This window comes from Tiliqua scincoides, chromosome 8, assembly GCF_035046505.1.
Source record: "Tiliqua scincoides isolate rTilSci1 chromosome 8, rTilSci1.hap2, whole genome shotgun sequence".
In the NCBI taxonomy this organism is placed as follows: Eukaryota; Metazoa; Chordata; class Lepidosauria; order Squamata; family Scincidae; genus Tiliqua; species Tiliqua scincoides.
The window spans coordinates 20,162,121-20,220,672 of record NC_089828.1 but is presented as its reverse complement, the minus strand read 5'-3'; the positions used below and the strand labels follow the sequence as shown (position 1 = coordinate 20,220,672).

The window sequence follows — 58,552 nt, the reverse complement described above, 5'->3', positions numbered from 1 at the left end:
GGGAGCCCGGAGCGCCTTCTCCTCCCGTTCTCTCAGGTCTTCCACCGGTGCAGTAGTTTCCCCTGCGCTTTGCAGCTTACTCCAGGGATGGAATTCCGTGGGAACCACCGTTTTCCAAACCTGTTTCTCAGATTTCATTCATTGGAAGGGAGATCTGGGGGTGAAAGCCTCTCTGGACACCTTTTGGAAAATTGGGACCAGTTGGAAAATGGAGATTTGTGCAATCATTTTATTTTAAAGCATCCTCAGCTTGCAGCCTAATTTGATCGGTTGGTTATCAAATAAGCTCATTATTTTCCATATTCATTACCTAGCTGCTTAAGATTTTTCTTCTGCTCCTGGGCTGGAATTCTGTGTGCACTTTTTTGGGGTCCCCCAGTGAATAAGCCCCCCCCCCGCCATGCAACACAATGGTGCACTCCTGAGCGAGTGTACTCAGAAGTAAGTCCCATTGTGTTACTCTTAGGAAAGTGGGTCTAGGATTGCAGCCCTCTGTTCCGAGATCGCACGCCTTAGAAGCGAGCCTTTTAAAATAATGCCCCCCTGTGATATCCATGATTCTTAAGAATATTTATATACCACTTTTTCAGCAAGAGTCCACAACACCGGTTTGCAGAGCAAATCAGAGAGCGGCTCCCTGCCCCCAAAGGATTCACACACAAAAATTTCCAAATTTTTAACTCTTAAGAGCGAAAGAGAGATTTGCTGTCCTCTCCCTCTGCAGGTCCTACTGAATCCTATGGGACTTAAAGCACAATACTATGCTTGTCTATTCAGAAGAAAGATCCACTGTGCTCAGTGAGACTTACTCCAAGGAAAGTGAGTTCAGGATTGGGCTCTTCCTCATTTGCAGCCAGGCACCTGATCCTATACAAGTTTCAAGGTTATCAAGTCCCATTTCGTTAAATCAATTAAATGGTCTTGCCTTCCATGGAGCAGAGGATAAGACTGGAGCTTACTCTGCCTCCTAGTCGCTACCAGGGCATAGCAGGGAGACCTCTGCCTGTTGCCCCTTCACCTTTGTTGGAGAAAATGTTCAAATATTGGAATAGAAAATTCCAATGAGAGAGAGAGAGAGAGAGAGAGAGAGAGAGAGAGATTTCCCTTCCAAACCCGCTTCATTGGCTGCAGATAGAGTCGCTGATTGTTTGTTTGAGATTCACCTCTTTTTTTTTCTTGTGTACAATACCTGCCCATGGAATAAAGCCTCCGACTTTTACTCTGAGAAGCCACAAGAAATTCCCTCGAAAATAGGTTTCCTCCTCTTTTTCCCCAGGAACCAACCGCCTTGTAGCCCAAGCCTCTGAATGTCTACTCAGAAGTAAGTCCCATTAGAGTCAGGGGGGCTTTCTCCCAGGAAAGTGTGGAGAGGATAGGGCTGTTAGTCAATTTCATTTTGCGCAGAAAGTGAAATTTTTCCCCCAAACAGGCGTTTTTGTGTGTTTGTGTTTTGTGTGTTTGTTTGAGGCGTGTGTGTGTGTGTGTGTGTGTGTGTGTGTGTGTGTGTGTGTGTGTGTGTGTTGGTTTTATAATAATTCAGAAACAATCCTTATAAAATTATAAGAGGGCAGGATTGCAGATCCAGGCCATAGTCAAAAATCGTAGCCAAAAGTCCTCCTTCCAGCCTTACTTTGCTCAGAAGGAAAAAAAAGTGGATTTCGCTTCTCTCGATCTAGTAGATCCCTTGGTCCTTTTTTGCGACCTGCCAGCAAGGAGCAGGTCGTAGGGTCCGTCTCGGGATTCCCTCCATTTCATTTCAGGAATTCCCAGCTTTTTCTTTTCCAAATGAAACCTTTGGAAGTCTCTCTCTCTCACACGCACACGCACACACGCGCGTGGATTTGTCTTTTGAGGGCGATCAGGGAGTCTTTTGCAACTGATTGGGAAGTCAGTCCTGCTATGCTCACTGGGACCTACTCGCAGGTCAACGTGCAGCCCTGAAAACGCTATCTTATTCTGGGGGGCTCCAGGGGCGTCCGTTTCAGTGGAATCCACCAGACTTACACACAGGTCAGTGTGGTCGGAATTGCCACTGTGAGCGATAGGAATGAATTGACCTTTTTTTTGGGGGGGGGGGGAGATTTTTTTTTTTGCCAGTTTATGGATTCGTCCTCAACTGAATCGGTTCCCTTCACACTCGTATCACCTCGATTCCTGATCCTAATCCCTGTTGTACGACTCTTAAAAATAGATTACCCAAATATATCTAATTAATGCTGCGATCCTATGCACACTTACCTGGGTGTAAGCCCCATTGAACACTATATAGTGTTACCTGGGAGTAAGCCCCATTGAACACTACACACACACACACACACACACACACACACACACACACATACATGGTATGTATGTATGTATGTATGTATGTATGTATACAGAATACATGTGTGTGTGTATGTATATGTATATGTATATGTATGCATATATATGTGTATATATATGTATAAACCACATATTCTGTATAAACACATACATACAAAACATACTGTATAAACCAAACATGCAATATATAAACCATATATTCTGTGTGTGTGTGTACACACATATATAGACCATACATATATATACATACATATATATAAAAACCTTACACACACACACATAACCATATATAAACCATTTCTGTTGTGTATATAGATAAAGATACATATCACATATATAACCATATCTGTCCTGACCACCAAATTTATGTCCTGACTGCCAAGTTCTGCGTAACTCGAAAACGTGGAACACCAAGTGAAGTTTCCTCGGACAGAAGATGTCACCTGATGACTGCCTGTTCTGTTTCTCTTCGTCTGTGGACCAAACAGAAAACGTATGGTCCAGGCGAAGTGATCACAGTTCTCGGTCTTTTCCAGCTTGGGAGAATGACGGGCCCCACTCAAGACGGGCGACAGGAAAGGGGTGTGGGGCACCTCGGAACCCAATTCGTTGAAATCCATCCTGCCTGTTCCTTGGGAAGAACTTTGAGCGCCCTGCTAGGAACCAGCCTGTGTGTTCCCCTTTACAATTTGCAAACGGCAACGCAAACCTAGGCATGTCTACTCGAGAGTAAGTACCATGCTGTTCGATGGGGCTTACTCCCAAGAAGGTATGTACCGGATTGCAGCCTGGATTCTGCTAATGGTCACCATCAACGTGACCCCCCACCCCAAGAAGCAGCTAGTCCCTAAGGTAGCACAGCAGTTTATGGGCAGACCAGCCCACCGGTGAGCTCTCCTCATCGAAAAGATATGGTTCCCTCCCCTCCTTATTTATCAGTTATAGTACTATACGGTTGACTGCTCCGATCTGCAATTTGCTAATCAAAATCTTAACAGTAATCTAGTCAATTACCATTCATTAAATGATAAATTGCAAATGATGACTTATAAATAATGGTGGGAATCGTGTGCAGTAGACACCCACACACATATACACACACTCACACTCGCTCTCTCGCACACACGCTCTCTCTCTCTCACTCACATCACACACTCTCTCTCTCTCACTTCCAAAGATGTTTCCAAGCATGGGCCCCGATCCTCCCCAACGCCAGCACGTCCAACCCCCGCTGACTTCAGCGTGGGAGCCAGCCCGCTGCAATCCACCCGCCTTCCCCCCACCCCACCCCCGGGTATCTTTCCCTGGAAGAACTCCGCGCCAGGCACTGCTGCCGTTCAGCCAGCGGCTGTCTCCGCGTCCCCGATGCGACCCATTCCGGAGCCTGTTGGAGCGATCAGCCTTTTGCACTCGGATGCAGGGACCTCTGCTGGGAGAAGGGCTCCAGGCGCTCGGGGAAAAGGGCTCTGATCTTCCAGGAGACAAGGCGCCGGTGGCCAAGGAGGAATTGTCCAGGGCTGAGACGAGGTGTCCAGGTGCTGTCGGAGAAATGAACCACCTCCTGTCAGGAGACATTCCAGATCCCTTCCAAGCCCAGAGAGAGAGAGAGAGAGAGAGAGAGAGAGAGAGAGAGAGAGAGAGAGAGATCCTGGTCTTCTGTTTCCCCCCTCCCCTGCAACCAGTATTCAGAGGTAGACTGCAACTGAACAGGGAGGTTCTATTCTTAGCTGCCATAATTAAGGGCTGGTGGGTGGGTCATAAGTTTACATAACCTCTCATAAGAACATCAGCCCCAAAGTCCAGTTTGTGCAGCATTCTCCTTCCTACAGGGGCCAGTGGGATGACTCCAGGAAGCTCACAAGCTTGAAGGGCATGAAGATAGTCTTTTCCCAGTGTTGCCTTCCAGCACCTGATATTCAGTGATATACTACTCTTGAACCTGAAGGATCTACACAGCCATCATGATTGGTAGGATGCATGATCATGCAGGATGCAGCACATGTCCCATTGGTGCTGGAAAGCACTGACATAAGGGGTTAGGATTGTGCCAAGGCTCTAGCCCACCCCTTTGCTCTCCTCCACACTTCCTCCCTGTTCCCATCTTCCTTTTCAAACCCAGGGAGGAGGAGGAGCAACTAGGAGTAGCAAGTCACCAAGCTACACCTAGGTGATATTTGGCACACCACATCAGTTTGCTGGGCGGTCTTGACTGAGCCCCAAGGATACAAGAAAATGGATAATGAAGAACAAGGTAAGCTTAATAAGAACTGGTGCTGTGAAAAGGGAGACAATGAAGGAGAACTAGGTTTTAATAAGTCGAAATAAGAGAAAAGAGCCCTTGGGATCTGATTAACCTCAAAAGTGACTCATTAGAGTCCATTAGCAGGAGCCTATTAAGGAAATGAGTCTTACCAACTGGGATTAATAAATAAAAGAATATACCCAGAAGTGTATAAGACCTTATGCTGCTTCTTGTTTGGTTTTAAATATGTCTCCTATTTCAGTTGCTGTAATCATTTTGGTTCATACCAGCAGTGAGCCAGGCATTGTGGAGAGGTCTTATGGTGACTTTTGCTCTTTCTTGTCACCCTTGAACTGAAATTGACATGAAACAGACAGTGGTCAGGAGACCACTGGCTCCAATGAAGCATGATATTTATGGCCATAGCACTACTTTAATGTAAGGCGAGAGCTAGGGCTGCAATCCATACCCTCCTCTCTCCAGAAGGGATTGTTGTAGTGGGGTGGTATATTCCCCCTGCCCAAGAGCCCTAAGAAGTTTGTGAAATGACTACTGTATATTGATGTACTGTCTTTCTGCAAATAAAATATAATAAAATAAAATATACAATTTAAAAGGATGGCTTCCAAGCTAAGATATATGATGCTTTAAGAATCAGGAGAGAAGAGGCAAGACTGTCCCTTCCAAGAGTAGATGGAAATGGATGTGGTGGGTGGCAGGATAGGGGGGGCAGTGCCATTCTCCGCATCTGTCTCACTGCACCTTATCTTCATCCTTCACTATGAAGGAGGAAGAGTATGGCAGGCCAAGTGGCAGCAGGTGGAGGAGTGGGGGATGGTATTTGGTACCTGTTTCAGCAGATACCCAAAGTTCTGGGAAGAGTAAAAACTCCTTCGTACATAATGATTTCAGATTGGTTGAGATGATACTGTTTGTGCTGGCCCCTTACCATACAATCAGGAGTGTGCAGAAGCACAAGACACCCCTCCTCCCTGAATTAATAGATCTGGAAAGTGCACCAGAACAGGGCCTGAAACAGTCTCACCCATATCCATAATCAAGCAGTAGGGGGCTAGGTCAGATGGTATCATCCAAACCCATCCAAGGGCCAGGTGAAATGACCAAGTGAATCAAGGCAGTTCCTGGAGAATGGAGCCAAATGGGGGTTAGTTGCAACTGAGTCCATGTTGGGGGGGGGAGCTTGCTGTTTCTCCTCACCCTCTGTTTGTTCCCATTTTACAGTTGAGGAACTGATCCCAACAGGTAATGGCTTGCTTTCCATTTACTGGTCCGTACTGGCTCACAGAAACAAGCAGCTCAAATAATTTGGGGGGGAGGAAGACTCATTTAAAATATTTTTATTTAAAAAATAAGCAAGCCATTAGCCAGTGTAATACTGAAATCAGTACAATATTTGATGTTTTACTTGGTTTCACAGCAAAACGGTTACCGATCGCACACTGGAATAGTGAGTGAGCTGCAGTGGGCTGGTAAAGAAGAAGGGATTCATTAAAAAATAAACGCTTGTCGAACCTCACTTTCTTTCCTTCCCTCTTCCCCAGAGAGCCCCTTGCTTCAAAGTTCTGGATTTCTGGGTCTCAACCAAGTTAAGCCTCTTCCTCTCCAGACCACAGATGACTGCAAACAAACGTCAAAATCAGAAGTTTGATACTGGATACAGTTTGAAACCCTGGCAACGTTGCTCTGTGTTTTCCATGTGGGTTGTTTTGGAAAGGTTCCTTTTGGCTACCCACACACACACACACACACACACACACACACACAAGACATTAAAGTCTACAATGTGCACTTGGGGAATGGCATTGACAGCAAGTCTCTTTCGCTTTGCCTTGCTGGATCTGACGTCCTGTGGAAAGCTTCTGCACATACAAAGGACAAAGGGAAAATGTCCTCCCAAAAATGTGAGGCAAAAAACCAGGAGTGTGGTATTTCGCTCCCCCAAAGGGAGAGAGGGATTTATAATTCAACCACAATACTAACATTTTGATCCCCAAGTACTTTATGGCTGATGGCAGCACAGGCCTCTGTGCTGTTTGTTATCTACAAACACTTAGGACTTTCAAACTGGGTTGGCTTGTGCATGAGGCCATGTGAGACTCTTGTCTCAGGGAGTAGATGGAGGGGTGCTTTCTACCCAGGGCCAGGCCTCCACCTCTGCTGGCCCCCTTCCTACTTGAGGTGCAGCGGTGGCAGTGAGCCTGGGGCTGGGGGCTGATGGCTGTACCCAGAAGTAGGTAGCAGCATTTTGATGGCATCACCATCAACTGCTTCTAGGGGCCAATTTTGGTGCTTTTGGACTCAGGAGTGGGTGGGTGGACCACATGAAATCTCTGCTTGCTATGCTAGCTCCTGCATGGAAACTTGCCTGCATGTAAAGTGCTGGCTGCCGGTGGCCCAGTCTGCCTCTTTGAGGGGCTCCCTCACGCATGGGGCCCTATTCAGCCAAAGCTGTGGAATTGGGTTGAAGCCAGCCCTAATTCTGCCTGCCTCTGCTATGCTTCTTCCTCTGGCTGTCTGTACTCAAAAAGGAAGTACAGTACAGAGTGGAAGAGGAAGCGTGGAGGAGAGTGATGGACCTCCCCTCCATACTTCCACTTTGCTCCTCTCTTCCTTTCCAACACTAAGGAGCAGGAGGAGGAGTGGTAGAGGCAATTGGTGAGCCACTTGGTAAGGTGGAGTAAGCAGGGACATGATGGAGCCAGAATGCAACAGTGTCCCACCACTTCTGTTGATCTGGGAACCATCCACAAAGGTAGAGATAGTACTGAGCTGTGGTTGGACCACGATGTTGAATAATCAAGAGGAATGTCACTCCCAAAGTTGTCCTTGCAAATAAACCTAGTTTTGTTAGAAGAGCTGCGTCAGTTCTGGTTCAATTCTTGCCTTATTTCTTGGTGGAACACCAGGTTTCAGAGCTGGTGCCAGGCTATTTTGCAACCCAGCAAGGCTAACTACATGTGCTCCCTCAGCCCAAAATTGCCCACTTCAGTTTTCAGAGACAAATGTTTTGTAGAAAATTAATGAAATAATGAAAGGCACACCACTTGGAAAGGCTAAAGTTTATTGCAAGAATAAGTATAAATGTGCCCCTCTAAGGTCTGCAGCTTAAGCAGCTGCTTAGTTGGCCTAATAATAGCAGTGGCCCTGACCACATTATCAGAGGGTGAACTGGACTCAGTGGTTGAGAAACCCAAAGAGAAATGTTCCTACTCCCTCAAAGACTTGCAGAGAGAGGAGCCCTGGTAAGCGAGGGACTGGAGCTATGGAATGGTTGGCAACCTTCAGTCTCGAAAGACTATGGTATAAGCCTACAGCACCCGGTATTCCCAGGTGGTCTCCCATCCAAGTACTAACCAGGCCTGACCCTGCTTAGCTTCTGAGATCAGATGAGATCAGGCAACCAGATTGGTGTTGGCGTCCTGGGTCAGGATCCACAAGAGCACCAACCCCCTTATCTGGCAGCATGTCAATTGCTGCTTCCATTGCCGTTCCTTCTGCTTTCTGGATTTGACAAGGAAGATAAGAAAGGCGTGGAAAAGGAAGTGTGGAGGACAGAAGAGTGGTGGGCTAGAGTGTCTCCATTCCCCTCTTCCTTTTCAAATCCACAAAGCAGGAGGTGGAGCAGCAGAGGAGGGCAGGTGCTGGTGGGCATTCATTTCTTGCTAGTCTGTCATTTGAGCTCACTGCCCCTTGTCCTTATGGGTGGACTAGCCTTGATAATGTCCCTATTTTCATAGCAGGGTTCACTGCCTGAAGAAACATGCCACACCATTCATGAGAACATGTTGCTCTGGCCCACCATCTCTTCTATTCTTCCTCTTCCACTTCCTTCCATTTTTGAATCTAAGAAGTTAAAGGAAGATAAGTGGTGGATGCGGGGAGGGGGGGGCACCTGAAGTGACTGCCTCAGTCAGCCTTGTGGATGGGCCAGCCGCTTGGAGAAGCTGTCTTTACAAGGTGCAGGTAACCCCTGGTGACCTCAAGGCTGAAGCACAGAGCACAGCGGACTATACTATGCTGCCCATACAATATAGACGTTGAAGGTAAAACCAGACACTGGGTAGACAATGCTCTAATCACCTCCCACTTGTTTGCAAGTTACATATGCTGCTTTCGTCAAAGAGGATTTTAAAAAAAAGATATTGATTTTAATTTCAGGCGTTCTTCAAAACTAAATGAACGTCTGTGTTCTCCTGGTGAACAGCTTCCTTGGTGGTGGTAAATAATTTACTGCTCGAAAGCCCAACCAGTATGGAAGATCCTTCATCAACTGATGTGGCAAAATCTGTTTCAAGCTGTGTTTCTATTATCTCAGATCCAATTAACCATTTGGAGCAGACTAAAACATAACTAGATCAATCCAGAATCAGATTAATATCCAATCCATAATCACATTAATCACAATCTGTCCATAATTAGCCATCAGATAATCCCATTGGACAGGAGGTGACAGGCAGCATCCCATTATCTCATTAATTGTCTATTTTCAGGTTCTCGCCTTGTCCCCTTAGCACAAGGAAAGAGTTTCTCAAGGAAAACTTTAAAAAAAAAATCCAATTTATTTTTATACACCCTCTCTGTGCAATATGTCAACAAATCCAAATGTCACTCTTCTGGGTAGGGGGTTTGCGCTCCAGAAATGTTTCTTGCAGAGACTCGTTGATTTTGAAGAGGGTCCCTTGTCTTTATTTCACGGTTGGGTCTTTCCCCATTTGATGCAAGACTCGCTTGGAAGGGCTTGATTTGGAGAGCCGGCTCCACAGCACAAGTGACAGTAGAAGCTTCGTGCAAAAGTGAGATGCATTTTTCTTTTTCAATGTGATTTTATTTAAATATTTATTGATTACATTTTCTCCCCTTCTGAAAAGAAATGGCCATGCAAGGGGTTCTGGGGGAAAAAATTATAAACTTTCATACAGTTTTGTTGCCAACATGTTCATTCTACGAGGCTGGCAGAGATGGTTGGTTCAGGTGGGCAGACTGGGCAGGGTTGGTTTGTATAACTCACTGCTTCTCTCTGTCCACCCACTTGCTTTCATCACCCTTTGCCACTCCTTCTTATCCCACCTCCTGGTTCAAGATTGAATTGGGGAACAAAGCCAAAGAGGAAGGAGAAAAGAGGAGGAGGAGAAAAGCATGATGGGCTAGAGCAGAGGTGTCAAAGTCATTTCATGCTCAACATGGGGTAAGGGATGTTTGTTCCCTTATCCTGAGGAGACTTTGGTGGCTGCCCTCTCCCTATAGGATGTGGCAGCAACCATTTCAGTGCCATTGCTCCTGCAGGTGGTGCAGGGGTGTAGGACTGGGCTGTTAGAATCTGAATACCAAATTGCTCCACAGAAGAGGTAGCCCAGATAAACAACCTGATGCCACCTGATGCCAGATGAGTTGATAGGTGCAGCACCCCCTTCTGACCATCTGTAGTAGCACCTCTGAAGGGCCACAGAAAGCAAGCAAGCAGCTCCCTCTTCTGGGGAGTAACCAGAACAGCACAGAGTGTGGAGCCCCTGCTTCCTAGTACCAGAGTCTTCCGTTTGAGGCTGCCAGGGCACTTTTCAGCCATTTTGATGGAGTAAACTCAATATAGTAAATAGGAATTTTAAGCATCTAAAAGCTGAGATACCAAATACAGCTCTCTCTGGGTTCAGGTGGGAGAAAGGAAATAGTGCATTACTGCAACCTCACCTCACTGGTCTTTACAACAGAGGTGCCCCCTAGGATTCGTGTCACCTGGTGTGAGAGTTCATTGTGTCATTCCCATGATGGACCTCCTCCATCTGGTCCTGATGGACCATACCATACCATACAGAATAAATTGCAATATCATACAAGGTAAATGCAGTGGTATCACTAGGATTGGTGTAACCCCCATTAACTTTATTTTAATATGTAATAGTACAGGTCACCTAACAAATCAGTAACCAACAAAGTGACCAACTTGATGGCACTCACACAACTGAATAACAGTTCTAGTATTAACTCTGATACTTGGAAATTAGAGCGGATTCATACTAATACCTTACTGGTTCCCTCCTGTTTCATAATAACACCTCATTGGTTCTTGGAACAATCAGTCTCTTTGGCCCACTCAACGGAACATGACTAGAACTGTGCTCTGATTGTGTCTGGAGGGCGTTCTGAGGGCCAGAGAAGTTAAATGAATGAGCCCATTGGTTCATTTATTCACTCATTAAGTTCCATCTCTAATTTATTTATTTAAATTTTATATTTAATTTTTTTTTCCAGCCCTCCACACCACGCCAGATATTTGATGCGGCCCTCTGGCCAAAAAGTTTGGAGACCCCTGCATAAGACAGTTGTGTTTTCCTTTTCTGGTTCTTTGGCTATAACGTTTGATAGAATAGAGATATTTGAATGTAGTTTGTTTCATTGCATTCAGTACTAAATCACCCATCAAATGACATATAAAATGATGGTATTATTTTCCCCCAAGACTTATTCAGACCATGCACTCATTTTCAGAATGATTTAAATCTGAACTGAATGAAGTCAACTTGGGTTCCAGTCCATTCATTCCAAAAGGAGCTCAGTGGTGAATGAGTCTGTTTGAGTGGGTACAGATAGGCTTTTTTTTTTTTTTTCCAGAATCCTGTTTGTTGCCCCATTCATTTTTTTGTTTTGCTTTTCATTTCAAAACGTCTTATGTGTACTTGTAGTTTTGACAGCTGCCTGTCTAAGTAGCTGCAGGAGCAACCCTGCACAGCCTCCTCCAGGTAGATGCCATCCTGAATACATAGAACTGCCCTAAGATGTAGTGTCATCTCAGTGCAGTTGGATGAAACAGCGAACGCCACCATGAAAACAATGGTGGTTGCCAAAGTGGATGCCTAAGGCTGGGGACTTACTGGGGATATGTATCCACTTTCAGGCAGAGTCACTGGCCAAGCCAGTGTTCAGTCAGGGGAGGGACCCAAAACAGCAACTCACAGCAGGCCGGGGATCCAGACTTTGAACAGCTCTTGGGGGGCGGGGGGGTTGGAATTCAAATCAGAGCACAAATCCAATCAGGAACTCAGTACCTCGGATAGCTCTGAGGGGCCACTGGAAAGATGTGTCTTGCTACAAGGCTCTGTGCAGGCTCAGATATTTTTTCCAGCGAGGGTCTGGAACTCACAATCACCTGCTACACTTACAACCACCCAATCCACCACAACTCCCTGTGTGGCAATGCAGCAGCACCACAAACATTGCACCCACTGTATCCTGTGGGGAGTTTTGGCATGTTGAGGCCTCCTTGGGGGAAGGGAATACTTAATATTGGTGCAAGTCTATGTTAACCAGTGAAGGTGGATCAGGCCCAGGAAGGGGGTTAGGATTCGGCGGGCGGTACTGTCACCAAACAAACCTCTTCTTGCCCCTGTTGCCACCCCATTCTGCCCACCCCTCCCCACTTTCACTTCCCTTTTGACCCCTGCTTGGCCTTTCCTATACTGGTGGGCATCCACAATCTTCATGCAGTCCTGGCTGCTTGCTGCTTGTGGTGGTGACTAGGCTGCACACACTGGTTGGTTTGCTTTTTTGACAGCTACAACGTATGTTATGCCTGTGCCCTTAGGATTGGGTCCTTAGTTAAAGTGGTTGTCGCTACCCTTTTCCTGGGGAATGTTCGGTGCTTGAAAGGACGCTTGCCTGATTATAAGGCATTCACCCCAAAGCAACTGGGGGTAGAACTCTGGTTCTCTTATAAGGTCCTCAAGGCAGTCCTCTGAGCCAGTGGGGCAAAGTAGCACCCTCTGACCATGGAGGGGGTGCTCAGTATAGCTCCTGAGATTCCACTGATGCAGATGGTTCAACTGAAGTGGGTGTCTGCACTGAGAAGATTCCTCTTAGCCAGCCTGACTCTTCCTTAGAGTTAATCATCTAGATCAGGGATGTCAAACTCATTGCACACAGAGGACCAAAGTCAGCATGGTGTCTGCTGGGGGCTGGAAGTAACAACGTGAAACATGATTGCTAGAAATAAGGACTTTGTTCTCACATAGAAACTCACTAGCTACAAATGACAGAAATTGTGCAAATCTTGTTCATATTTTCAAGATATGAGAAAGCTCAATTATCAAGCTGGGAGAGCCTAATTATAACAGGAGCTGGATAAATTACTTCCGGAGGCCACATTCTTCCTGTGGGATTTATATTTGACACCCCTGATCTAGACTGAGGGGGTTCCATTTGCAGGGACATGACCTCATGTGCTACGTGAAAATCCCCTTTTTCCTTCTTCCTTTTGTAATTTTTATATCTGGTTATGTATTTTGGACTAAAATATTATGTAGGCAAGACCTCAACATACAGGCCACAGCCAAGTTAAGTCACAAGCGCATGGCTACAGATCACCTAGAAAAGCAAATGTCTCCTATTCTCCTAAATGTCCCCTAAAAATGTGTATTGTTTTAACCTAATCACTGTGCCTCCTGATCCAATCACTGCATATGCAAACACCTTAAGGGAGGAAGACTTTAGCAGCAAAGTCTAAATGCCTAGGCTCCACCTAAATCTTTGCTTAAGTATCTCCTATTGTTAACTAAATCACAGCCATTAAGCTACATCCTGACTCCAAAGTCCAGTAGCAACAGGAAGCAAGCTACCCCCCTCCCCCAGGGTCAGCCTTGGCTGATAAGTTGACTTCAGGAATCATCCTGTCTCTCTGGCTTGTTCCATGTGTACCACTGTGTGTGTAGTGAGCATGCGCATCAGCTCTGGGACACATCCTGGTCACCCAGGGTCAGAAAAAAACCCTTAAAAAGAGAAGGCTGCCATGTGGTCGCTCTCTGGGCTCCCCCCCCCCTTCAGGGACACAGCACATCGGTGTTGTGAGGGTCCTCCATAGGACTCTCCACCACCACCACCCCATCCATCTGCTCCCCAGGACAGGTAACTATCCTGCATTTCTGAAACTCTTTCTCTTCTTCCCCATCTATTCCTCCCTTCTCTCCCCATCTTAGTTAGCAACTGGGTTAGGCAGATTAAGGGACCCCTAAAATCCTTCCCTACAATCTATCCTTTTCTGATTCCTTCTCAGATGCACCAAATACACAGCACATGCAACCACCATAAAGCTAGGTACACAGGATCCAAGTACTAGGAACCAAGAAACACATACTTATCATTTTCCATGTGCATTATGTATACCTGTGTGTTTTTGTAATAAAAATATAATCTTTGATTGAAAGTTATCTTTCTCCCAGTCTCCTCTTTAAACTACAAGGGATTATCTCTGCATTATGCTGTCTTGTTATCTAGCCTGCGATTCTGAGGTTTCCAAAAGGGTAATATAATAATTCCCCTTAGAACATAACAGCCCTTTTTGGTTACACATGCACCTATGTTGTAGAAGGGTGCTCTGGATCTGCGAGGATAATGGGGATAGTTTTTGTTTGATCAGTTACAACATGGTGGCAACATAGTTATAATGGGGAGAGATCTACCGCAGTACCATTTGCCATAGAGAGAACTAAGATATTGGAAATCGGGGGGGGGGGGGGAGTAAGAAGTAATAGCAACTGAAAGCTTTGCAAGCCACTTTGAGGATCTGATGATCAAAGCTGGAATATAAATCAAATAAATAAACAAATATCTATGCCTAATAAAGGTTCATTCATTCATTCATTCATTCATTCATAAACAAATATCAACAAAAAAACTTCTCATGAGTGACCCAACAGGGTTTGATTTGACTGTAGATTTCCAGAACAGGCTAATGATGGACTATTGTGGTCTAGTTATAGCCAGGCTGAACCTGCGTAATAGGATCTTTGTGATCAAGGCTGTGATGCTGTTTTTCTGTCCAGATTTAGCCTGTGTATTTCACAATTGTTGTGAAGTCTGCCCTGCTAATGCCATGTGGAACTTCTAGAATTTTTCTCAGAGCTGGCAATTTGTCAGCTTCTTTGCAAACAAAGCATAACAGATGTCTGTGCAATTTCAAAAATTCTCCAGTGGTGTGGTAAGCAGGTTTGGATTCTTAGACTCTGATTGGATTTTGGTAGATTAAGCAAGTGGATCCTTTCAACTCATTGTGGAGCTCTCCGATAGAAATATGTCATTTACGTTCTGAAAGGCTGCAGAGAGAATAAAACGTGGACAAACGGCATATTAAAAAGGCAGCATTGGCATTACAATAAGAAAATTATCACTCCTCTTAATGTATATGCCAGTGTTAGATTTGGCATTGGACATACACCACATGTAACTAGAGTGCTGGGAGCTGCTGTAACAAGTCAATCAATCAATATTTCTTTATTGTACCATAAGAACAGGCAGATCCACAAGAGTGTAGTTCATTGATACATCAGGAACACGTGGGTGGTTGTAACATAAAATCATGGTTTGCCATTAAGAGTTGGCCTGATGTCTTGAGTCAGCCAACTGCGTTTGTGGTTAGAGTAGACCTGGTCCCTCCATGAGGCCAACTGAAACAGTTGCATCAGGCAGCAGATTGGTGAGGGGGGTCATCTCTTTCCACCTACCTCCACTGCTCCTCTTTCCACTCCCTGGGTTGGAGAAGGAAGGGGGAACAAAGAGGAAGAGGAAAGGTGGAGGGGAGGCAGGTGCTCCACCATGTTGCTGGCCCACATGGCCCTGGCACTGGCAATGAGTAGCAGCAAGCCAAGGATGGGTATTCCAGACAATGCCAAAGGAGCTTTTGCGGGGGAAAAATTCCCTAGTTAAAATGTCATAATCAAAAAGATTGTATCTCTCATAATTATAAACCTAATATCAGGAGTACAAGAACACAAAGAAGAGCATTAGGTGATGAATGCGGTATACAGACAGGCTCATGTAGCAGAAGGTACCCAAGTCCAAAGTCATTTATACTTGCTAGATCAGTTTTTTAATTAATTGTAACTGGAAATGGACAGATAACCAGTGAAATGGCTCCAAAACATTCTGCGTGGTCTCAAATATTCCATAATGTGTTATGTAAAGTGCACAAATCTGGAATTCTTCTGGTGGCACATACTAAGACAACTCAGTAAAAAAGTCAGTATGTTCTGTTTCTCTCCCCCCCCATCAGTTTCTTCATTTTTTTGATATTTTGTGCTTTGTTCTGTGACAAAAAAACAAGTATATTTGGAGAACATCCACATTGCGCTCTGTCTCAAAAGAAGGAAGCATTATGGATGGGAGACAACCATTAATTGATTTCTGGTTCTAAAGGGTTATTATGGGGGGGGGGGGGTCACAGATCCATATGGCCTCATGCTGTTCACCACATTGAGCTGATTGATTTGTAACTAAAAGACATATGTGTGCCTTTTTCTGCCTTTTGAAAGCATTTAAAGATCTATACAAGCAATGTTCAAAGAAATGGACCTTGATTTTTTCCTTAAACTGAGCATTCAGAATTGAAGACTAGTATGCATCTCTAGGGGCCCAATCCTATCCAACTTTTCAGTGCTGGTCCAAAGGGACATGCACTGCAGCCCATGATGGAGGTGCAGACACAGAGGTAATTCCCTTACCTCAGGGCTACATTGTGAATACATCAGTGCTAGAAAGTTGGATAGGATTAGGCCCTAAGGATCATAATTAGTTCCCAACAGAGTGCTGGAATAAATTGGTATATAAATATTCTTAATCACCACCACCACCACCACTCTTTCTCTTGGCAGGAAAAAAAACAAATGTGCAGTTACCATGTCATTTTTTGGCAGAATCTAAAGGGACTCTATCTGGTACGAAAAATGAACAGGACAAACCATTGATGGGTTGAGGTTGTAATTGGTTCCACGAACAAAAAATATACACCAGCTCCCCAAGCTATGGTCATCTGAGTTATGGGTGGCTGTGTCAGTGTTTTTGTGCAGACACGATAGGACTTGACTACCAAGAACCTTCCATACAGGTTTGTCTTCCATACAGATCTCCAGAACTGAACAAGTACATAGGCAGGGGACTTACAGTCTGATCCTATGCAGGTCTGTTCAGACATAAGTCCCACTGTGTTCAATGGGGCCAATGCCAAGGAAATAGTGCATAGGATTGTAACCTTATGGCCCAAATCTATGGGTCTCTAGTGCCAGCGCCACAGCCACTACATCATCGTTAACCATCACAAATATGCCACAAAGCACATTTGAGATGACTTGGGAGTAGGTAGCACCGCAGGAAAGCCTATGCTGTCACACTGGCACTGAATCCAAATTGATGGCCACCGGCACTGTTAAGCAACGCAGGGGCAGGGGGAAGACAGGACGGAGGCAAGGAGAGGGTGTAATGGGGCAGGAGAGGACGGAACAGGATGTGGATCAGGTTCGGGAGCAAGGCAGTATCAATGGAGGAGGTCTCTGCCATATCCTATTTCCCTTCCTGGGCTGGAAGCACAGGGCTTCTTTGACTTGCACCAGTGATTTTGCTGGCACCAATCTGAGTAGTCTCATTGAGCAGGTTGGGGCTAGACATGTGGCCCCACTGTACCAGTGCTTGATAGGATTGGGCTGTTATTGTGGCAGATCTCTCCACCATTGTTCCAATCATGGAGAGCCTTGAAGGCAAACATGGTTTAGCTAGTTCAACTTAATGGAGCTTCCTGATACATTCTTTGGAAATCAGAGACCTAGAAAGAGCTTTAATAATTGAAGCTTATCTTTCAAGGCTAGCCTATCTATAAGGCTGAGGCAGTTGCCTCAGGAGCTAAATTGGCAGAGGGGGCACCTGCCTTTATCTGCTCGGTTCCACTGGTCTTTGTCCTCTTGCTTCTTGGATTCAAAAAGAAAGAAAGGAAGGAGAGTGGAAGAGCAAGGAGTTGAGAATGGTGGGCTAGAGTGTCAAATATTCTCTTCTTCAATCTTCCTCTTCTGTTCTATTCCTTCCTTCCTTTTCAAATCCAGGGGCCAAGAAGAGTACGTGCAACCTCCTGATTTTAGAAATGGGCTATGTCAGAATGCCAGATGCAAGGGAGGGCACCAGGATGAGGTCTCTTGTTATCTGGTGTGCTCCCTGGGGCATTTGGTGGGCCGCTGTGAGATACAGGAAGCTGGACTAGATGGGCCTATGGCCTGATCCAGTGGGGCTGTTCTTATGTTCTTAGTAACCATAGTGGCAATGTCTGGCATCCTACAAATAAGGGGAAGATATTTGGTATGGTGCTACAAGCCCTGGGAGATCTTGCACTGGCCTTGATAACGTTGAATCACGAGAACAGGACAAAATAACTTGGGCAGAATGACTTGGCTATCAGACTGTGATATGAGAAGGATTTCATAACACTGGACCAGTGAGAGGCTGCTGGAGACTGTGGCCGCACAAGACTTTGTCCATGTGGCTGCAATCATGCCCTGTGCATGTCTCTTTGGTCTTTGTGCAGCTTGTCTAGAGAAGGATTAGGCATGTCACTGGTTTTGGAATGGAGCTGTATCATCTGCTTTCTCCATGTGCCGGAACACAAACCACATTCCGAGGAGCTATCCTTTAATCATTTTCATATTGTCCAATGAAATTCAAATCCCGAGTAAAAGACGCCCGATTCCTTAAAAACTCATGGAGGGTCATAAATTACGGACGCAAATGAATGAGCCTCCAAAATCTGAAATGGGCTCTGCAGATTTAATGGGGCTTGTGCTGCGTCTGAGGAAAGGGCGTCGGCTGAAGAAGCAGTAAATCTGTCCTCTGAAATGGGGATACCATACTAGGCTGGTGTTGCGTGACTGGTCTTTGAAGCTGCCAGGTCACTTCGACAATTGGCAGGGCCCATGGTAGCGGAAAAAAGGCTTACTGTCTGCTCTTTCAGACCCCGTTCCAGCACCTATCGACAGATGAGGAGAAGGGCCCCATTTTCTACCCTCCAAAATTTTGAGCAGATGCAAGAAGGAAAAAGGAAAAAAAAGAGAGATTTACTATATGTTCCATTTAGATATAAATGTTTGGTTTCTTGGTTTTGGCAAGATAGACCAAGGAGAACTTCCAGAAACTGGTGGAAAACAGACCTCATTTCAGTTTGGTAACCAGAGGCCCATCAAGTTTCCTTCTTTGTAAGACATACAGAAAGTGGAATACAAAATGTGAGTGTTTCTCAAAGATCTAACCTGGGGATACAAGATACTTCTGAGTAGGCTATAAAGCAATAGAAAAGCCTGGAGGGGCTGTGAATGTACACAAAATGAAGATGCAAAGCAGAAATGCTGCTGTAAAACATTTTGAAAAGACAGGTTTAAAGGAAGAAGTGAATCATAAGTAATGCTACTATACCAAAAATTGCAGCTCTGGGGACAAATAGCAGCTTCAAAGGATGAGATTTTTGGGGCAAAAATAGTGTGGCCAAGAGTATAAACCTGTCTCTTCCCAGCATCCCATACTCCTGCACTGAATCGAGCCTCTTGCGACTGTTCAGGCACTTAAAAGAACCACTTCCATCCCACTTCCTGCTTTAAATCCATTTGTTGGAAATAGGTTTAATGTAATGTTGAGTTTGGCCCCTAGCCAAGTAAAAGAATGGCCACTCCCTTCTGTTCGCCCAGCCTTTGGGCTGACAGAGCTCTGTTGACCTTGGCTGCAAGTCCACAGCTACATACTCCGTCATCCGACCAGCACCACCTTCAAGGTGCATCTGATTTCAAAGGATCTTAATGTGTTCCTTGCCATAGACAATGCTGCTTGTGCTTGCCCTGGCCATGTCTTCGTCTCTGTCAGCCATCTTGGACCTGTCTCTCACATATCCAGCTGTTGATTGCTGAAGTGGTTGAATGAACACCAAAACATGTATGTAAACTGTCAGGCAGCCTGATCCGAACCAACCTTTCCGGCACAGAAAGAGAGGCTACTGGGAGGTCTCTCCAAGATGATATTTGTTCAGTGGGGCTACTCGCTATGGTGCCTCTGGAGGAAGACCAATATCTCCATCAAGACCAAAATTTGCCTCTTAATATTGCCAATTCTATATGGATCAGAAACAGGGACTCTGCTCAGATCAGACATGAACAAGCTCAAGGTCTTCCAAATTAGATGCTTGAGACAGATCCTGGGTGTCTCTCTTCACGATCACCATCTTAGGGCGCAATCCTAACCCCTTATGTCAGTGCTTTCCAGTACTGGGACATGTGCTGCATCCTGCAGTTGGGTGTCACTCACAGAGGCCTCCTCAAAGTAAGGGAATGTTTGTTCCCTTACCTCAGAGCTGCATGGCCTTTATGTCAGTGCTGGAAAGTGCTGGAAAGCACTGACATAAGGGGTTAGGATTGCGCCCTTAATGAGACAATTCGAACAAGGTGTGATCATCAACCATCAGTCAAAGAGCAAATCCAAAAACATAGACAGCAGTGGTTTGGCCATGCTTGCAGAATGAACACCAGCTGGCTGCCACACAAGCTCCTCTGAAGATAGCGACCTCCCTGCTGGCAGGTTCAATGGGCAGCACAGAAGAAAACGTGGCTCAAACACATTGAGGAAGACCTAGGAGCCAGTGCTTAACTCTCAATGAGGCAAGAAATATTGCCAGCAATTGCAAAGGGTGGAAGTGCGTCATGAACAACACACAGATTCCAGTGGCGCCTACAGCAGCGTTTTGGCTGAGAGAACAACCTGCTCTCCAAGGGCCAGCTAAGGAATGAAAAAGAAGACTCACTATGGAACTATTCAGGCTCACAGCAGCAAAATCGCTGGCACAGCCATGAGCAGCCTTGTGTTGGCGGATTGGGTCCAGGAAGGGGTGGTAGAATCCAGCAGGAGCCTCTGCCAGGATCCCTGCCCCTACCAGGACCAATCAGCCTGCCTCCCTCCCCCTCCTCCACCCATTAACCCCTTCCCCACCTCTGTTCTACCCTTCCCCCGCCCCTCTGAGAGCCTGTCTGCTCCAGCAGGCACTGGTTAGACTTTCTGCTGACCATCACTTAATATAATTCAGTTACGGTTCCAGTTCTAGTTAGTGACCTCACAGCAGGACTGTCAGGTGTACCCACCACTGCCTATCTTAGTGGCTAAGTGGGAACTTGATTTTTGGTCCCACAAATCAAAATTCACTCTGCTGCCCCAATTGGAGATAAGACTTTGGGTACTTTTAGATAATAGGGCGGACATTTCTGAAACATTGAAATGCAACATTTGGTCATGAGTAGAGGTGTTTGTTTCAGGTAAGTCAGGATTACTTACCCAAGGGCACAAGCCTATGCAGGTCTACTCAGAAGGAAGTCCTAAAGAGTTCAATGGGACTTACTCCCAGGAAAGTGTGGTTAGGATTGCAGCCCAAGTCTTACCTAACGAAATGGGCTTACTTCTGAGTAAAATAAATAACACCATTTTCAAACATTTCTAGTCGTGAGTAGATGGGAAACCTTTGCCTCTGAGCGTCCCCTTGGGGGGAGGCTGCGCAGCATGGCCTCTCCCAGTTTGAAGAGACATTTGGCCAACAGACTGGGGCAAAGAGGCAAAGAAGGAAGGCCCATAGCCATCGGCCTTTTCAGTCACTCTAGACGCTGTTCCAGAACCACCATTCTGAGCGCGGCACCATAGTCTTTCGAGACTGAAGGTTGCTAACAACAACTAGTCATGAGAGTATACTGTGGGAAGCCAGTGAGTGTAGAGCGAAATTACAGTGCAGAAAACCAGCACAGTGTAGTAATTTGTGTTGACATTTGTCTGGAAAGACCCCAGTTCAAATTCCTGTGTAGCCATGAAGTTTACTGGATGGCCTTTGGCTAGTAATGATTTCTCAGTCTGACCTACCTTTCAGGGCTGTTGTGAAGAAAAAAGGTACAGTGGCAACGTTTGCTCCCCTGAGTTTTCTGCAGGAAGGGTGTGATAAAATGGCTGATACTGTTGGAATCTCTGGCTTGCTAATTCAGGCATTGGGAAGTCTTGTGTCAGTGTCAGTACTTGCATGTTTTTGATTATCTATGAGATAGTGCCAAATGTTTTATCCTTGGCTGACCAAAATGTTGTGTTCTTGTATCCCAGAGCCAGCTGTACATTCCATTGACTTCAGTGTGCACAAGATTGTAGTCACGCAGGCATAATCTGATGCATATTTTGCCAGAAGTACTTACTCCTGAGTTCAATGGGACCTACATTGGCACAATGCCTTACTTCACATTTCCTATTCGGATTAAGATTTAAGTACACCTAACCGAAACAATCACAGATGGTTCTCCAATTTTCCCTAGCCTCCATCTCCCTTCACCTGTTGTCTGCTTTGTATCAGAATTTCTAGACTGTAAGGCTCTTGGGCAGGAACCTGTTTTTTTGTTCTATGTAAAGCATTGTGTACATTGATAGTGCTATATAAGTAATACTAATGCAATCTGTTCTCTTTATATGAGAATTCACTAATTGCAAATTCGCTTATCTGCGAGGGGCAAAGTTGCCACCCACCTCTTATTCTGTGACTCTGTTCTCATTACCCACAAATGCTGTGCTGGTGCCACATCAAATGGGGATTGGTATTGGCACCTGGGGAATCCTTGGACACATTTATATCTGCTTCCAGCTTGCCCCACCATCCTGGGTATGATATTGGGAACTTCAGCTGAACCTTCACAACTCTGGTGATGACGAGACAGCTCTCTGGAAGAGTACCTGAGGGCTGCTCTGGGGTTGAGGCAAGCCAAGGGAAGGAGTCAAGAGACAGATGGAGGAGGAGGATAGGTGAAGCAACCCCGTCCCTACTGCTGAACGCTGAGGACTCATTGTTGGGCCAGCAACCTTCAACAAGTCGAGGGACATCCAGCACGGAGAAATTGCCATTAGCATTGTCACAACCTTCATTGCACCAAGGGATATAAAGCACAGAAGTATCAGATGTTGGAAATGTAGATGAGCTCTTGCTACCACCCAGCTCCATACACTTCAAGTTAAGATTCAGGTTCATAAAGTTCATAGAGTATATGGTGAAAAAAGTCCCTGGAACCTAACCCCATTTTTCCCATATGCTCATTGATTCAGTATCCGCTATTCAGTATCCACTAGATTTTCCAGGAACCTAACCCTAGTGGATAACGACAACCAACAGTACTATTGCTAAGTAATAAAGAAGCATTTATATCACACTCTAGAGCAGGGGTGCCAAACATAAGGCCTGTGGGTTGAATGTGGCTTCCAGAAGCAATTTATCCACCCCCCATTATTATTGGGTTCTCCCAGTGTGATAATCGATCTTCCTCATATCTTGAAATTATGAGTAAAATTTGCACATTTTCTCTTCTGTCATTTTGCAGCTAATAAGTTTCTAGGTGAGAACAAAGGGTTTATTTCTGGCCATGAGCTGCTTAATGATGTCACTTTCTTAGTAATGATGCTAAGTCTTTGTGCTTAATGATTAAGATCTTTGTGCTTAATGATGTAACTTCCGGTCCTCACCAGGCACCATGAATACTAGCTTTGGCCAACTATATGTAACAGGTTTGACACCCCTGCTCTAGAGCATTCAAAGTACTGCTTACTCTATCTCAGTATTCCTTACACCCACCCTGTAAGGTAGGCATCCTTATTCAAAGAACTGTGCACCTAACATTACAATACTAAGATACAACAGTAGAGTAGGGCTACAATCCTATGCACACTTTCCTGGGAGTAAGGCCCATTGACTCTAATGGGACTTACTTCTGAGTAGACATGCATAGGGTTAGGCTCTGAGGCTGACAGATGAATGTGACAATGAATCCTCCACAACGCCCCACCTAAGGCCACCTTAGGCCACCTAGGAATCCAGGTTGACTGAGGGGCTCAACCTGGATTCTTTTCGCCCCGCCCCTTTCTTGGGATCGCCCCGCCCCTCAGCCACAGTCAGCCAATGAGAGGCGTCGCGCGCCTGCAGGCTGCTCTGCAGCGCCCGCAATCAAGATGGCTGCGACGGCTTCAGCTCTTACACGGCCTTCTCGCGATATTTTAGAGTGGGCTGGGCTGGGCCGGGCTGCGCGAGTGCGCGTGCGCGTGCGGAGACAGGGCATTCACTTGGGACAGAAGAGGCGGCCATGTTGCGGGGACTTCTTAAGGCGCAGCGCCTCGGGCGACGGGCGGTGAGTGCCGGTTGGGGTCCTTCGCCAAGGACGGGGGCCTCTCCCTCGCTCAGAGGGCGGGGGCCGGCCCGCGTCCTGCCCCCACGACCCAGGTGTAGCGGCAGAGTCTCCCCCCCTCCTCCTCGCCAGCGCTGCCCCGCCTCCCTTGGCGGCGTTCTTACTGGGACAAAGGTCGCCAACTGAGCGGGGGACGTGCTCGCTGTTGCCACTGCCGCCCTTCCTCTTGGCTTCCCAAGGGGGCGTGGCAGAGGCAGTGTGGTGTACTGGTTAGAGTTCATCTCCCCCCTTCCACCCTGAAGCTCCCTGGGTGATCTTGGGCGCGTTGTGCTCCCTCCGCCCCAGCCTAGCCTACCTTACAGGGTGATTGTGAGGATAAAGGAGGTGTGGGGGACTAAAGGAACGGGGGGGGGATGCTGTATGCCTTGGAGCAGCCTCTGCGCTGGCTGGCACACTGCTGTGCTGCGAGTGGTCATCTGTCAGAATGCCAGATGCAAGGGAGGGCACCAGGATGAGGTCTCTTGTTATCAGGTGTGCTCCCTGGGGCATTTGGTGGGCCGCTGTGAGATACAGGAAGCTGGACTAGATGGGCCTATGGCCTGATCCAGTGGGGCTGTTCTTATGTTCTTACGTTCTTATGGTCCACAGCAGGGACGTGCGGTGAGTGGGGAGGCAGGTGAGCCAGTGCCTCCCCACCAGGGTCCTTTGAAAAGCACTGATGCCATGGGAGGTGCCCAAGCAGTCACAACCCACGCACAGAGGCAAGTGGGGCAGTGCCTCCCCACTGGAGTCCTTTGAAAAGTGCCACCGCCATGGGAGGTGCTCAAGCACTCACAGCCCGCTTGCAGAGACATATGAGGCAGTGGTTCCCGGCTGGAGTCTTTCATAAAGTGACATGGAAGGTGCTCAAGCACTCACAGTCCATGCGCAGAGGCAGGTGAAGCACTCACAACCCACACGCCTCCTGTGGGGAGGCACTGCCTCACCTGCCTCCCCATCCACTGCACATCAATGGTCCACAGGTGTGCCATAGGAATTTGGGGGGTAGATCATTTACTAGCAGAGCCAATGGGAATTTACTCCACAGTCAGGGAATTAGAGGACAGGTCCTCTCATGGATTGAGAACTGGTTGAAGGCCAGGAAACAGAGAGTGGGTGTCAATGGGCAATTTTCACAATGGAGAGAAGTGAAAAGCGGTGTGCCCTAAGGATCTGTCATGGGACCGGTGCTTTTAAACCTCTTCATACCTTTTCAACCTCTTCAACCTTTTCAACCTCTTCTTTCAACCTGGAGACAGGGTTGAGCAGTGAGGTTGCAAAGTTTGCAGAAGACACCAAACTTTTTTGAGTGGTGAAGACCAGAAGTGATTGTGAGGAGCTCCAGAAAGATCTCTCCAGACTGGCAGAATGGGCAGCAAAATGGCAGATGTGCTTCAATGTCAGTAAGTGTAAAGTCATGCACATTGGGGCAAAAAAATCAAAACTTTAGATATAGGCTGATGGGTTCTGAGCTGTCTGTGACAGATCAGGAGAGAGATCTTGGGGTGGTGGTGGACAGGTCGATGAAAGTGTCGACCCAATGTGCGGCGGCAGTGAAGAAGGCCAATTCTATGCTTGGGATCATTAGGAAGGGTATTGAGAACAAAATGGCTAATATTATAATGCCATTGTACAAATCGATGGTAAGGCCACACCTGGAGTATTGTGTCCAGTTGTGGTTGCCGCATCTCAAAAAAGACATAGTGGAAATGGAAAAGGTGCAAAAGAGAGCGACTAAGATGATTACGGGGCTGGGACACCTTCCTTATGAGGAAAGACTGTGGCATTTGGGCCTCTTCAGCCTAGAAAAGAGACGCCTGAGGGGGGACATGAGACATACAAAATTATGCAGGGGATGGACAGAGTGGATAGGGAGATGCTCTTTACACTCTCACATAACACCAGAACCAGGGGACATCCACTAAAATTGAGTGTTGGGAGAGTTAGAACAGACAAGAGAAAATATTTCTTTACTTAGCGTGTGGTCGGTCTGTGGAACTCCTTGCCGCAGGATGTAGTGATGGCATCTGGCCTGGATGCCTTTAAAAGGGGATTGGACAAGTTTCTGGAGGAAAAATCCATTACAGGGTACAAGCCATGATGTGTATGCGCAACCTCCTGATTTTATAAATGGGTTATGTCAAAATGCCAAATGCAAGGGAGGGCACCAGGATGAGGTCTCTTGTTATCTGGTGTGCTCCCTGGGGCATTTGGTGGGCCGCTGTGAGATACAGGAAGCTGGACTAGATGGGCCTATGGCCTGATCCAGTGGGGCTGTTCTTATGTTCTTATGGGGAATGTGAGCCCCCTTACCAGCATGGTGCCCACTGTCAATTGTCAAAAACCTGATGGTGTGCCTTGACAATTTTAGGACCTTGTCAGTGTGCTGTAAGATGTAAATTGGTTGAAAAGGATGGGATATAAAGTGCAATCCGTTAATCATTATGGCAACCAAAGAAAGTGACCTAAATATTACTGGGCTAGGGCACCTCCCTTAGGAAGAAAGGCTACAGTGTTCGGGGCTCTTCCATCTAAAAAAGGCATCGGGGGGACACACGGCATGATTGAGATATACAGAATTATGCTGGGGATGGATAGATGTTCTTTTCCCTCTCACACAACCCCAGAGCCAGGGGACATCCACTAAAACTGAGCGTCAGGAGAGTTAGAACAGACAAAAGAAAATATTTCTTTACCCAGTGTGTAACTTGTCTGTGGAACTCCTTGTCACAGGATGTGGTGATAGCGTCTGGAGCAGATGCCAAAGAACTGGACAGACTTCTAAAAGAAAAATCCATCACAGGTTATAAGCCATGATGGCTATGTGCAATTTCCTGGTTTTAGAAGTGGGCTAGCTCAGAATGCTGGATGCAAGGAGTTGTCACCAGGATACAGGTCTCTTGTTGTCTTGTTTGCTCCATGAGGCATCTGGTGGGCCACTGTGAGATACAGGAAGATGGACTAGATTGGCCTTTGCCCTGATCCAGTGGGGCTCTTCTTATGTTCTTAAAACCCAAGTTCACTTTCCTCCTTCTACTGTGAAGCTCCCTGGGTGACCTTGGGCAAGGTACGCTCCCTCCTCTGCCCCCAGCCTAACATTCCTCACAGGATGGTTGTGAGGATAAAGAAGTTGGGGGTGGGGAAACACTGTGAGCCTTGGAGGAAGGATGGGATATAAAGAATGGAAAGGCAGTAGCCATCTTCCACCCACCCACTATCATGCATGGAAACACAGCCATGGCAACTGATATTCATTGGTTTATTTTCTCTGAACCTGGTTCTATATAGCCACTGCTCATGACTATTTACAGACCTATCCTTGGTCTAATCCCTTTTAAAGCCAGCTAGACCAAAACTGCATGTTATGGCAGGGGATTTCATGTTGTTTGTGTATTATATTTTAGTCTTCCTCATCAGAGTCCAGCTCCACATGGGCTCTCTTTGCTAAGGCATAACCAGTCTGTGTTTGGTCCTCCTGCAGTGTACATATGGAGCTCTAGAAATGTTTTCACTGGCAGAGGCTGTCCAAGGTTTTCTTTTAGTTTGCAACCTGAGTATAGGAGAGATTGAACCTAGTCTTTCTGCATGAAAAGCAAATGCTCTGGAATGTGCCATGGCCCCTTCCCAAGTATACACTCTTGTTTAAGAATGCAGAAGTACCTTGTTGGCTGGATCAGACCAAGGTCCATTGAATCTGGTGTTTTTTGTAGATTCACAGCAACCAGCAGATATTGCATAGTCCACTAGAAATTGACCAGTGGACTATGATCTATCTTCCCTTAATGCCACAATAAAATTGCATAGGCACAATTATTTAACGTGCATTAGTTGTGCTATAACATGCCAAAGAGAGGACTTTTCTCTGCATGTGCACGCATGCTGTTTTCATCTGAGGGTTGAAGTTGATGTAGGGTTTCTGCTCTGTAGTTAAAGGGCAAATTTGCAGTTTTTTAAAAAAATGGAATTAATTAATGTGAAGTACAAGGCTCTTGGTTGATATGGGTGAAAAAAAATTGAGCTGGAATGAACCTGGAATCTTTTGTTCTACCACATTTTATCAGCACAGAGTTGCTGTAGTGTTTGTCCTGTGGAGTTTTACATAGAGGCAACATTTTTCTTTGTTTGGGGTAGTCTGAAATGAGGAGTTATCCTTTAAAAAAAGAAGAGGCTAATTTTAAAACTAAAGCTATTTGGGAAAGATGATGTCCTCAAGCTGGTGTGGCAAACCTGCAATCCAGTTGTATCTTTTCCTTCTTCTATTCCTAAGTGGTCCCTACTGTCTGATCTTATTGTCTGTGGCATTTTCTGGTGGTCTCCTAGCCCCACACCGACCAGACCCAGACCTGCTTAGCATCAGCCACATTACCATATTGTATAACTTCAAACTACATCCTGTTCTTCATATGGAAAAGAGACAAAAGACTGTAGTGATGGAATTTTTGCTTTAGTACTGAGCTTTCTGAACTTGTTTTTGGTACACCATATTGGACATTTTATTTTTAAAGTGGTACGTACTTCAGTAGTGGAGCCAGAGGGGAGTGGAACTGTAAGTGCCGCATGGCTCCAAAGTTGCCATGTAAGTTGCCCCTCTCCCTCACCCTCGAAGCCTGTCCGGGGGCGAAAGCAACATGGAGGAGACACCTCCATGTTGCTATTGCTCCTTGGAATGGCCCAGAGAGTGAGGGGCAGCTTACATGGCAAGCTTACTTACAGCTCCGCCCCCCCCTTCTGCTACTGATAAAGGGCTCAGGTGGGACCAAGTCTAGCTCCACACAGGACCTGGGGACTGGAGCCTGGGGTCCTGGAGCCAGATTCATGAATAAGAATTTTGCAAATAAAGAGGCTCCACCTGTACTGATCCATATCTGATAATACACAATCTGATGATCAAAAACTAGCAGTTGGTGGGGCTTTCACAGCCAGCTATCTGCCTTCCTTCCTGCCTTGCTAGCCCTTCTAATACATTCTAGACATTCTAATACAGACCTGGCCTTTCCCTCCATTATTTAGTTATTTTTTGAGTACACCTAAAGGTCCTGGCAAGTACCCCTGGGAATACATGTACCCCAGGTTGGGAACCGATGATCTAAAGGGCTGAAGTTAGTGGACAGAGGAAGGATAAAGAGTTTGTTTTAAAGCAATTATGAATAGATGCACATATAACTGACTATATCAGTAAAAATAAGATTGAAGGATAAAGTGCATGACCCATAGTATGAAATATTTGCATGAACAGAGGGGGTGAGAAGAAAGAGAGGATTGGTGTGCTAACTACAACATGCCCAGACTGTTATTTGGCCCATATCCCATTTAAGGCATCTTCTCTTTGTAAAGATTTATAGATACTGAGCTAACTGAGCTACTGACTGTTTAAAGAGCAGCAGTGTGGGTTCCTTTTGACATTTAATTTGATTTAAGACATTTGAATAATTAAAACGTCTGGTTTTGTTTTGATGTCTCATGTAAACTTGAGAGTGTGATGACACATGGGTGGGGTTAATGTGGGAATTAAAGGTGAACCTAGGATTTGCACACGTTTCTCACTAGACTCTTTCCCAGCTGATGCTGCTGTATGTTTTGTATGACAAGCAGTGAGGCCTTGAATCTTGCTATCAGAAGATCTATGAAATGTCACATGCATTTTTGCTTGTCTTGAAAGTTCAAGCAATTTACAGATTTACAGCAATTTACAGACTTATTTCCTCCAAATCAAGATGATGTTCAAGTTTTCCAAAGTGTTACAGATTATCTGGACCCATTTACTTCTAAAGAGCCTAGTCTCAAAGTGTTGAGTCTTTAAAGCAGTGGTTTCCAAACTGTCAAGACCTACAACCCACTTACCACCACCACCGCATGCTGTAAATGCAGCGTGCCACTCCCAAAAGTGACTGGTGGGGATATCATCACCAGTTACTTCCTGGTTTGGAGGCCTCAAATGGCATTACAAACAAAGGTAAGGGGGCCAGGACAGGTAAGAGGGCTTTTTCCAGCATATGAAGACAACATTCTGGAGCTCTTCCTGCCAAGCCTCCAACCACTGTTCTGAGCAGCACAGTCTCCCTGCCAGGTGGGGGGCATCCTGTAACACCCCAGCAAGTGCCTCGCAATGCCCCAGGGCATTGCAACACACAATTTGGGAACCACTGCTTTAAATGACTGTTTGCACCCCAATAATTCTGTCTGTCTATCGAGATTTTTGGAAGAGACTCTGATCCAGGTCTCACCCTGTATCTTTTGGCTCATTGTGCTTTTCTTTTGATTATCTGCTGTGGAACAGTTAATTATTGGTAAATTTTCATTTTATGTTCACTGTATACTGTTTGGGGACCCCTCTGGGACTGAAAAATGGCCAGTTTCATCTAATATGGTTAAAATAAATTTAAATTCTAGATTTTTGTTTTGTTTTATTATGATGCAGAACTGGACTTGTTCATTTGCTACTCAGGATGGTAAAAGATGACAATTATTTTCTTTAAGTGTTAGATTTAGATGACGTAATATAGAGCCACTCTTTTAGTATACCATTTCAGGAAAGAGTTTATTAGCAGTGCCATCTGATTTAAGTGTGTTAAAATGCATATTTTCTAAGTAAGTTGGGATCTTGCTAGACATCTTTTTTAAACTTAAAAAAAATTCTGTGAGTGTGTGCAAGAATGAGCTCATATGAACAAATAAATACAAATCAACTCAAACCAAGTATTTTCACTTTCTGCATCAAAGAATATAGAATATTTGTATAAAATGTCCCTTATATACAATGTCCTTAAATACAATGTTCCTTATATTACAATTTTATAAACAAATTAATAATGCTGCCTGGGTATCTAACCACATGACCTCCTTGCTTGTACTATCTGGAAATAATTTACTATCAGCTTTCTCTGTATTTTATCATCCAGATTGCAAGGTGCCATGGCATGTGAAGGTGACTGCCTGAATAGATCTGACTGGACAGGATTGTCCAGTTCTGTTCTGACTGAAAATGCTATACAAGTATCTGTTTATTAAATAAATTTAATTGGTTATTGAGCAAGTGTGGTTGGTCTGCATAACTTAATATGAAGGGTCCAAGAATCTTAAATGTAAGCATTAAGTGATGATGAACTTTCTCCCCCACCCCCTCTTATTTTGAAGGTCTCATTGCTTCACCGGTTTCAGAGTACACTAGTCATTGCTGAACACGCAAATGAGGCTCTTACGCCTATTACGTTGAACACCATCACTGCAGCCAAACGTCTTGGAGGTGAAGTATCATGTTTAGTAGCTGGCACCAATTGTGAAAAGGTAAAAACAAACAAACCTGATAATTTCTGGGAGGATCCGGGTCCAATAGACAGAGTATAAATATTATTTAATTAAATCATACATTTCTATATTCAGAAATGAGGGGATGGAGGGGAGGAGAGTGGAGAATGGGATGGATGATCTTAGACATAATTTTTATTCTTCACTTCAGAATATGTGCATTGTAACATTGGCAAGATAATACCAGACTTGTGTCAAATGTTTTGTTTGACCTTTGCTGCTCTGTTGACAGCCTGCCCTGCCCCCCCATTTGCAACCCTGTCCCATTCTCCCCATGGGCAGTATTTCTCTGAAGAGGAGAGATTGTCCCTGTGGTCTAGGGGACAATGCTGAGGTTTTAGTGTTCTAAATCCTGGGGGTGACCTCTCCCTGTGGACAGCGTTCACCTCTTCACATGAAGAGAGTGGGGGACCAGGCTATGGGGCATGGGACAAAGCTTGCTATTATACTCTTGGATGCTCTGTAGTTGTAGACAGTGTCCTTGGTTACAAACACTTGGTGAGAGCTTCTGTCACAGCAGTAACACTCCACGTGCACAAATTAATGGCATAATATGCTTCTTTCTTATAGGTGGCTCAAGAGCTTGCCAAAGTGGAAGGGGTTGCCAAAGTTCTTGTTGCCCAACATGATGCATATAAAGGACTTCTACCTGGTGAGGTTTGTGTGTAAATAACTGTTTCGTCATTATGATTCTCTGTAGCTGTTACTGTGCTAGAAAATATAAGGTATTCTGACTAATATATCTTGTCCCCAGAGGAGCTGACTCCATTGATTTTGGCAACTCAGAAGCAGTTTAATTACACCCACATCTGTGCAGGAGCATCTGCCTTTGGGAAGGTGAGCTTATATGAAATCCACCCAAAATGTGGTGCCCTCTAAAGAAATTGAATCCTTGAGCAATATGATTCCATTTTTTTTGTATATTCTCAAAATGCACAATAACTTCAGGAGAATTTTCATTTTTCTAATGGAACATGAGAAATGTCAGTGTGTTGTTTAGGACACTAACAAAGTGGGGAGACAACCTGCAACAAAATAAGAACATAAGAACAACCCCACTGGATCAGGCCATAGGCCCATCTAGTCCAACTTCCTGTATCTCACAGCGGCCCACCAAATGCCCCAGGGAGCACACCAGATAACAAGAGACCTGCATCCTGGTGCCCTCCCTTGCATCTGGCATTCTGATATAGTCCATTTCTAAAATCAGGAGGTTGCACATACACATCATGGCTTGTAACCCACAATGGATTTTTCCTCCAGAAACTTGTCCAAAATGTTGCAGTATATCCCTGTCCCCTTAACAGAAGGGTTCTTGTTCCAGCTGACCTGGTATCCAAGCCTTGTAGTGCTATGTAGAGCTTACAGAGCAGAGTGAGTTGCCTTATGTGTTGCAACAAAGTACACAGGTTTGGGAGTCGCAGACGCTTCTGAATCCAAATCCTTTTATAGCAGGGACTGACAGACTTTAGGCTTCTAGGATTGACTCTTTTTTCCCAGTGCTTTCGGAGGTATCAGGATAAAATGGAAGTGTATAAAATGGCATCTTGTGTTTGAACCTGAAAGCTCACATCATTTTTTGTTTTTTAAAATACATACAGTAGAACCTCCAAAGTTGACCACCTCTCTATATTGACCACTTCCTTAAGTTGACCTAATTTTCACAGTATGGACAGACACTGCATATACACTATGGGAGACCAACCTCTCTATATTGACCACCTTCGTAAGTTGTATCTTGACCACTTTGACCATTGCACAGAGTATTAATTTACCCTCCGTGAGTTGCCCACTGAACGTGATACTGTCGGCCTGTGTTTTGTCTGGTTTGTCCCATCTTGGAAAAGCAAGAAGCCACATGACAATCCCTCCCCTATGTCTGCTAGCGTGAGTGCGAAAGGGTTTTTATAGGTGGGCACACTGCACATAGCCAACAGACCTGCACCAGCTGCCGATTGTACCTGGACATGTACCAAGTTGTGAGGGACATGAGGTTGCTTGTGCATAGTGAAGCCACTGTCCTTTCACTTTGGTTCCCATCACCAGTGCATTACTTTACACTTATATTGAAACACAACTGCTATTTTGCTGCCTATTCTCCCGGTTTGGACAGATCCTTCTGGAGCACTTCACAATCCCTTCTGGTCTTCACCACTCAGAAAAGTTTAGTGTCATCCACAAACTTGTCCACCTCCCTGCTTATCCCTGTTTCCAGGTCAGATCCTTGAGGCACTCCACTTTCTACCTCTCTCCACTTTTTTGGTCAATTGCCCATTGACACCCACTCTCTGTTTCCTGGTCCTCAACCAGTTCCCAATCCATGCGAGGACTTGACCTCTTATTCCCAGACTGTGGAGTTTTCTCAACAGCTTTTAGTGAGGGACTGTATCAAACATCTTCTGGCATATAGTGAATCTGATGAGACCCAGTGGAGGCCAGGCAGCCTAAGTAAAAAAGTGTTGTTTTTTTTTGTAGCTGTTGGGGCTATATAACATGCTACATGCTATGGGCTGGCAAGGGATTGCATTGGTCTGCCTGTCTACTATGAAACCAAGTATTTTTTTTAACTTAACAATTTTTTTTTAAGCTTATGAATTTTCAGAGGTTTTTTTAAACACTGATTATGGGCTGTTTATTCTCTGTCTCTTGATATAGATGATATAAATAGTAAGCATCGCAAGAGGATAAATTCTCATTGATATTTACAATAAAACGTTTTAAAAATCCAATCTAAATAATAACTTGGCCTTGCATTTGTTGTCCTGGGAGCTAAACACGATAATATTTAAATGCCTTTTTTCCCGTATGTTGACCACCTCCCTATGGTTGACCAATTTCTCCAGTCCCTTGGGTGGTCAACTTAAAGAGGTTCTACTGTATTTATTTTGAATTACAAACAAATGTATTTCTGCATTCCTGGTGAGCTCCAAAATATGTACAAATGTCTGCCTTATCTCTGGATGGCTTCATTTCATTTCCAAATTGATTTTTATGATGGAGAGCATGAAAAGTTTTATTTGCAGTTCTGATTGTAAGCAGTATCTGTTTGCTTATTTGTTAAACATTTAGAGTCTTCTTCCCAGAGTGGCAGCTAAGCTTGATGTTGCTCCTGTCTCGGACATAATTGAAATTAAGTCACCTGACACTTTTGTGAGGACTATTTATGCAGGTGAGTCTGTGTCACTGCAGTTTGGAGGTGCAGTGGTCAGTGGGAGTGAGTCCAAAATCACTTTGGCAACCAAGAAATGAGGAAACTGCTTTTCTGACACGACTAATAGAATCACTCCTAGTTCTATAGGATTGTAGTTCAAAGTCTTGTGAAACCAGATAGAGCTTCTTAATTAACAGAATTGGCTGATGTTTTTCAAATGTATTATATTTCTGTTAATGGACTTTTGATAAGATTTTGCAAAATGTAAGCCATTCAGATAATTCTCTTTATTTAATATGGGTTGCATTAGTTCTGATTTCAGCAATCCATAGGATTATTTTTCTTAGTTAGGGAGACATTGATAAGATTATTTGTGATATTTAATTGACTTTCCCTAATTATTTTGCAGCCCTTGTTTGTCTAGCCTCATCATGCTTGTCTGATTCCATAATTTAATTTGGATATGAAAGCATTAGCTTTTGTTTCTTTTAAATTTGTTATGGTAGGGTTTCCTTTCCTTTTTCAGTGTACTCCTGCTTTCAGAGATTGATGGCTTGTGTTTAGGTTAAGGTCTAATGATTCCTATTGTGGAATCATTTGCACTTCTTTTTTTCAATTACCAACAACATATTTCTTCTTTTCAGTATCTATTTTTCCAATCTCTTCATCAGTTGCAGTAAAAATAAAAGTAAAAAGAACTATATTCACAGGTTGCATTCAGATGCAAAGTTGTAAATCTTGGTTTAATGTTGAATACCTAAATAGTCTGGGCCCAAATGCTCTTTCCTCCATTTGCCCACCACCAACACAAATTCTGATCCTGATTTGCAAACTATAAGCCCTATGCTGTATGTAGGATCCATGAGAATGTGTCTCAAAACTGCCCCTGCATTGATGCACTCTAACCATTCCCCCTGCTCACTAAACTTGTCCCTTTAAGAGCACTGGGAATTGACTGCTTCCTCCATTTTTTTTCAATCACAATGTTGCATATTTTCATTGTGGTTTTTTTCCCCATACGTTGTTTTTGCATTTTACTTACTAGGGTAAATGTAATTTTACAGATTTGGTTCAGATTTGTCCAGGTCTAATGAACACTTTCTTGAGAACAAATATATGGGACTTAAAGATCCATGCCTTGCCACTGGATGGCATTCAGCAAGCTACTATATCTCATTGCTGTAACACTGAAGTTATTAAACTGTTGACAAACTGCAATTGCGGCTGTTGCTGTGCTTCAAGTGGCTGCTGCACAGGGAGATGGGAGCAAATTGTGGAGTGCTAAGCAGGTGGAAAACACAGTCAGCTCTAAAAATCATGGTGTATTGAACATTTGAAAGTTCAGACCATGGTTTTACTTCTTAACTCTGGCTAGCATAAACCATCATTTGGTGTAGTGTTGGAATTGAAGTACTGTCTAAAATCCTCTTCTTTGGGGACTGGTGTCCACGTGCTCAAACAGCAGGCACTTCTGTCTAGGGTCACAATAGTAGAATATTGCTGAAGTAATTCTAATAAATTATCTGATAACAAGAATGTTTTGTGCCATTCAAATGCGCAAGAGAAAATTTGCCGCAATTAGGAAAGGCTAATATAAAAGCAGAATTCTGTATTGGCATGCTGGATAATTCTGCTGTGACACCTAAGAAATGTGGAATATTTCAAGTGAGTCTTTGAACCTTTTAAATTTGTCTGCCTGAAGATAATACAGGTAGTGCCTTTGTATCCACAGGGATCCATTCTTGGACCCCTCACGGACACCAAAAATCGCAAATAATCATGATTTTCAGCCTACCTGGGCTCCAAACATGGCATGTCAGGAGCCCTTCTGAGCCTCAAAGAGGCTGTGCACCACCGTGTGCGGCCTCTCCGAGACTTAGAATGCCACCTGGAGTGATTTTAATGCAATTTCTTGTTAAAATCGCTCTGGGTGGTATTCTGAGCCTTGGAGTGGCTGCTCACGATAGCACATGGCCTCTCGAGGCTCAGAAAATCCCAGTCACGACCAGAACAAGGTTCCATTTGCGTCTGGGGGGGGGGGTCTGCGGTGGGGGCTATCTGTGGTTCCAGCATCAGCAGTGAGGTAAATCTGTGGGTACTGATACCCACCTGTATTTGTCTGAGCAACAGCCGTAACTGTCTTCTGCTAAGAGCAGTAGTTTATTGGAGTTTGTAGACTTGTTTTCAAAGACCAAGTGATTTTTTTTGTGTGTGGGTAGGAAATGCCCTTTGCACTGTGAAGTGTGATGAGAAAGTGAAGGTATTCTCCGTAAGAGGGACTTCCTTTGAGGCTGCATCAGCCAGTGGTGGTAGCGCTAGTTTAGAAAAAGGTGAGTGTTTGGATACCCTTTGTCCTTCTTTGCTCAAACTGTAATCTGATTAAAAGCATTGTTGTCTCAGAAGGCACTTGGTGGATTTGCATGTCTTGTTTAGCCTCTGTGCATGGATTGCTGCCTGCTCTTCGTCACCTTCAGATTATCATGCCACCTTGGTACACTGTTTTCCAATGCTTGAAGCGGTTTTGGCAAGAGTTAAATATAAGGCTATATTAACACAAAAGAAAACTTATTTTGGGTAAACAGATGCAAGTCCTAGTGAAAAGCCTCCTAAAACACAAAAGTGTTTTTACGCAGGACTATATATTGCATTGATGTAGCTAAATAACTTTAATTTATATAAAGAAGCATCCATTCACAGGCATTTTTTGTAAATTGGAATTATTACATACATCTGGAAGGTAGCAGTGGTGGGGAGATATAACGTAAGCACTATGCAAAGTATTTACTGCTTCTCTCCCCTTATTGTACATCCCCGGGGCTGGCCCTGCCAGGTCCACTGCCTGTGCTTCCGTCCTCCATGGGAGAGGGCGCATGTGTGCCTCCCTGAAAAACAGAAAACCTCCTTATCGCCTCAGTATGCTCTATCCTTGCACAGGGATAACTTCCCTGTAACTATCCTTGCATAGTTTAACTTCACACAAGAGAAGAGTACTTTGCTACCCGTTCCTTCTCTCCATTCTCACACAGCGTTTAAAGAGAATATTCTCTGTTTTTACTCATCGTGATTTTTAAAATCCTGGGTTTATTTCAGGTTTTCTGGCCCTTTCCCCCTTTAATCAAATGTGTAAAGAATTGGTTCCCAGAGGCCTGAGTTATAAATGCCATGGCTATAATGGGCAGCAGTGTTTCCCCCCAAGTAGCAGCTTGTTTAACTCTTGATGCTTATAGCCTAATCTGTCCTGTCAGTTTCACAACCCAACAAAAATTGGGTCACAATCCAGTTTGGGAACTGCTGGTATAAAGTATATTTTCAACATACATTTTTTTGTTTCAGCAAAAGTATAAGATGGACTACTAAGAATAGTAGTTGATAAGAATTCACTCGTGGCACAGAGTTTTGGCTTGGGACTCCTCTTACAAAGCTTGGGAAACTTACAGAACGTCTTCTTTATGGTTTTTGATGCAAACAGTATCGGCTTCTTCGCCAGCTGGTCTGTCGGAGTGGATTGAGCAGAAGCTAACGAAAAGCGATCGGCCAGAATTGACTAGTGCCAAAGTCGTCGTGTCAGGTGGTAAGTATTGGCCAATGGACTGGCATTGGGTTGAATTTCAGTAGCAAAGTTCCAATAAAGTAGAAAAGATGCAATTCTTGGTATGATTGCCTGAAAAGCTCTGTCTTACAATCTGTTGCTGGTAGCTGGAAAATGAATACGTATCCAGTAAGAAATGTGGTGTGTTATCTTTTATTAGCAATTAAATGAATTCTTACAAAATGTTGGTTTTGAGAATAACCTCCTTTTAAAGTTTCTGCAGGAGATATGCAGTAGTGCAATATTGTATCTAATTTATTACATCTGCACTAACAAGACCATATAGTGGCAATAAGATCTCTACTTTCCAACTTGAGAACCATCATTGTCAAGCCAGTAGGGGGAGTGCAGCTTCACTCAGTTTATCTGTTTACAGTGTGGATAAATACAAGAGTAATTCTTTGTGATGAAGTAGAAACACTCCCATTAATCAAAGCAGATGACTCTTAAGATTCATAGAAGTCTGCAGTCTGTGCAGTGGAACCTCTGATGTTGACTGGAATGCCTGCATGTGCCTGATAGAGCTTGTGTGGAGTGTGTACACCACTGAGATTTCTTGAAACTTAAACAAACACAATCTCTTGTTTTTTCAGGGCGAGGCTTGAAAAGTGGAGACAATTTTAAACTGTTGTATGATCTTGCAGACCAGTTGCATGCTGCAGGTAAAGAGTGCTTTAATTATTGGTTTTCAAAACACTTGTGACATGGACAAAAGGCTTGATCATCTAGTTGGGGTTGCTGCCATCTTGGCAGGTAGAGGGACTGGGCTGGCAAACGAAAATTTGACTTGTCTTTTAGATTGTAAAATTGGACTGAATGCCATTATATTTTGCTTGATATGATGTTTGTAATTGGTGGCTTTTGTGAGTAAATAGAAAACCATGTAGATTGTAAATCATGTTGCAGTGGTGTTTAACTTCCAGTGTTTTCAATGAAAAGTACAGGGAGCCCCATATCTGTGGATCCCATATCCGCAGTTTCAAATACCAAGGATTGGATTTGTGGGGCACCCCCCCCCCCCGGCATGCCTCCTCTGGAGGCGAGTGGAGCTGGGCTTCCCTTGCCTCCAGAGTCTTCTGAGGCCCACAGAGGCTGTGTGCTGCTGCCATGGGCCTCAGAATGACTGAAAAGCCTGAAAACACTACTTCTGGTTTCCCCCTGGACCTTCTAATGCCTTATAAGGCATTAAAAATGTCCCTCTGAAAACTGGAACTAGCGTTTTTTGACCATTCTGAGGCCTACAGCAGTTGCGGGCAGTTGTGTGCAGCCACTGTGGGCATCAGAAAGCCTCCAGAGGTGAGGGGAGTTCAGTTCCACTCTCCTCTGTAGGGCAGGGGGAGCATCCTTGGTTATCAGCAGTTTCATTTAACAACGGGGATACCAGAACATGCCTTTATTAGAATATAGTGGTATTACATTAATAGCACTCTGCAGTGTTTCTTAGATTTTTAAAAGACTTTTTCTTGCTTCTAGTTGGTGCATCTCGTGCAGCTGTTGATGCAGGTTTTGTACCCAATGACATGCAGGTTGGGCAGACAGGCAAAATTGTAGCACCGGTAAGTATTCAAATGATTCTTGTAGTAGATACCACTGAAATAGTTTCTTAATACAGCTATAATCATTTCATAGTCTCCAGGCTGGATGTGACCTGCTAGATTCCTCCCCCCCCCCTTTACATGCCTCCCCCCACTATCATTGCTCTGTGATCACCATGACTCTTTTTCCTGTCTTTTTGTGATGCCTTTTCTTGTGAAAGCTATAGGTCTTGCTGTCATCTTTACCCTTCTGTGTATGGTGTCATCACACTAGACTAAGTGAAATCTGTCATAAGTGACTATCATCACCCACAGAATATGTGGCATAGGTGTGGCTTCTCAAAGCAGACCTAACCTGATTTGAATACTTTGTGACAGAAATGTGGGAAATACTTTGTGCTGTCATGTGGGATGAATGGAGGAAAGTAAAAGTAATGGAATCTCTTGCTGTCTCCTAGCTTAAAGCATACACATTTAAAGCAAAAAAAAAAAAAAAAGACACTGAGCCTAGCTGTAGCATCTTTATATTGCCCAATAGCATCTTCATATTGCCTAACTCTTTAATATTTCATCACTTGTGCCAGTGGAGTTATAGAAGCTCGCTGGAGCAGGTAAACCTGACGCAGGGGGAGGGCAAAAGGAGATGGGGCAGGGTGAGTGGATTAGGCCCAAGAGGTGTATGTGTTAAGTGGCAGTACACACCGAATTCCGTCCCCCTTCCTGGGCATTATCCGCCTACACGAAGCAGTGGATCTGCATGGATCAGGAGTTATGACAAATATATGACAAATATATATCAGGAGCTATGACGGATCAGGAGTTATGACAAATTGCAGGAGTTATTGCTGGTGCAGGACCAAGTTGACCTGTTGCGGCTGCTGGGGCTTACCCTGGGGCAAGGGCACAAATGTCCCCTTACCCCAAAGAGACCTCTAGCAGTCGAAATCCCTTGTGGCATGTAGTGTCGCCCATGTTAGTGCTGCTGCATCACCATGTAGGTATTTAGGTAGGATTGGGCAGTTTACCATTATTACGTAAGCCTATGACTTGCTGCAAAGTATGTTTAGAAAGAAATTGTACGTTCTAGTAGCTGGTGTTTTTGGCTCCTAAGAAATCATTATTGATCCCTTGCATGCCTAAGATTCCAGGAGCTTGACCGGATGCATGCTGCAGAAAATAAGAGGTGCAAATAGATGCTGTCTCATTTAGGGTCTGGTAAGTGTAGAACCATCTTAATAATAAAGTAGAGGTTGTTGACTCCTAATAAAAGTTGGGATTTCTGGATACAAGGGTCACAGTTCATACTGGAATAGGGGAAAAAATTAGCCTGCAGAACAGCACATGTTGTCTCTTTACAGAATTTGACTGTTGCTGTTGAGGCTTACTGGTAGCTTAGCATGAATTTATTGTAGTGGCCGATAAAAGTGAAACTCTTATGCAGGTTGTACAACAAAGAAACCAGATAACTGAAGTAAATTTCACTTTCCCTGAAGACTTAGCATTGAATTCTGTTTGGCACTTAGGCCCATCTCTCTAGTTATAGATGCTCAGATGAATGTTGAGATCTAAGGAGCAAGCAGAGTGGGCTACCCTTCTGTGCCTATGGTGTTGATGGTGGGAGAGAGGATTTGTTATGGATGCTTTTATGAATCTATTTATAGACTTCTGAACAGACCCAGTGGGGAATTGGGCTGGATCTTGGGTAGGTTTTGAGACGGGGTGAAGGGGTTTTTGATTGATGCTGCTTATTCTCTACTAATGACTGGGAGGTGGCAGTGGTAATGAGCTGAAAGGGAGGCAGACTTAGCCTTTTTTGGTGTTTGTTTTTTAATTGGACAATGCTCTTGGTTTAATGGACTTCATTTTAACAGGCTTTGGAAAAAAGAGACGCTCTCTGCTTCTTTAAAAACTACTCATATTTTTGCACATGCTTGTGTGCATTGTCATAAATGCATTTGGATTTAATGGCATATTGGCATTAACAGACACTCCTTCCCCCCATCAGTCAGTTAAATTGAAGGTTCGCTGTACCTTTTGATTTCAAGACCAATCTTTGCTTCCAGCCTGTGACTTTTTAAAAAAGAGAAATGTTCCTCTGCTAACTACAGGCTTGGAAGCTGGTTTGTTGCAGACCTCTGTAGGAAACCCCACAACCTACTGAATTCCTTCAAGTGCAACAGAACCTTCCTTGAAATGCACTCATCTCGCTACGTGAACAAATGGCCAGTTTGTTCAGATATGTTAGAAGCGCGTTCAATTTGAAACTTAGTCCTTTGGGAACGTTCTTAGAAGTAGAACATAAAAAACATTTGTTCTTCATTGACTAGGAAGAAAAAAAGCCCTAGTTCAATAGGAAAGTTATTTGAAATGCTGGGTTTCATCATAGTTGCAGAATTTAAAGTCACACACAAGTTAAATTTGAACCTATGTATGACTGTACCAGCAAATACATGTTCCCCACCAGGTGCAACACCTCAACCTTAAGCATCACAAGCAGAATCTGGACTTTGCCACTTTTGTTGAGTATAGCGACCATCGCAAGTGTGGCTTTGTTCCTAACTGCTACATGATACAGGATTTGTTGGAAACAAGATATGAATAGGCTCACTTATACAAGTATAATACTGAAGGGTTTTCATTTGTCACAGAGCTGGTTACATCAGTGCTTACATAGGCTCCAGTGTAGGCATTGTGTTGGAATAGCAGTCAGTTCAGCATAGCTAGATGTTTCTGCTTGCTAACTGCTAACTCTTGCTAACTGGAACCTTTCAAAGTAGTGTCGTCTTATATTTAGCTGGGGGAGAACAGCTGTCCTTTTTCACCCCAGCATGACGTCTTTTCCAGTGGTGGTTGCTGGTGTCTCTTTTGTATTTTTTTTTTTACATTGTGATCCCTTAGGGGGCAGGAAACCATTTATTTATTTATTTATTTTACTATGTGAACCACTTTGGAAACTCCTTCTGTTGAAAAACTGCATACAGGTGGGATCTCTGTATCTGCAGGGTATCTGTTCTTGGCCCCCTCACTGATACAGAAAATCACGGATAATCAAATCCGTGATTTTTGGCCCCTTTCTCTCTCCAAAGGGGACCAGAGCAGTGCTCCGGTCCCCTCTGGAAGGCTTTCTGAAACCCACAGAGTGTCCGCCTGCTGCCCCTATGGGCTTCGGAATGGTCCAGAGAGGCAAAAAAAAACCACTTTTGAGGGAAGTTACTCCTGAGGGAAACTGGAAGTGACTTTTTTTGCCATGTAAGGCATTCTGAGGCCCAAGGAAGCCCATTTTCCTCAGGAAACCAGAAGTGGTGTTTTTTGCCTCTCCGGGCCATTTTGAAGCTTGCAGAGACAGTGGGCAGAGCCTGCAGAGGCAGCACAGCTCTGGTCCTCTTCAGAAGGCCCAGGTGGAGCTGGCTCAGTGCAGGTCCGGGGGACCCGCGTTGAGCCAGATGAAAAATCCACGGTTAAACAGGCTCCACCGGTATAAATATTCTTAATGGATAATGAATGAATTATCATTTGTATGGGTCAGTATGCCTTTGTAACTTTGGCAAGAGCAGGGCCAGCCCAAGACCTGAGGTAGTACACCAAATGCTGCCCCCTTTACCTGGTGGCATGCCAGCGGCCTCTGCCACTCCTTTGTCTCCTTGGATCAGCCCACACTCCTCTCCACATTTCCTCTTCTGCTGTGAACCCCCCCCTTTCAAATTCAAGTAGGAGTGACAGGATGGATAGGTAGATAGAAGCAGGTGTTGTACCACCCACTAATTGCCTCTATCTGACTCTTGGATGGGCCAGCCCTGGTCACGCTCTTTCAGTAGTTTCATTGAGACACTCCTTTAGTCTTGGCGATGGTGCACGTGCTTGCCCAGCTGGCAGTTCTCCCTGCATAGATGCATGCACAACATTTGTTGTATAACATGCAGAATGTTATACTAGTTGCATAATATGGTAGAGTGTAACCTGGGTGCTTGGAATCTTTCTTGCTCAGAAGAAGCCAGTGCACACAGTGCTTTGCTCACATTGCCATGGGTACGAGATTGGTGTGTGAATGAGTGAATATAGTGTATGTACCTGCTCCTGCCTGGCACAATTACTTTGCTGGCATGTGAACTAGAGATCAAAGTGAATTGTAGCATGAATTGCTACTTTCAGAATAAGGTGAAACTTGAGCTTATTTTTATGTATATTTCATGTATGTTTTTCCATCCATGCTTGAGAACTAGGGATAAATTTAAACATATTTTACATTGAAAATATGTTATTGTGATAGTCCATTCCAACATTCCTTTGGTGGTGTGTGCTTATTTTATTAACAGACCAGCAGGTGTGCTGCTGAGATATAAATTACTTAAGGCTACAATTCTATATATCTGGGAGTAAATCTAATTGAACTCAGTGGGACTCATTACTGAATAGACTTGCATAGGATTTTGCCACATCAATGCTGTTCGGGAGGTAATTATCAGTTTAGTAGAAAAATTGCCATGATTGAGAAACTGCCTGGAACATTTTCTCTGAGAATTCAGCAGTGTTGAAAAGTTGCTCTTGTGCCACAAACTTCAAAGAGCTGTTTGTTTGCAGCCAGGACTGAATTTTCAGACTATTTTTGACTTGCTAAAAAGCTGAATACTGACGGCCCCTTTCATCCTGCATTATCCAATGTGGCTTTTAACTCCAAGAGAACTGTGTTCTCAAATTGATGCTCTGCTCCTCAGGGGTTGGTGCAGAAACATTAAATTGTACTAAAATATTCATATGAGAGTGCATTTAGCTGAAAGCAATTGATGTGCTGCTCCCAAGAGAGCAGAAGGAAATGCTGTATGGCCCTGCACTCAAGCAGACACCCTAAGCATGCTTCTTAAGAGTAATCACGTGCCCTAGTTGATCAAAGCCCCATATAAGTTCTTAAAGTGAAAAGGATTAGAAAGGGATGAAACTGTTTGACCTGATGGACTATTTAGTAACATGAAGATCTTGAATGGTTGGAATTTGAGCCATTTCTTCTTATGCAAGATAGGTGCCTAAATATACACTTCTTTTTTAAATAAATAAATAAAGGCAATTTTATTAAGGTGGCTTAATTGCTTTTAATCATATACTTGAAATCAGGGTGTCTCTTATTACCAAGAGTTTCTGCAGAGAGAAAAAATCCAGTGTCTGATAGGAAATTTTTGCAAGGTTTGTACACCTTGGGATGGAACAGGTTAAAGGTCAAGGAAAGCATTGTAGGAGAGGGGAAATCACAAGCAATGGCCTGGCCTTTAAATCTGCTGTCACAAAATGGCCTGGGGAAGCAAGATGGAGTAGTCGTCTTTTATTTGCGCCGTGATTTGGAGAAGATGAGAAACAACAGAAGTATCTTTCATTGCTCAGAGGACACTCCTGCTGTTTCTTATTGCCTTTGTACCATAGCACAGGTGGGAGCTCTGCAGAATCTTTATACTGTTAACCTGCTCTCCACAAGGATTGATAGTCATGTGGCCAGAGTGGCGTTAATCTTCAATCTTCATAGCTTTGAAGATATTTTCCTGGCCTGGCCATCTTTACTGCTGGTTTTCCCACTGAAGTGTTGTCCTGGTTCTTACCATCACAACAACCAAATAAACTTTGTTGTAGGCTAGCGCATTTCTTACGGGAAATTCAACAGGAACTGCTTGTTACTGTCACTACTGCCATGCTTTCAAAGGCTAAGGTGCTGGCATTGGCTGCAATAATTTCTGACCTGTCAAAGAGGTACTATTGATAAGCTTGCAGAGTTGATGGGGGCCTGTTTGACTTGCCCTTGCAATGTCCAGATAGCTTGCTAATGCAGGGTTGAGGAAACTTCCCCTACCCTCTTCAGTGGCAGACCTGAGGAGTTGATTGTGGGCCCATTGGCTTAACCCTGTGCTGTTCAGGTATTTCAAGTTCCTTGGCAATGCAGTGGCCAGACACCTCTTAGTGTTTCTCTTAGTCTTGGAGAGGCAGGGATCATTGTGCAGCTGCAGAATTTTCCTGCCTTCCTCTGCAGCTTCAAGGCTGTGAGAAGGGCTGCAGCTTCCTTGTCACAGTCACCAGAGAACAGCCCACTTGCTTCGGCGTATGCAAATGTGAACCTGTGAATCGGTTGCATCCTGAGTCTGTCTATTGGTCCATCTCACTCAGTACTGTGTATGCTACCCGGCAGCAGCTTTTTCACATGAGAATCTTTTCTAGCCCTACCTAGAGATGCCAGGAATTAAATCTCAGACCTTTTGAGTTACTGCACCATCTGCATGTGAAACCTGGTTTGTCCCTCATTTATAAGTAATTTATGTGCATGCCTTAGTCCTCTTGTGCCATACCTGGTTATAGATACATATCAGGGAAAGGAGACATAAAGAACTTGAACAAAGGGTTGTAAAGAAGCTATAGTTTCAGCTAGGTTGATTTCTCCATCTCCCCCCACCCCTTTTCAAAACAGAAATTTTCTTTTGGGTTGTGAGTGTTTAAAATTTGTCCCATGCCCAGAGAAATGCTTGTCTCCAACACTCTCTGGCCCCTGGTGCCTTCCTTATCCCAAGAAATCTCAGTGGAGATTTGCAGCTCTCCTACAGCTGGACAGCTGCTAATACCACCTTTTTGGTTGCCTTTGCTGTTTGGACCTGCCAGACAGATGGTGTTGAAGAGGGTGCTCTTGGTTGATCTTTAAGTGTGATGGTAAACAGAAGATTTACCCACCTTAGCGGGAAGTCTCGAATGTATGTTTCTAAGCATGTTTTAGAGATCAGCACCATGAATTGGTAGGCGAATAGCAAAAGCACAAGTGCAAAAGGTGCCCAGCAATCCACTCTGTTGAGAAGCAGGCTGTCACTCTTCTTTGATAGCAGCTGAGTACTTTAGAAACCTTGAAGCAACAAAGTCATCCATGACGATCACCAAGTCTGATAAGGCAGGGGCGAGGCTCTGAGTTTGAGTGACCAGGAAAAACAATATCTTGTCAGTGAGAAATATCCCTGTGTGCCCCCTGAAATCACTGGGCCTCTGAGGGTTTTTTGGGGGAGGAGGGGGAATTGAACAAGACATGCATATACTCACCATATCTTTTACTGTCAGACAAAAAATAGTCTGTCTCGCTCAAATGGAATCTGGAACATTCTGTGTGCATAGTATGTGTTATACCACCAAACCATGGACCTTCCCTTTGTCACTTCCCACCATGGAGTCACAGTGGAGCAAGAGTCAGTGTGACATAGCTGTCCCCCATGTTGTTGTTGATAACTTTTAAATGATGGTGATCTCATGGATGAGGCAGGCAACATGACTTGCAGCACTGACTTCTCCCAGAAGGATTTAGAGAAGCATCATGTTGACAGAGCCGTAGAGATCTGCTTGCCATACTAATTTGCAAAATGTTTATTTCAGGCTGGAATGTTCTCTGAAGTGTTTGTTCTTTTCTGTTTCAGGAACTGTATATTGCAGTTGGAATATCTGGAGCAATCCAACATCTAGCTGGGATGAAAGACAGCAAGGTACAGTTCTTAAGCAGGGGATAAAAACTGATCTGAAGAGGAATGGTCTTGTGGGTTGAAGAAGTTAATTGGTAATGGGGGTGGGGAATGGTGACAAACTTCCTCTTGGTGTTTTTCATCATTTTAAAAATGTCTGAGGATTGCAGATTAATCTTGTTCCAGAAAATGAATCGTCAATACCCTACTTCATAGTAAATATGTGCAATGGTGCATTAATAGGGCAACTATCTGAAATACATCAGTTGCTGACCAAGAAACCGTTTGTTAGAAACAGGCTGAATTTATAACTGAAACAAAACAGCCCATATTAGAATCCTATACAGTAGTTCCATGTTCATATATTTCAGAATCTGACACATGAATTCATGCATAACAATGTGCAATTTGAATTATGGACTTACTACTCCATAAAGTAAAAACGCCTTTGATGTTCTGGCATTTAGCCATTCAAATGGAAACCTAGTATAAAATAATGAAACTTTAAAAGGCTTAACTCATTAGTAGCTGAAATGTTTCAGCTGACATGAGAATTGCTCTGTCCAAGATCATATATGTTTACCGCCAGAGCAAGGTGTTTGCAGTGTTTTTAAAATGAGATCCTCTCCTGCCTTTTCAGGAGGTTGGGTTTAAAGCAGTTTAATGTGCAAATGTTTTGAACTTAGATTTCTACTGAAGAAACTGTTGTGCCTCATTCCATGTTTCTTTTCCATCTTCCTCATCATGCTCTTCTCTTTTTTTCTCACTGAACTTTTAGAGTCAAATTATATTCTGTTGTCCTTTAAGAAGCTCCCCAAAGAATTGCTGAGCCACTTAACCAAATAGCTAAGTCTGTGCAGTAGGATGCTATGCTTTTTAGGACCTAGTTTCAGCAACTGGATAGTGCAGATTCAGGGCAGATTTGTTACACATCCCCTTGAGCAGGCTGCTGACAAGTTCCCACCAATGTTGCCACGCAGTCATAATGTTGACTTGCCTCTTCCTGGTGTAAGATGTCTTTCAGTGGTACCTCTTAACTATCTCATCAGTCTTGGATTTCACATAAGAGCAAATCTAAAATGTTATAACCCTTGTGGAGAAGCTGCTGAAAAGCATAGTCCTTGGGCATTGCTTTGGCTTTGTGTATAGAAGATGTATCATTTAAATCATGGGTTGGTGAATCTGCTGAATCTGGCCTGACAACCAGAGTTATCTGGTCTGCATTCCCAAGGCCATTGCCAACTATCTGATGGAACTCATACTTGGGAATGCGTCTGTGGCACTCCCCAAGGCTGGAGGTCGGACTCCAGAGCACAGCAGATAGGTGGGAATTGCACAGTGTGAAGCTCAGCAACCCAGAAGTTTGGCAATGATGTGATGATGTCATCACTGAATGTTTGAACTTCATAATGAAATTTCTGGATGTAATTACTGAACGTCTGGCCCCTAAGCTGGCAAAGGTTGCCAACCAATGATTTAAATCAGGTGTCTCCAAACCCTGGCCCGCGGGCCAGATGCGGCCCGCAGCAAGCCTCTTTCCGGCCCGCGGCCAACCTCTTGTCCCCTGAAAGCCTCTGGCCCACTCAACTGAACATGACCGGAACTGTGCTCTGATTGTGTCTGGAGGGTGTTCTGAGGGCCAGAGAGGTTGAATGAATGAGCCCATTCATTCATTTGTTCACTCATCTAAGTTCTATCTCTATTTTATTTATTTAAATTCTATTTTTAATTTTTTTCTGGCCCTCCACACTATGCCAGATATTTAATGCGGCTCTCTGGCCAAAAAGTTTGGAGACCCCTGATTTAAACGAATCTTGTTCTCTTTCAATTAACTGCAGTAGGTTGATGTAAGTAGGTGAGGGGTGTTTCATGGGTGCTGCTTTGTGCACCACTATGGACAAGTACATTTCAGCAACTTCCTTGGGAAGGAGTGCACTATAACATTTAAAAATAGCTCATACATGAAATCCAAGATCATGACACTAATGAGAAGATGTTAGGGATCAACACTGGAAGCTGTTTTATGTTTAAGGTTGATAGACATACATCATCTGCACTCGTGGACAGTGGCTCTCCGGGTTTTGGTCAAGAACCTTTCCCAGCCCTGCCTGAAGATGGCAAGAACCTGGGATCTTCTGCATACAGAGCAGGTGCTGTGCCACTGAGCTGCATCCCCTCCCCTTGGGTTTCACACAGATGACACTGTGAGGGAGTATCCATCTGGTGGTGCTTAATTAAATTTTAAAAACTACAAAAAAGAACATTTTGTTTTGATGCTGTTGTCATGATGCTTGCAGTTTGACCAGGTTTCGCTGTTTAGTTAGACCGAAGAGAATGCAGTACAGGGATGTTGCAGTTCATCACAGTGCTCCTTAAATTGTGGTCTGTGTGCTGTTAAATAGTAAATTAGGAAAGGGTTTGTGGGAACTGGGTAAGGTAGCCACCTTTATTTCTAATCTAAGCAATAGGTTACCTCCAGGAGAATAGTCATACGGTGTTCCATGCCAAACACCCCCTAAAATAACGTACTTGTCTTTGAATGGCTTTGTCCCTGGAGAAAGAAATCACTTCCATCAATACTTAGTAATGGTTAGGGTTATATTGCAACATTCATACTTCCTAGCGAGTCACAAAAAATAGCTTAAATCAGTGTTTCTCAAAATTTGTCCATCACCATACCACTTTGCATGGTCCACCTATTGGAAGTAACCAATGATAATGTTATCATCAGTTACTTCCAGGTTGGGAGGCCAGATACGAAGTGACAAACACCAGTAAGAGGCTCAGGATGAATGGGAGGGCTTTTCTGAGCATGTGAAAATCATGCTTTGTAGCTCTGCCCACCTGTTTGTTGTGTTGTGTCACTGGTTTCACCGCTGGATGGCAGGTGTCTGGGTGTCCCACATGGCACCACCTCAGGTGCTACTGGTTGAGAAACACTGGCTTAAACTAAATGACAAATTGGCATTATTTATACTCATTATTTATATTTTGCTAAAATAACTCACCTTGGATGGAAAACACCCTTGAATTTAACCTTAACTTGTGTCAGTTGTATGTGATTGGTAGTAGTGATTGCTTAGTAGTGGTGGTAGTGGTTGCTTGGCGGGGGGATGGATGGACAATAATCAATTCACAATTAAAAAATCAAGAATGAAACTAGTTTTTTGGGGGTGGGGAACCTTCTTTACTATACTAACTTTTTTTGGTTTGGTGGTTTAAAATAAAATTGACCTTACTGCTTAGTTTGCTGTTATTTCAGCTCATCCCCCTCTGTGTGTGCTCACACATGTTTGTGTTTTAAAAGAAATTGTTATGTTTTACACCACTATTCAATGAAAGTTCACAAATCTAAATAAGCAAAGTACATGTTTTGTTGGAGCATTTTTCTCAATATTGCCCCATTTAATCTGCATCCCTTTTTTCAAGCACGTAAAGTTTATTTTACTTGTACCTGAACTGTGCCCTACTTCTGTATTTATCAACACTAGGCAGATTCTATATTTACTCAGACAGATGAGATTTGTATAAAAATGCTTTTAAAAAAAATCCCCTCGTAACCATGGCAACAGTCTCCTGAGTGGATTTTCCACCAACCCACGCTGTGAATTATCTGCCATTGTGAACTTGAACACTTCAGGATGTTTCAAAAGTAGTCTGTGAAGCCTTCTGCAAGCAAAATGTATAATTTATTTGTACTTAGGACAAGGTAGAAAACTAGGTTGTTTTTTTTGTAAAGAATGGACTATCTTTGCGCTCTCTCTCCCCCTCCCCCCATTATGAAGTGAAAACAAATTTCCTTTTTAAGGATATTAAATTAGGTTCTAGTAAAATTCTAGTTGATTATTGGTAATGCAACTGGCATATGAATATTATTGTGATTTTTAAAAAGTTATTTTCAGGGAAATCTGTCCATAAGAGTATGTGATACTTTAGTGTTAAATGGACCAATGCTTGTTGGTGTAGGGCAGGTCTTCCCAAAGAGTGTGTCGCAATACCTTAGGGCAGCGGTTCCCGAACTGTGAGCATGGCTCCCAGGGGAATTGCAGAAACCAGCCAGGGAGCCCCAGAATCAGTGTGAAAAACCTACTCCCCTATACAGAGTATAGAATTGTAGCCCTTATGGGGAACCATGGCTAATGGCCCAGTAGGACAAAGGAACTGCCAGTCAAAAAGGTTTGGGAACCACTGCCATAGGATGTGGCATATTCACAGGGACACTCCAGGATGTCTCTGGTTGCCTCTCCTCCCTGTTCTCCCAAGCACTGCTATCTTGGATCTCACAAAATCTTGCAGGTTCCAAGATGACAGCACCTGGCTGAGCCAGGAAGAAGAGGCTGTGGGGTCGCCTTGACCCAGGTAAGCTTGGGAACCATTGGTGTAGGGGTAAGCAAGGTTTTTAGAACTCTTCATTAAGACAGATGTCAGTGCTGGGTGTCCAAACGTGCCTTATGACATGCTCACAGCACCCAGAGTGCTAGTGGGAGGCCTGCAGTGTGCACCAGTGCTGCCAAGGAGGCCCAAGCCACCGCTGCTAGAAAGATGAGCAGCAGGCAGCATGGGGATGTTGGGGGGGTTCATGCAGGGGGAGGGTGGAATGGGGGTGGGACTGGTTCAGGAGGGGGTGCAGGTAACAGACAGAAGATTTTGGGCACATTTGGTGAACCTAAAGTTTAATTATGTTATTCAGGGGAAGGTCATCAGTGTAATCTTTAAAAAGGGAAAGAGGGGGGACCCGGGAAACTATAGGCCAGTCAGCTTAACATCTGTACCGGGTAAGATGGCGGAATGCCTCATCAAAGATAGACTCTCAAAACACATAGACAAACAAGCCTTGCTGAGGGAGAGTCAGCATGGCTTCTGTAAGGGTAAGTCTTGCCTCACGAACCTTATAGAATTCTTTGAAAAGGTCAACAGGCATGTGGATGCGGGAGAACCCGTGGACATTATATATCTGGACTTTCAGAAGGCGTTGGACACGGTCCCTCACCAAAGGCTACTGAAAAAACTCCACAGTCAGGGAATTAGAGGACAGGTCCTCTCCTGGATTGAGACCTGGTTGAAGACCAGGAAACACAGTGGGTGTCAATGGGCAATTTCCACAATGGAGAGAGGTGAAAAGCGGTATGCCCCAAGGATCTGTCCTGGGACCAGTGCTCTTCAACCTCTTCATAAATGACCTGGAGACAGGGGTGAGCAGTGAGGTGGCTAAGTTTGCAGATGACACCAAACTTTTCCGAGTGGTGAAGACCAGGTGTGATTGTGAGGAGCGCCAGAAGGATCTCTCCAAACTGGCAGAATGGGCAGCAAAATGGCAGATGTGTTTCAGTGTCAGTAAGTGTAAAGTCATGCACATTGGGGCAAAAAATCAAAACTTCACATATAGGCTAATGGTTTCTGAGCTGTCTGTGACAGATCAGGAGAGAGATCTTGGGGTGGTGGTGGATAGGTCGATGAAAATGTTGACCCTGTGTGCGGCGGAAGTAAAGAAGGCCAGTTCTATGTTTGGGAACATTAGAAAAGGTATTGAGAACAAAACAGCTAATATTATACTGCCGTTGTACAAATCGATGGTAAGGCCACACCTGGAGTATTGTGTCCTGGTCGCCACATCTCAAAAAAGACATAGTGGAGATGGAAAAGGTGCAAAAGAGGGCAACTAAGATGATTACTGGGCTGGGGCACCTTCCTTATGAGGAAAGGTTACAGCATTTGGGTCTCTTCAGCCTAGAAAAGAGACTCCTGAGGGGGGACATGATTGAGACATACAAAATTATGCATGGGAAGGATAAAGTGGATAGAGAGATGCTCTTTACACTCTCACATAACACCAGAACCAGGGGACATTCACTAAAATTGAGTGTTGGGAGAGTTAGGACAGACAAAAGAAAATATTTCTTTATTCGGCATGTGGTTGGTCTGTGGAACTCCTTGCCACATGATGTGGTGATGGCATCTGGCCTGGATGCCTTTAAAAGGGGATTGGACAAGTTTCTGGAGGAAAAATCCATTATGGGTTACAAGCCATGATGTGTATGTGCAACCTCCTGATTTTAGAAATGGGCTATGTCAGATGCAAGGGAAGGCACCAGGGTTCAGGTCTCTTGTTATCAGGTGTGCTCTCTGGGGCATTTGGTGGGCCGCTGTGAGATACAGGAAGCTGGACTAGATGGGCCTATGGGCTGATCCAGGGGGGCTGTTCTTATGTTCTTAATATTACTAACAATCCAGTTTTACTGAATCCTTTAGTTCAGGGCTTTTCAAACCCCCGCCTGGGAGCTGAATCTGGGGTTTGGGGAAAGCCCGCTGCTCTGTGAGCGGAACTTATCGTTTCGCCTCCGCACTGCATGTATCCTAAGTAGGTCTGGGCACTGGGACAATGGGCAGTCACATCTGCCCAGACTTCCTATTGCACAACTTCTGGGATGCCAGGCAACAGATGCGACTGCCCAGAGCTTCCTGATTTCCAGATCTACTCAGAGTACATGCAGTACAGACTTGGAATGGTAAGCTGTGGTCCAAACAGGGACCACTTTTTTGACAGACAGCAGTCGCAAATTTGGTGACCGCTGCTTTAGATCCAGTGATGACACTGCTGGGCAATTTTGGTGAAAAAATCTGGGTTGGCATTTGGTGGTAGCTGCAAAGATCTTGGTAGCCGAGATAAAAGGAGGGTTCTGCTCCTTCGCTTATAGAAACAGTTTCGCATTAACTTTTTGATTGTCCACTTCTTGAAGAGCCACGATTGAAGCTTATAGGTTCGATTCTGACCAACGTGGGAGGATGGAGGGATCAGGACAAGGTCCGGTTTGTTCTATCAATGGAGGTGGCTGACACAGTAGAGAGAATGGCAGCTTTTTAATGTGTTATTATTAAGAGTTGGATTAGTGAACACTAGTGATACTGTGTTTAAGATACAGGTCTGTATGGAACATATGTAGTATTGTACAGACTATGCTAATAAAGGTTCTACTACTACACATAGTACAATTGATCAAAATTAGGAAGGTGATAGAAATTAACAGGAATGTATATGCAGGAGAGATGATGGTATCTGCAGGAATTGACTCCATTTTGTTAGCTTTCTGAAAATTACATGTATTGTGAGAGTGGCTTTCTGACATAGCATGGTATTGACATTTTATTGTAGGTCTTTTCGGGATTGAGGGTATAATCTATATGTTTTAAATTTTATTGTTTGCGCTTAAGAGCTTGAGTTTGTCCTAAGAAAATTTGTATCTCTTTTCAATAGAAAATATCACAAAGTGGTTTACATAGCTAAATAAATGGTTCTCTGTCCCCTAATGGCTTACAATCTAAAAAGATGCAGAAGAAGCACCAGCAGTCTGTGCAATCTGAATAGAGAGTTACTCTTTCTGTGCTAGTTGTAAGAGGAGCATCACTTTAAAATGTGCATCTTTGCCCAGTTAGCCCAATTATGCAATATTTAATTACATCTTTCTGATAATTTTGCTGCATTTGTGGTGTTTTATGTGTGTATTGACATAGTAGATGTGGTTTTTTGCCTATATCTTTTTCATCTATGTGATTGCTGTAAAAACTTTTTTTTAAAAAGCATCCTTTTGAATAACAGTTGCATCCTATGCCACTAGGAGAAGAGCCGTGCACGGCCTTCAGTAACAACATTCTATGACCTGTCTTCCTTCATTCCCCTTTTCAGACTATAGTAGCCATCAACAAGGATCCAGAAGCACCAATATTCCAGGTTGCAGACTATGGTTTGGTAGCAGACTTGTTTAAGGTGAGCTTTGCTCCTGAAGCTTTTGTGTTCAAGCTACACTTGGATTCAGACTGGATGGCTCCTATCCATTCTCCTGAATATAAATGGGGATTTGGACGTGTAGGGTGGCTCACTCACTGTAGGACTATTCACATAACTTGCATCTCTGATGCCTCATTTCTGATGCCTCACTCCAAGGGATTCTGATGTCTCACTCATTTCTGATGCCTCACTCCAAGGGAAAGCTACTTGGGATGGGTGCTGACTTTAATGGCTGGCATCATGTTTGTTTGTATATTGGCTTCTAATGAGGTGCACAAATCTGCCCCACTAAAGACCGTGGTCTTGAAAACTCTGATTTCAGGCAAGGATTTTATCCAGCATTATCTCCTAGCATCTAGATAGATTCTTTCAGGAGACAGTGCTAGCCAGTCACAAAGGAAAAATGTCGTTATCTATCTTCATCTGTTTCCTCACGTATTAGAAGACCACACGGGGCCCTCCTTATCCACAGGCTTAGCATCCTTGGATTTCAGTATCTGTGGATGCCAAGCTCATGGCTGGAGGGCTTCAGAAGGCCTCCCAGAGGCAACTGGAAGTCACTCCTGTTCACACTGGCTACATTCGGTCACGGCTGGACATGCTTCTGCAGCTAAAGATTTAATTATTCGTGGAATTTGGTATCCATAGGGGGTCCTGGAATGGATCTCTCAGGGATACCAAGAGCCCATTGCGTATCAATTCTTAGGCAAAAGTTTTACCACAGTTAGTATAAACTGATGAGATTTCATTGAGAGTAAATGGTTGAAGAAGTGTTTTTTACAAGATTAAAAGTAATTGATTACAGGTGTCCACCACTTAATAACCTTCTGCTTAACAATGGACCGCATGTATGACAGTGGTCAAAGCACAACAAAGAGGCTCTTAATGAGGCAGTAAGGACTTCCATAGCCTGTAGTCTGTTTGCACAAAAAGAGACCCTTAATGCAAAGAAGAGGCAATCTATCCCCAGTAGCCTATACAGCCAGCTAGTTTCTGACTAGGAGTGTCTGTTTACACAACAAAGGCAGTAGATTGGGCTGAATGTTCACTTAACAACCTAATCCGATAACAACAGGGATTGGAGCATGTATCCCTGTTGTTAAGTGGTACACACGTGTTCTTTGGCTTGTTATTTGAGGAACGTTATTGTATAGGTTGCAGTAAAAACCCAAAATTAGTTATTACTAGTTCCAACTAGTAAAAACTAGAAACTGAATCATCTGTGGACGTTCTAGTTCTAAGTAGTTATAACTAGAAGCTCCTAAGTGCCTCTCTCTGAAGATGATGCAAGCTTCTAGTTGCAATTAGAATTAGTTCTAACTGAATTCTGGGTTTTTATTATTACATGTACATCAAAGAAGGACAACTGCCTTTCCCAGGTCTACAGTACTTGGTGCTTTTCCCAGTTACTTTCTGATGGAACTGATTGTCAAACACCACCTCTGTTGACATCCTTCCAAAGGAGAGGTGTGGTGGTGGTATTTTTTAAGAAGGAAGATTGCCTTTTGTATGCAGTCATAATTTCTTTGTGCTGGACAGCTCCTCCAGGTTTCCAAGGTCAGGACTTCAATCTTAAGATGTTTACTTGAAGAAGACCTTTTTGGTTTCAATCAAATTTACTACAAAATCACTGTGTTTAGGATTGCAACAAATGAACTCTAGAACTGAGGATCTAGTTGGATCAATCTCCATCAGCTTTTCTGTAACAACAGTAACTCAAAACTCCTACTAGATATGTTACACACTATGGCTTGATTGGCATGCTTATGTAGGTGGGGATCCATTTGCATGGTGGAGGTACATGTGTTTTCCCCTCCCATCACACAGCTAAAATGAGATGTGAGGAGGGTAGTCCACCTAAAGGCCTACATACTCAGTCACTCAATTATTTTCACTTCACATGGTCACGTTTCAAAGTATGGGTTTCTGTGGCCTCCCACATTGTTATGTACATGGTAGATGACGGGCACATGTCCACTCATCTATTATACCAGACGGCCAACTTCAACTTGAGTGGCATGTACTAGTGTGACCAAGCTGCTCAGGGACTGGACACTCCTTGGCCACAATATCCACAGGAAGTAGTGCAGCCCAAGCTCAGTGCATCATGTCTCAGAGTCAGTCATTGCTGGTCATCCCTCAGTCTTCCTGGCTTTGAAGGAGGGGATAACTTGGCAACCCAGCAGCCACTTTGGAATTCTATTTCTGCCTAAGCAAGGGTCTGAACCAGCCCAAAGCCTTGTTGACCAGATCCTAATTTGAATTAAAGCATGTAACAAAATAAACTGAATGCATGCTTAACACAAAGTTAATATTGCCTTAACTAGCGTAAGTTGTGATCGACAGTCATATGAAGGGAAAGGTATGTTTTGAGAGAGTTCCATCCCGATATCTTGCAGGAGTGTGTGTCTCCTGCAACCCTGTGTAGATTTTAATCTAAGCATGTTTTGGGTAACAATTGTTGGGTAGCCACGTACCATGCTAAGTGTCAGTGGACTGCGTCCTATATATTTTAGCCATATGCACAAGGCTTTGTCTCCAGAAACTTTCAGTGAGCTTTATCCTTGGCAGAATCTTAACAGAAGTAAACACTGATTTCATTTACACTGAATGTAGGATTGGTTTGAAAGATGTTTCTTGTGCAGACAGTTAAGATGCCAGGCTCCTACTGTACAGTGGCGTAGAATGTTGTCATCAGCCTACTTTCACACTGCAGAAGTGTTCAGTATTTAAAAATGCGTACCAGTGTTGCTGGATTTGTCTGTCTATTACTTTCTTCTTGTCGTCGTTCCCCCCCCCCCCAGCTTCAGTTCCCCTACATTTTTTGGGCTTCTGTTAGCATGTAATCTGTGTGACTGGCATGGGCATCTGGTATATCCACGAAGGAGTGGCGGCAGAAACCATGCCAGCACTTAATGCCATTCCTGAACTAATGCCTGCTGGCTTGGCAGTAAACACAGGCCTTTTAATAAGCTGGAGACAAAGTGACATTCGGAAGAAACAACATGTAGACAATTTCCTTAATAAATTTTGTACGACCGCATTATTTCCACCTAATGGAAATGTAGATCTCTTAAATAATTGAGAGGCCATATTCATCAGTCGAGAGTTCATCTGGGATCTCTCTGAGCGAGGGCCCCTGGAAAGACAAGGTAACTGATATTTTACACAAGTGGCCAGCATAGGTTTCAGGTGGAGTTGGCAGGCTAATGTTTTCATGCATAGCTGCTTTCCTGAGGACTAGTAAGAATCACCGTGCAGCTTGATCGGTGTTCAGCTAAGTGGCAGATCCACCATAGGTGCCAAGGCCCTGGCAACCATTCTCTAAAATTGCCACTGCAAAATCCGTTGGTCCATCTGCCTTAGTTTCCTTGCTTTGCTCATTTCACCAGCAGTTCCTTTTTAATAGAGGGCATCCTGCTTTGCTTAGTGCTGCTTTTTTAGTTAATTTGCTTCTCAAAGCCAAAGAGATTAAATCCTATTTCTGTCTTCTGGGTACAGTACCAATTACCCAAGTCATTTCTGCTGCTGTCTGTCCTCCCTGGATCCAGAGATGAAATATGGAGGAGAGGAGAGTTGAGGGACTTAGAGCATCTGTGATATAATTGAAATTTACCTGATTTTTTTTTATCTTGTTTGCAGGTTGTTCCTGAGCTGACAGCAGCTTTGAAGAAGTGAACACTTCCAAGGGCTTTGGCTGAAATGCATGTGATTTTATGTTTCAGACAGAAAATGTAGAACAATCTAAAATCTTATCAAACTGAGAAAGTGGCAACCAATTAATTATTGCCAATACGTATATTTTGGGTGGTCTCCAAATGCCTTGTAATATACCTATTTTTGCCTTTTCAGTTTCCATTTGGCTACAAGCTCTTCCCTGAACACTTTTCTAATTCTGTAATAAAATATACAACCAATATATGATTATTGTATTTTTCTCAGAATGTGGTAAGTTATCCACTCCCTGCCCCCCAACATTTATTATTAGTTATATATTGTTTTTCAGCCAAGAATAGTTCACAAAGTAAAAATAAATCAATTTTGTTCCCTGTCCCCATAGGGCTCAGAGTCTAAAAAGAGATGCAAAAGAGATACCAGCAACAGCCACTAGAAAAGATGCAATGCTGGAATAAAAGC

The 58,552-nt window shown here is 44.0% G+C and overlaps 1 protein-coding gene and 1 pseudogene across 1 annotated transcript; one reads left to right on the top strand and one right to left on the bottom strand.

Moving 5' to 3' along the window:
* Positions 1-7,893: 7,893 nt before the first annotated feature.
* Positions 7,894-8,004, bottom strand: LOC136659744 (5S ribosomal RNA; annotated as a pseudogene).
* Positions 8,005-23,466: 15,462 nt separating this feature from the next.
* ETFA (electron transfer flavoprotein subunit alpha) lies at positions 23,467-58,332 on the top strand. The gene is made up of 12 exons (XM_066635529.1): positions 23,467-23,553; positions 30,724-30,873; positions 31,465-31,546; positions 31,649-31,731; positions 33,964-34,063; positions 36,265-36,375; positions 37,515-37,616; positions 38,228-38,296; positions 39,108-39,190; positions 46,591-46,656; positions 54,314-54,394; positions 58,058-58,332. The coding sequence occupies exons 1-12, from the start codon at positions 23,509-23,511 to the stop codon at positions 58,091-58,093; spliced, it is 1,008 nt and encodes a 335-aa protein (XP_066491626.1). The 5' UTR covers positions 23,467-23,508; the 3' UTR covers positions 58,094-58,332.
* The last annotated feature ends 220 nt before the right edge of the window (positions 58,333-58,552 follow it).

Bases quoted from the DNA above. Each gene is read 5' to 3' on its own strand.
- ETFA (XM_066635529.1), top strand. From the start codon at position 23,509: ATGTTGCGGGGACTTCTTAAGGCGCAGCGCCTCGGGCGACGGGCG. The intron at 31,732-33,963 runs GTGAGCTTATAT...TTAAACATTTAG, and splicing joins GAGCATCTGCCTTTGGGAAG to AGTCTTCTTCCCAGAGTGGC. The intron at 54,395-58,057 runs GTGAGCTTTGCT...TCTTGTTTGCAG, and splicing joins TGGTAGCAGACTTGTTTAAG to GTTGTTCCTGAGCTGACAGC.